This window comes from Copadichromis virginalis, linkage group LG22, assembly GCF_057382275.1.
Source record: "Copadichromis virginalis isolate Kocher_CV1m ecotype Utaka linkage group LG22, C_Virginalis_male_GT1.1, whole genome shotgun sequence".
Classification (NCBI taxonomy): Eukaryota; Metazoa; Chordata; class Actinopteri; order Cichliformes; family Cichlidae; genus Copadichromis; species Copadichromis virginalis.
The window spans coordinates 5,758,688-5,815,421 of record NC_140638.1 but is presented as its reverse complement, the minus strand read 5'-3'; the positions used below and the strand labels follow the sequence as shown (position 1 = coordinate 5,815,421).

At 41.6% G+C, this 56,734-nt stretch overlaps 2 protein-coding genes across 6 annotated transcripts; both read right to left on the bottom strand.

The window, feature by feature from the left end:
- Positions 1–801: 801 nt before the first annotated feature.
- rxrba (retinoid x receptor, beta a) lies at positions 802–29,025 on the bottom strand. Of its 5 annotated transcripts, XM_085446215.1 has the most exons (14): positions 28,925–29,025; positions 27,987–28,135; positions 25,410–25,645; positions 24,736–24,889; positions 24,463–24,642; positions 21,675–21,695; positions 19,718–19,878; positions 19,347–19,476; positions 18,228–18,360; positions 15,583–15,618; positions 13,701–13,792; positions 13,460–13,565; positions 12,482–12,651; positions 802–1,081 (listed from the first exon to the last, which is right to left on the bottom strand). In XM_085446215.1, exons 2-13 carry the CDS (start codon positions 28,000–28,002, stop codon positions 12,504–12,506), a joined length of 1,413 nt encoding a protein of 470 aa, XP_085302341.1. In that variant the 5' UTR covers positions 28,003–28,135; positions 28,925–29,025; the 3' UTR covers positions 802–1,081; positions 12,482–12,503. The 5 variants fall into 5 exon arrangements, with proteins under 5 accessions (XP_085302341.1, XP_085302340.1, XP_085302342.1 ...); XM_085446214.1 differs by lacking the exon at positions 802–1,081 and having other exon boundaries at positions 6,697–12,651; positions 28,925–29,024; XM_085446216.1 differs by lacking the exons at positions 802–1,081; positions 21,675–21,695 and having other exon boundaries at positions 6,697–12,651; positions 28,925–29,024.
- Positions 29,026–31,279: 2,254 nt separating this feature from the next.
- On the bottom strand, positions 31,280–36,540 carry LOC146682528 (uncharacterized). The gene is made up of 4 exons (XM_085446957.1): positions 36,495–36,540; positions 34,755–34,973; positions 32,629–32,695; positions 31,280–31,609 (listed from the first exon to the last, which is right to left on the bottom strand). Exons 1-4 carry the CDS (start codon positions 36,538–36,540, stop codon positions 31,579–31,581), a joined length of 363 nt encoding a protein of 120 aa, XP_085303083.1. The 3' UTR covers positions 31,280–31,578.
- Between the last annotated feature and the right edge of the window lie 20,194 nt (positions 36,541–56,734).

Below are 56,734 nucleotides of genomic sequence, written 5' to 3'. Positions count from 1 at the left end.
CTGGTGCATCTGTCATTATTTAAATTGTAGATGAAAGATTGAAGATGAAAACCTCAGTGCATCATGGGAAGCCCCTGCAGCCAAGGCCTAGTGAAGCATAGCTATAGGAGGGCTCAGGGTCACCTCATCTTTAAGCCTGATCTTAGTAGAGTGAGTGTCTGTCTCCTGAATCCAATCAAAGACTCTGAGTAGACATTGAAAGATAAAGTTCATTTGTTTTTCTACAATGTGGGAAACCATCAGCTAGCCTCTGGGGGTCTAGCCTCTGGGGAAAAAGGCTAATTTTTCGGGGCCTCCAGACATCCGGGACGAGATTTTCCATTTCTGTTACAATCCTCAGTATGTAGATGATGCTAATCTTGTGCAGTTCTGGCCAATATAATCCCTTTTTTAATCTCCACATAAATTGTTTACCTGAATGTAATGAACAGACATTTAAGCATGAGTGGTCAATAGGACTTAGACTACAAGAGGAACCCAGAAAGCTTCGAGTGCCAGTTTCACCAGGATTTGACACATTAATAAACAGAATCAGTTTGTGGAGATTGCAGTTGATGCTGGATTGAACAGACAACTAACAGACTTGAGATGCACCCGTCGGTAAACCAGGTGAAGTCAGTACAGCAACCAGGTCGTGTTGTTATCTCGACACGAAGCTTCGATGTACTTGAACATTTGTGTGTTCAAGTAAAAATAAAACATTTCCATTAAGCTTTGATTTAAAGCAGACACACCTGCATATAATTTAACTTTTATTTTGACATGTTTGGCATGTGATAATTAAGTATTATATTATAGTATTGTAAGTGTGATCATCGTGCTATCGGCCCACGTTTGCAACAACCTGTGTTGCAACAACAATAAAGATAACTCGGCTCACTTTTAAAGGCACGCTCTGCAGATTTACTTAACCTGAACTTAACAGCTGCTTCCACCGACGAGTGAAGGCTCAGTCCCACTCTCACAGAGCTCACTGACAGAGGGACTCCTCAGCCTGCCGAGGTCAACGAGGAATGCATCGAGGAGGGGGGAATGTACCACAGGGGTGTTGAAGAGTGGGTGGGGAGGCAGAGGAGGAAACCTAGAGGGGGGAAACAGAAGGGTCTTTTGTGAGACAGGAAGCTGCTGAGACCAGGGCCTTCTCTCTGGTACAGTAGACAAATCTGGGATATGAGAACGATGGCGAGAGCAAAGGTGAGGTGCAGCGAGGAAGGCAGATAAGATCGAGGACAGACGACAACAAAACGGCAGATTAAAACAGATCAAAGTGTAACAAGTGAGGCGGAAGACGAGAACACAGTGAGAACCTAAGGTGGTAGAAAACCTACATAGTGTGACTTATCATATTACTTCCTCTTGTGATACAATTATCGATACACTGACTTCAACAATAAATGTTTTTATTGCAACAGTCAGTTAATTTAATCCTACTTGTGTTGAGGACAAACTTAGATGGGAGAAAATAGAGGACAGAGGTGAGAGGTAAATCAGAACGCTTACAAACTGATAATAGCAGCATCACTGCACCACAGTACTGTTGTTATGTATTATGAACCCACAGTTACAGTACTGTAACTATTACACTATGATTCCCGCCCCTGTGTGTTGGTGAGACTTGGCTGTCCTACAGACAAAAGATCAAAAAGAGGAAAACAAATTACTAACTTCCAAAACATGAGGCCGAGCATACAGATGCACAGTATTGGTGCACAGACACAGTTAATGAGGTCAGGGAAAACCTGCAATGAAAACAATCTGAGCTCATTCCGGTCTGTCTGTTCATCAAAGAGCTTTTCATCTTTGCCTGCAGCTCAGTCCCATCCGGGTCATTACTGTACGAGCAAAACAGCCGAGGATGCAGCATAAATGAAAAACGACCCTCCCTCTTCCTTCTTCTGTCTTCCAATCCACGTTTCCCTCCTTCCATCTACTGGTTCCCCCTCGCTGACACATCGCGCCCCTCTCACGTTCAGGCAAACAGTCAGGAGCTCGTTAATCTTCCCACACACAGACTTCCCACTCTCTCATCATTACAGTGAAATTAAGAGGCGGAGCTTCGTGATGTTATTTCCATTAGAAATGCTTCAAATCTTCCATGCACACTGGAACCCATCAATCGAGGGTCCTCCTCGATTGGTGGGTTGAAACGTGCAGCTCTACAGATTATTTTTATTATTAAATTTTAATATTTTAGAAAAAAATGATCAATTTCTAACTGAAATCAATAAGATGATGGAGTTTGTCCATGACTTTAATAGATTTACTACACCTGATCCATACTTTGGTAGTATGAACATTGCTTGCATTTGTTTGCCTTCACTGACCAATCATGTCGCACTTCTAGAAATGTAAAAAAAGGTAGGAAGAAAATCTTGTGTTATTGAAATTTTATATTTTCCCACTTTTTTGGTGTTTAGATGTCTTAATATAAAAATTTAAGGCTGAATGATTTTTATAAGACAGATTATTTTGGAAAGTGACACAAAAACCAGTAGAACCAGTTACTTGAACTGAGATGGACAAAACAGGCAGTCACTACGCTTAAAGGATTAGATTAGATTTTCTCTCCTGGTTTAGGTTTTTTACCTTTACTGTAAAATGGAGAATACACCACAAATTGCACGTAAAACGTAGCTGTTTAAAACGTTTGGGGCACATTTCTTGATTACGTACCCAGTTGGCACCACCACGATGTCTTCCTCTCAGCCTGACATATATTTATCTGCCATGTTCCTTTGATTTGAAAGCAAAACCAACTATCCTCAAATGTAGAATTATATACTTTGTGTGGGACCCGTTCTCAGTTTCACCCAGATTTAGCTCTGCTCAGGAGGCGCTCTCAGGCATCTAAGTGCACGCTGGCTCAGAGCTGGTCTGTGTATGCCCAAAACCTAGCATATCATTACGCCTGAAAGAACATGGGGACAGTGGCTGACCAGTAATTTGGCTTTTATAAATGTTGTCACCACTCATTCCAACGTTTCTCCCCGTCCCAAAACACAACATAAAAAAGACAGAAACGTGACTTTAAGCTTGAAACGAGACAGAAATAGTGTTTCCAAGAATCTAACATGTACCACCCGGTGCCCCCTAACAGAAAAGTTTAATTTAATCACAATAAACTGTGACGACTATATTCAGCGGATGGTTTAGCAAGATAAATGTTTTTGTTTTCATTTATTTTACTTTTTCAGAGTAGGTAGCTTACCAAATGTGACCGCCCTCTACAGCACCATAATGGACCCCGATGATCCACACCACCCGGTTTCCCCTTCTGTCAGCAGGGAGGTGGTGCTGCAGGATCTGTGCGAGGACCACCAGTTTTGTAACAGCTTCATATGTGAGGATAATAAACACTCAGCACTCGTTCTCCCAGACTCCTTTGCAGATCCATACACATTCATCCTCTGTTTGTTCATTCACAGTTGGTGAATAAACAAGAGGACACAGTAAAATCCACAAAATACATTAGATGCCACTACCCACGTCTAATCATGTTCATTCTTTTATGTGCTGTCAATCACGCACATATTAAAAACTTCATCCTAAAGGCCACACGAGGTTGGCTCCAACAGTAACTACAGTTACAGACTTTTCTGTTAAAATGAACTTTAACAGGGAAAATAACCTGTTAACATCCAAGTAAAGGTGGAAGGTTTAAGTCCCTGTAAATACATTTCCTTCTCCTTGACACCTGTATGTATACAGATGCATTTCCAGGTTTGAAAAAATGAAGCCATTTCTGTTTTAAGAGATGTCTTCTGCCCGATGAAGGCATCAGGGGCAACTTGGGGCTCAGCATCTTGCCCAAGGTTACCATGAGTAGGGGAGCCAGGGTTTCAAACCATCGACGTTATGATTAGTACACTACCCGCTCTCCCTCCCATTTATGGGCTCTCTCACTAATTCTGGGTCATAATGAATTAAAAATGAAGTATATTTTTCAAATTGCGGTCGCACCATGTTTCCAGATGACAGACTGTCTTGCGTATGAAACTACACACCTAATGAGGACACGGTTTGACAGTCAAAGCTGCCACATCTCGTCACATCCAAGTTTTTGCAAGCAAAATCTTGATGGCGTAAACGCCTAAAGCTTCAGAAATCTTTAGGTGATCGTCTCGTATACCGTTTTGTTTCCTCTGCAAAGCTTCACCTCAGAGTTAACTGGAACTTTCTGGTTTGATTTGCCTCTTGGGGCTTTTTGAGGTCTCTGTCGTGCGATTATCTGACACGTGTGTTTTTCTGTTTTCATGAGTGAATATGATTCTGGGGCTTCAAGATGTGGAGTCAATCAAACAATGGACGTCACAGTGGTGATGTTATTTCTATATACAGTCTTTCCCACTAATACATGTTTACTTTAACTGGCTTCTAAAGTAGTTCATCCACTTCTAGTTTACTAGTGTTTGTACTTTGTCTTATAAATAGAGAGATGATGTCTTTAAATGATCTTTTCCTACTTGTGTTCTGTGGTGTAGGAAGAACAGGGTCATTGCTTTTGTGTGTATGCTGGTGCAAACCCCCAAAAACTACTAATTATTTGTCCCTGCAGTCACCAGTATTAGTAATGCTTAACAAATCTGCAGTAAACGGAGCTTTAGCATAAAATACACAGAGTTTAAGATGGATTTTAAGAAAACAACAAAAACCATGTAAAAAAGCTCAAAGGGGATTATAGTGTTTATTTTACTGTGTAGGCCGAACAGAAAATAACAGTGAGCAGAAAACACAACTGACATGTACTCCTCCTGCGTAATATTTGCCTCTCCAAAGAGTACACAGGCTCAATAAAGCTCTGTCCTCCTCAGGTGTAGGTGTAGGTGTGTGTGTGTGTGTGTGTGTGTGTGTACACGATGTGTGGGGTATTCTACCACACGGGATCCACAAAAAGTGACTTCAAACACATCATGTTTATTCAGCACAGGGAAAAAACATTTACCCGGTGAAAAATCGACATTCGCTAAGCAGGAATTAGGAGGAATCTGACCCCTGGCATAAAGGTGTCTTTCTACAGCCCTCAGCCTCAAATAGAAGACAGGAGAGGGGAGGGGTGAGAGGGCGGGAGAGCCAGGAGGAGATTGGGGACAGAGCAGGAAAGAAAGTGAGACAAAATGCAGGCAGTCAATATTAGAGAGTGGACGAAAAGCAAGACAACAGAGGCAAAACTGTGATGAGGAAGGAAACGTGAGGCAGGAAGTAAAGCAAACTCTGAAGATGCTAATGAGCCTTAGAAAAGGTTAAAGGCCCAGGCAACAGCATAGCTGCAAAACACTTAAACAGACCGCAACGCTAAAGGTCAGCTATAATTAAATGCTGTTATTTTAATTCACTAAAAGTGATGTTTCAGAAGTTTCAAAATGCTGTGTTTAGTGTCAAAATACAACTTTACGGGAAAATAGTGACTCTAACCAGGTGGAAACCTTTTTTTTGGAATCTAAATAAACATCATTTGACAAATATATTCCTGGATCAAACTGGGAAACTGACTGTCTACCACTCCAAGATGAGAGGTTATAGGGTCTTCTCTAAATAGAGGCTGCTGACTTGGCTGTACTGAGCTCCCAGAACAGACACCTTATTGTGCCTGCGCCCTCTGCTGGCAGCAGGTGGTACTTCAGGAGCCGCTCAGAGTGGCACACTTGGCTCAAACATCTGTAGCATTCAAAGTGACGCTCGGCATCCTTCTAATCTGTTTTAGTTTACTTATCCAAGTCAGGATAACCATGACCAGCTAGTGATTTGAAGCTTATTCACCACCTCTCTGCTCTGAAGTGATGGAAAGTGTTACAAACTCTGAAAATCTGACCCATATATTTCGGCTTTTAAAAACCTCCAGTCTAATCTGTAATCTTTGGCATAAACCAGATTGAAAAACACAGAAGCAGCTACAGTATTATTGTTATGCTTCTATGGTAATGTGTGGTTTCCCATGTTACAGATCCCTCAGAGGGAGAGTAGTTACAGGTATGAAAAGTGCCCATGAATAACTAGCGTTTCTGAACAGGCTTATAAAAAACAGGTGGTCTAAAATAGTTGATTTATCTGACTCCCTGCAAACTTCTGTTGATTATAAACATATTCAGGATTAAAGTTGTTGTGACCATGACCTAAAACAAATCCTGATGGTTCTGCATAGTGAGCTAAAGCTTCTCTTAGTCAGGAGGAAAAGGAGATTTTTTTGATGGACTGTCAGACGAGGGAGGAGACAGAAAATAGGAGGTGGCACAAAAGTGAAAGAGCATTCCCCTGGCTACATCTCTAAGAGAAACTCACACCCACATTTTTCTTAACATTTAAATATGCAGCAGAGAGAACAGAGCCACCAGTGTCGGGTGAAACCTATCAGCAAAGCATGCTCTGATCTTAGGTCTGCTGCATCCTTATTGGTCAAGGTGTGCAAAGTAGGCCGGGAAAGAAATGCAAAGCAATTTTACCACGGTTGCAGAAAATTGGACAGGACAAAAAGGTCAGTGCTCCCTCTAGAGGTGGAAAGATGGGAGTGCGGTGCCAGTGGTCACTCGGGGCCCTGGGGTCCTGCTGGACTGAGGAGGATATCGTTTCCCGAGGCAGTCGGAGCGGAGGCGGCACGTTCCCTTACATCTGTGGTCAGTCGGTGTTTTAAAAGAAACTGAGTGCACTCTGGTAACTTTTATCATCTTATAGACTTAAAAAAAAAGACAAACACTATACTCGTACAGTATTAAAACCTTTACTCATGATACAACAAACAGAAACGAGATTCAGAATTAATGACTGAAAAAAAAAGTTTCATTTTTTTTTCTTCTTTCAGTCCCCAAAGCACACAATAGTCAATCAGCTCCACATGTACGATGGAGTAAGATACAAACAGGACAAAGAACAGACACAAGAGAAAGAGAGAAATTAATAACGAGTGACAGATTCTTCCATTCTGATTTTACACTTCTCGTATTTGTTTAATACTTTGTAATAAACAAAAGATGAATAGCATAGATTGAAAAGACTGATACAAGAAACGAGACAAAGAAACTGTGTGTGAAGTTTTTAAAGTGAAGAGTAAACAATTAAGGAAGATTCTAGATCTACTGGAAAATAGTTTTCCTGCTTTTCTTCTTGATCAACAACCGAACACCTGATCTGGGTTCTTTAAGTCCCTGCCCTTCTTCTCCTCCCTCCTCGGCTCTCTGACCTACTCTTCGCGGTTCCTCCAACACAACCACCTTCTCCTTCAGTGGAGAAATCCAGTTCAGCTGATCCTTCCTATCAAGTTAATGCAACCAGATCCTGCTCACCACACCTATGCATTTTAGTGGGCTATGCACTGTTTTCTCTAAAGTTAGAACCCTATTTTCTCCCTCATAATCTAAAACAGACTCTGAAAAGCTTTTCAAACGTCCACTTTTAGCCAGACAGGTAACACCCAGCAGCAAAAATACCAAACCAAACCCAGCTTAAGAGCAGGTGGAGGACTAGGCTAGGCTAGCCCTCTTAAATCGTTCCTTATCCTAATTTCACTCATCGATGCATTCCCCTCTCCTTTATAAACCAAAGCAGATCTTTTCAGGCTATTAAGCACCAATGCACAGCTTGAGCACCCAGAAGGGTCCACAACACTGATCCACTCTCTCCTGTGACCAGCACGTCCCCTCTCCACACGTGCTATCATTCAACTCTTATTAGGGCCCCCGTTAGTAAGCATCACAGACAGGCCGAGGTGGGCATCACAACATATGACATGACAGACAAGCGCTGGGGACTGAGTGGCCCTGCATTTAAAAATGGCTGCAAACAGCTTGGCAGTGATAAATAAACCAGTGAAGGTGGTGGCGGTTTTGAGGCTGCACAGCACACTCTTTAGCACTCACTGATCAAACAGGAGGGGCCTTGGCGCCTGGGTTAAAACGTCCAATCAGACACGGTGATCAAATCTTCAGTCACAGCCCGCAGGGGGGAAAAAGCATATTTATAATCAACGTCTTTATTCTCAAAAGTGAGTCATTTCAAAATGTAACAAAGATGGCGACAACAATACTGCTACACAGTCAAAAGGTCACAGCATGCGTCTGCCTTGAGTGCACAAGGTTGCAACGACAAACATTTTTGGCGGTGCGGCGCAATCCCGAGGCCCCTCGGTGGAGACCACAGATCGCCGCAGCTCTGCCGTCAAGTAAAGTAAGCAAAGAGGACAACACACCACGGGATCCCTTCGCCATAGCTCTCCAACACTTTGTCCCACGATAAGCTTCACATCCTTTTCAAACGGTCCGAGTCCATTCAGATGGAAAGCCCAACAATTTTCAGCCCACGTGGGTGACTGAATGTTAAGTTAAAAAAAAAAAAAAGGCAGTGGAGATGGGGCAGTACAGGAAGGAAGGAGGCTGGGCTGTACTGACAGGGATCGGGCCAATGAGCGAGTTCATCACCCCTCCAGCCTGGCTCCCTTTCCTGCACCATTTTATTATTTCACGCAGCTAATTTATTTAACAGCGCTCAGCAAGTCACAGCCAAAGCTACAGTTTCTGCCAGTCAAAAGGCGCAGCTGCAGAGGATTCCATACACATGTGCATAAAACCTTACACACATACCTTAAAACAAAAGCTGAAAAACAAAAACACCCAACCACCAGCTTTTGCCAAGACAGCCTGAAAGCTTGAAACGTCTTAGCACGTAAAACCTGCAACGACTGTATCGCCGTTTTACTGTTTCTGTTTATTGTCTTCTAAATGCTAAGCTCATAGCAAAAAGTAAAGTAAAAAATAGCATAGCACAACTTAAATACATTGCTGTTATATGGAGGGATGGGAATACCTAAATGATTTTACTGCCAATTAATATTAAGTTATGTAACAGACTAAGCTAAAATGAACTAATGCCAGAAACACAACAGATATATTGCATGACAAGTTGAACCACAATGAGTATACAAGTTGCATATTTTGACTTTTGAAGAATCACCAACAGAAATCGGCGTCCGTTCAGTCAACTCTGCATGTGTGTCTAGTACTTAATGTCAGCTAGTGAACCCTGCAGCACTGTGACTGGCTGTATAATGATTCCCATCCCAAGGTATAAACACAGTGCAGTAGCAGCAGGCTTAAACATTCAACAGAGGAAGCTCCAAAGCTAAAATCCTGCAGAGAAAGTTTCAAGGATATCAACCAACCAGAAGAGGAGATTATTCACACCATCACACATCCTGAAGTCAGCATACTCTCTGAGCGGCACACTGAGGGAAAAAAAAAAGCTTGTTTAAGGTAAAACCTAATCCACAGCCCAACTGTCTCAGGATAACCAAACCTGTGTCCAGACCACAGATTTCAAAGCTCAATGGCTGCAGAATCACTCAAGTCTCTATTATTTCATCTGAACCACCTCAAGTCACTAAAGCACTGAGACCATACTACAGCTTATACAGTACAAGAATGCTGGTAGATGCTCGTGCATCTCACCTAAATCATGAGCTTATCACCATCCCGCTTTGCTTGCTAATACATAACACGAGTCAGCAATGGTGCATAAGAGAATGAGCTTTCTCTGCATGTAGGAAATTAATGGACATCTGGAGACTACTTTGTTGAGTTGATCGTTTGTATGCAAGGAAAAAGAAGAAATGAAACAAAACCAAACTCTAAGGTTAGACCAACTTATATGTTAAACACAACACCTGTTTTACAGGTCAACTGCCAGCCTCTATGTCCACATCACATGGGGGAGGCCGCGGATCCTCTCTGAGAAGTAGTATTTGGACTATTTGCAGGGCGGGAAGCTCTTTGCTCATTCTGGTAGCTGGCAGACCCCAAAATTCAACAGCTACTTCCACTGCTTCCACCAGGCAAACTGCTTCCTACAATTACAAAACAAACTAACTCTGGCTGTGACTGGTAGAGCACAGAGCCTTATCAGCCACAGCCAACAAGTACAAGCACTTTGCTGGTATTCATTTTCCAAAGTAAGGAGACTAAAATAAAGGCCGGGGTCATAAAAAAAAAAAAAAAAAAAATGAAAAAGAAAACTTCAAGTGGGAGATTCAGTTTTAAGCTAGAGTGGAGAACGGCTGTCTGATTTGTCTGTGTACTTGCATACTGTAATTGCATTGATGTAAATGTGCAAGTCTTAAATGAAAAGACCGTATTCGTTATTTAGCACCTGGTAGAGGACACTTGTGCCTCTTCCCTGTAGAATGATACTGCAAAATGTGTATCTAATTTCTATTCAATGTGGTGACTAAAAAGAAGGCTAAACATACTTCAGAATGTCAACACTCTTTTAAATACTAACAAAAATGGCAGAAAATCTTTATGTGTACCCCAGTATTGCTCGCCTTTGAGCACGTGTAGACGGTTTAATTCATAGTTTTAATATCTCCTGATCGTGTGGTAGCTGCATTTGACTTTTCACTGTAATTCTCAGATTCAGTTGCTCACAAATTTCAATCACAGTAAATGTCAAGTGCCATTGTCAACAAAATCCAGCCAACCAATTACCAAGAACTACAGGAAACATTGGCAGAAGTTGGTGCAAAAGCAGCATTGAGGTGTGGTTTGGCCCTGGGCTCCAAAAGGTTCAATGGTGAAGGTTTAATGGTTGTCACATGGGAATCCAGTCCAATGTTGATTCAACAGCTAAAAATAGAGCTTTATAATTTGTTTGGTGGAGCCACATCTCTGACGTTCTCAAGTGTGAACAGGCCTTTGTTTTCACATGACTCCATTTTTTCTATTATTTACATCTACTGTACAAAAGGTTGCAAGCACCGAGCCCATACACAGTGAATAAAGTTTTGAAAGAGTAGGTAGTAGGTGTAGGATTTCCATTATATATAATCACAAGTTAATTCCAGGAGAAACATGACATACACGAGGATCTTTGTAAACATGGGGGCATCTTCACCGATCTCCATCCTCAACACGAGATCTATAACGAGCTGTGGGCTGCAAAATTATGCCAATGGACAAATTATGCAAATCTCAGCTGCTGCTTTTTGTATTGCACAAACCCTGCTTTAACAGAGAGTATGGGTGCAGCACAGCATGCCTCTCAAACTACAATAACTGCTGGGTTAATTTTCTGAAGAGTCTCCCTGAGCTGCAGGCCACTCAGTTTAGACAGACCGTTCAGTTACATGCAGAACTGCTCAGGGAGAAATTCAAATCATCTTCCTCTTTTGTGTTCAACACACAATCGATTAAAAAAATATTTTTGCTTTTAAAAAAACCCAAAAAAACCCAAAAAAACCCATAACAAATGGAGATGTTCAGCTGTGCTGCGTCAAGACAGTAACGGTAATATAGTCAGTATATTAGAGGTTAGCATCCAATCCAACATCCAATCTGATTATTATTTGTTCAGGATGTGACCGAACTTTTATAACAAATCACCACATGGGATTTGAAAATAACACAACAATAAGAAAATCCTACACTTAGTACCTTCAAGTTCATCTTAGATGTCTGAGATGGTCATTTCTAGGAAACAGAAACATTTACACAGTTACAATTCACAAAAGTGCATAAAAATGACCACCAGCAAGAGGAGCCGTTAAATGAATGGGAAGTTAAATGAATACTCTTTTTTTTTTTTTTGCATGAAGCTGTACTTCCTGTGAGCCTCAAGCTGTTTAAACCATCTGCCAAAGTAGAGAAAAGGATAAAATAAAACTTAAAAAGAAAAGAAATTCAAGTCATTCTTCTTACAAAGCCCGCTGTGCGCACCAGGGCGGGAAGGACCATGTTTGGCTGTTCAGAGTCCTCCCAGCCCCCTTTTTCCTGGATTTCAAAGCCTTGGAAAAAGCTCTCATTTCATGAGTACAGTACTTCAAAATAGAAACTTAAACAAGTTTCAGCATGAATAAAAAGCATTAAACATTTCAATTTTTACAAGATTGGATGAGCTTGTTGGGAGGGTGTTTCTGCCTGTCCATTACAGGGCACCTCCTGACAAAAAAAAAACAAACTTTTGATGATGGACAGTTGATTGAAATGCTATGCACCTGATTTCAAGCTAAAATCAAACATGAATAACTAACCGGCTAGTGATGGATATAATATGCAGAGGTGCAACTGTAACCCAAGTAAAAACGGGGGAGGTACACCAGTTACACAGAAGCAAAAACCCACTGCAAGTTGAAGATGGGAAAACGGAAGGCTAACTTAAAATTAAGACATTTACTGTATATATATAAGATAAAAAGGGCGTGTATTCCTTGAGTCATAACCCCTATGGAGGAAAACTGGATATGGGAAAACAAGTGAAAATCTGTGTGTCTCAGTATTAGGAAACTTATTTTCACAGCCATATTATCTGTGTATTAGTTACATCATAGGTCAATCCATGGTTGCAATCTGCATGCGTGTGTGTGTGTAGACAATTAGCCAGGGTGAATGTGTGTTCTTGTGTGTCCACCAGCAGGTGCTGCAGTTAAGTGAGGAAGAACAAGAAGAGCCAATGACCCAACACAGAGGGGTCGTGTTGGTAATCCTGGTGTGCACTGGATCCTGACCGGAACAAAGCTGGCTCCTCCTCTAGGTGAGCTGGTGAGGCGCCTCTAGCATCTCCATCAGGAAGGTGTCAATGGGCGTATCACCAATCAGTTTAAAGAAGAACAAGTGCTCCAGGCACTTCAGACCGATGGAGCGCAGTGCCGGGAGCCGGAGGAGGAGCTTTGCAAACCTGTATAACAGAAGGAACGATGAGGGACAAAAATGGCCACTGACCTGGTAATGTCTTAAAATCAATTAAAATGCACGAAAAATTGTGAATAATTTTTCAGATTGCAGAACGAAAGCATCCTGGATAATCTGTTAATATAATGTATTTAAGCAGAACTAACAGTTTGTGAAAACAATGTAGCTTGCCATCACCAGTGTGTGAATGGGTGGATGACTGGATATGTAAAGCGCTTTGGGGTCCTTAGGGACTAGTAAAGCGCTATATAAATACAGGCCATTTACCATTTACCATTTAAAACACGAGTTGGAATACATAAAATATCTGTCCATAATCACAATATCTAACAGTGTACAGCTCAAGTTATGCTTATAGTACACAGAATCTGCCCCCACTCTTGCATTGAGTTTCAAGTAACAAGATCAGAATCAGAATACTTTATTGATCCCTGGGGGTATCAGCAATACGACTACTTTATGCCAATCCGAGTTATCTCATACAACTAAACTAAAAAAATGAATTATAAATTGTTGTTTCATTTTAACAAAGTCAGTGGATTTAAGAGGACTTGATTAAATGCTGCCCAGGATTCTTGGCTGTTTTATAACTTTTCTGTTTTCACACTATGAGCACAAGTAAATTTGATCAAGATACAACATTCAGTTTGTTTGGTAACAGCCCAGAGACTAATTCAGAAAGGCAGACTGTATCAGCTGCTCTGTGCAGCGGTGATGAGTGTACGTGGGTATGTGTAAACAGCAGAGCCCAGTGACTTCACCTCTTGTCTGTAGTCACATGTGCAATATCTTACCTTCCCTGCTGATCGGGATATTTCTGTTTGCAGTAAGACTCCAGAGATGCGTACACCCTCTCTCTTAGGAGCTCCACCTCACTGGAGTTGGACAAACCCTTAGCATCTTCAGGTAAAAACAGAATATTTTCATTATTTCAACAGTTTAAAATTTCTTCAGTTTTCCAGACTTTAATGAGTCTGTTTTAGTTTTCCCAATGACACTTTCACATGATTTTCAACATTGCACCAGCCCATGTACCTGGATTGAAGAGAATGATTGCTCGAAGGCAGCCCAGCTCTGTCTTGTCCATTTGCATGTCTCTCATTTTACTAACAAGCTCTGTCAAAACCCTGAAGAGAGGACAAGAGATATGCAAAGAGAGAAGTCCCAAATGGAGACAGTAGGAAAAAGCCGGGAGAGAGAGGGGGAGAAAAAAGAAAGGATTGTGCCAGTGAAGAATAAAAAAAAAAAAGAGGGGGAATCGATAAAAATAGGAGAAAATACATGAGAAAAAGACAATATTAAGTGAAACAGAGAGACCAGATGGCAAAACCACTGCTATTTATGGTTACTTATTAATATAATGACTGTAAGTTAGGCCATGGCTGAACACTGCTGGTTCTGCAGCTGCACCGGTGACTGAATCTGTCCTGTCATGAAAATGGCTGGCAAATGTCAAAATCTACAATGACTGGAGATAAAAATGTTTTTAGTAATTTCTTGTTTAGTTTAAAACTTTAATTTGTGTCTTTCCCTCAACTGCTCATGGAGCAGAGACACTCGGGTCAGAAAAATATTTTTCATTTACCAAACACAGACACATAATTTGGACCAAAGCTTTTGAGAATAAACCCAAAATGTATTTAGTGAAGGGAACATATCCGGTTGTTGTCTCTGTTAAACAGTTTTTTTTCTTTTTTAACTCTTCATTTCAAGTACAAAGCTGTGGCTGTGGGGACAGCAGACCCACCCATCTGCTGTTAAAGCCTCCTGTTTGAAAGGCACAACCAGTGAGAGGAGGTAAAACGGCTCGCTTCAGGCAGTGGATGGACTGAGGAGCTGCACAGAGGCCGAGGTGGAAATAATCCCCTGTAATTCCTAACAGTAATCCTTTTAACATAATTTAAGGTAAAAAAAAACTACTTTTCTAGGACTGTCACCAGCATTTTGATGAAATGCTCACTTTTAAAATAATTTCTTAAAATTAAAAGTAGAATGGCTATTTTTAATTTTTCACAACTGCATGAATAAATGCAAACAACTAACAAAAACACCGCCTAAACATGAAAATGTCACAATAACAACATTTTCAAACATTTCATTCAATGCATTTATCAATCTTTAGTAGATGTTGCGTTTTGCAATCTAAACTATTAAGCGTTTCCCCTCCAGGCAAACGAACTGAGTGAAAGAGGAATGGGATACAATTATAGAGTAAGAGGAAGAAGTGATGACTGTTAGAGACTGCTTATTTGCTTCTCCATCATCCTTGATCAGAAACGAACATCTGTTTTTAATGACAGGGTTGTTTTTGTTAAACAGACACCACCTTAACCAACATTACGATGCACTGCCAAATCAATTGTTTTATGCACGGCAGCGCTCTGGATAAATGCCTTTCCCCCCCCTTTTTACTTGAGAAAGTGGAGGAAATGAGGAGTAATTTATGGGGTACACCCAGAGTATGTGTCATTATTTTTATACTACGGGTATTTCCCATCTGATGACAGCCAACAACACCTCCACTATAAATTAGGGGCTCTAAACTTTAACCGAGGACTTCGGTAATACAGTATTTGCTGTTCACAAAGGCAGTCCACACATTTAGTTTCACTCTGCAGTCGTCTAACCTAAATATACTTTAAGTTCTAAGAAAATGAAGTGCCAAAGTGCAAAACATTCAGTGACAGGATGCATTCAAAGCCACAAACAACACATGGTGTCTGACAGTACGCCGATCATTTACAATTTTAGTAGGTGATGTTCAGACTTGTATCCTGTTGTAAAAACCTGGCTTGCAGCTGTAAGGCTGCAGGAAAGTCTGACAGCATCAACGTTTCCACGTCGTTTGTTTGTTTGTTTTAAGGTAGACTTAAAGAGGAGGGGTTCAAGGAAAGTGTTTGTGTAGTGGGGTAATTACCTGTCAAATATGGCCCCAACCTCGGCATTGTGCGCCCTGTGTATTCAATCACAATGTGTTATTACAATGTCATTACACAGTTACAGTACAGTACTTTCTGTTCTGAGCCCTTCAGCTGTACAGGTAGTGCACAGGTAGTCCACGCTTACATGTGATGTGACATGGTTGTATTAAATGCGATGTCTGGTTTAAGGTTTGCTTTATTTGAAAATTTATTGTGCATGTACTGTTACATGTTGCTAAATGTGGACCTCTGGTAGAAATGTGATGTGCTTTATTACATTATAGTGTGTATATAGTATTCAATGATTTGCACATGTATTAAAACAAGCACAGGCTGTAACAGATTTTATGAGCCAAATGCAGGACAGCAGAAAAACATCTTACAGAAAGGGCCCTTCAACGTTTAAATGATTTTTCTAGCTAAATGTTAACAGATCTGCAAAGTAACCTGAGTAAATGTCACTGAACTGTGTCTGTTGGATGAAGAACAGAGGCTTGACGAGCAGAATACAACATTTAGGACAACAAATTAACCACACACAAAAAAGGAAAATAAAACATCAGTAAACAGAAAACACATTTAAAACAGCACAAACACAACAACAAAGTAAAGCAGAGATGCTTTCTACCTTTGTCATCGATTTATTTTCACATAAATGTGGAGTGTATGTAGGCAAAAGGTCACTGTGTGCTTCTTTTCTGTGTGTGTGCTCATTGCGTCATCTTTCCTCTTGGCCATCTAGTCAGTAGCAGCATAATAATATACTAAATTTAACTGTTCAGTAGCTTCTTTGAATGAGGTCAGCAATGACCACAATTTAGTATTCAACTGAATGAAACACTGCTAGGCAAGGACTGGGTCTGCTTGCTCTAGGAAAGGGTCATTGACCAGGGAAGCAAACAGGAAAGGATGTGCAATAATCAATTTACTTTCTGCCTGTCCAAACTCAAAAGAAAGATGGTACCTTTCAAAATAAGACACCAGAGTCATGGTACTATTAAGACTTACATCTTTTAAACCTACATCGTATTAATCTGGACCTGCTCAGCTTTTGTGTTTGCTGAAATTTGTCCGTTAGTTCGTGTAGTTAAATGATGTGTTTTTCAGTTTGAGTTTTGTGTGGAGTTTCTTTCTTTTCTTTTTTTTTAAAGAGCTTGTGGTATTTTACACTTCAGGGCCATTAAAGCAAAACGTCTACAGCGAGTAATGTGTTACAAAGAAATATCCACATCCTCTTTCATAAAATATGGTTCAGTAGACTCAAACAGATGCTGATGCCAAGCGGAAACAGAAGCCTGCTGCTAGTAGAGAGCAGTGCTATGAGAAAATGACCTTTGAGCCATTTGCAACAAGCCCAGCATGATTTGAACTAAACTGGATTTGAAGCCAGGATTAACCATTTGTAGCAAATTAGTAATCTATTAATGTGCAACTACTGTGAATTAAAACACTGTGATCAAGCCAAAACTTTAGATAAGATTAACCAAGAGCTGCAATACGCATACTGTTTTTTAAAATCGAGGCAAAAGCCGTCTGACATCCCATCATGACATGAAACACGTTATTTCACCTTACCTAAGTATTAAATGCATCAACTGCAAACAAACAGTGCACCATTTTGTTCTGGGTCCTCGTCCAGCAAACCTCTCGGCTATGAGGGGAAAACCCCCGCTCAGCGCAGCCACACATGCCTGGGGTGCGACTTGGCGGTCAGTCGGGGAAATATACCTCCTTCATGAAGCTGGCAACTTTTCAATCTTTGGCCTGCGGTCATAAACGCTACGTGGATTGTGATCTGATGGTTTCTTGTAGACACACTGGAGTTTGCACCAGAACTTTAATCATTTATAAATGTGCCAGAAGGGTCCGTTTGTATATCTGCATCCATATTAAAGCCCGATAATTCAAAGAACATAAAGTTTGACATCTTTAACTTATAATTAAATCTGTTTATGCATGTTAAGCCAGTCGTACTGAAATTGTGTGTGTGTGGGGGGGGATAATAAAAAGGGAAGATTTAACACCTTTTAACATACTTACGGCCTCTAAAACATTCTGCACAGTAATTAAATTATAGTCACATATTTTTAAAGACATTTCCATTTCATATTTGCACATAAGATTGTACATTTGCCAGCCATTACCACATTACCAGATTATACAATGAGTGATATGCCACTGAGTGTGCAGGAGTTTGCATGCATGCCTATTGCTAAGTATTAGTCACCAGCCTCCCTGGCATGCGCTGTGATCCTACAGGCAGCACTACAGAAGCAAAGTCTCTCAGCCAATTACAGCCAATGCAGAACACAGCAGCTGCAGCCAGCCAAAGATGAACACTGTAACCTCGATTCTTGTTCACTATCCAGAGAAACCAAAAGGGATTTCATTTTGGCTTTCCAGGATCTGCTTATTTTACTATGTAGTACATGATTTTATACTGCATACATGTAGACGTAGTACACTTGAGATTCAAAGTAGAACGGCTTCTGAAAATGCACTTATATAACAAAGCTAAAACCCTCTAGTGAACACAATGTTTTGGTTTCATGCCTTCTTCTCCTTAAAGCTGCAGAGAGTCCCAAATGTTGTTTGTGTATCAGAGTTGCACCATTTGTGTTTCCATACATTGTGGCATTACCTGTCAAAGATAGCTCCAACACCTGCACTGTGGGCACTGTTCCTGTGGACATGCAGGCCTGTGGCAAGTAAAATCCCGTCCTTCACCGAGATGGAGCGATGGGAGAACGATGCAATCAGGAGCTCATTCCAGCCTGTTGAAAAGTTGGTGTCTCAGTATCTTTAATGAGGTTTATTTCATGTTTAAAAAACAAATACATTAAACTGCAGTGGCTAATACATGAGACAGATCCCCAGTTCAAGACTAAGACACACAAACCCAGCCTCAGTGGGTCACAAGCTACTGTGCTCCTGCAAAGCCCAGAAAAATGGGAGCGATCAGGCAGAACACTCATCATTAAATGTGTGCAAAATCAAAGACACGGATCCATTCAATGTGACAACACATCAGAAACAAGAGATTACCCAAATTTACTGTACTTCACAAAGCACAAAAAGCAGAAAATGCCAAATACCCTTGCAAAAATAGTGTGCAAGTTTATGATTAGCTTTTCTTGGCTGTAGTGGCTGCTGTTGTAATAACTGCATCAACTATACTGCTCAATAAATAAATAAGTAAATAAATATGGGAACACTTAAACGAAACATGATTGATGAAATAATTATTCAAGTTGAAAATCTTTACTGACACAGTGTGAAATTTATTGAGAACAAGACGTAACAATGGATCTTGAAAACCAAAATAATGAAATCAAAATAACATCAAAGAGTTAAACTTAACATTGTTAAATTGTTTCCTGAATTTCTTTAATAAGCAAAAGTGATGTTTGCATTCTTCTTTGATGCACAAGTGAGGCTAAAAGCTGCACTGGAAGTTTTAAGATCGGGTTACAGGACAATATAGAAAATCCTGAGAACTAAAGATTATGTAAGATTAAAATGTTTACATTTTGATGGATAGACCATATGGTGTACTTTATATCAATCCATGCATGGTGAAGATCAAACTGTAATGCCATTGTTACAAAGAACCACAAAAAATGTTCATTGTTTGCAACAACCGCCCTGTTATTTGTGCATTTTTAAAACTGTTGGAGTATATCATGATAGTTTTAACTAAGAGTAAAACCAGTAGAATCTCATCTGAGTCATTAAACCAGATCAAATCAGTCTGACTTACCTGCACGTAGCAAGATGACCTGGTCATCCAGGGGCAGCTCTGAGAAATGAGGGATCCTCTTGGCCCACTCCACCAGCGTGAAGAGCTGCTTGTCTGCTGCCTGGCAGATGTTGGTGACTGGATCGTTGGGCTGAAATAAGCAGATTTACAGTATTAGTGGTAGTGATTTCATTGCAGCTTTAATGCATTACTATGTGCCTGTGAATAATATTAAAACTAATCTGACATCTAACAGTAACTGTATCACGCAAAGCTCAAGAAACACAAACGTGTAACTGCTATAGAGTTTGTTTAAACTCAGACTTCCTTTGATAATTATTTCTATTGTTAAAAACATCTAAAGGGTTTATTTCCACCCCCAGGCTACTCACAGAGCTGCCGCCTGAACTTCCATCTGCATGCAGCTCTGTCTTCTGCTCTACGGCCATCTCTGCTTCCAAAATCTTCTCTACTGGCATCTCCTCGTTGACTGCACTGGTCGACTCCACGTCACCATCTCTATCCTTGTTCCTCTGCCGCTCCTCTTGGACAGCTGCAGGACAAGGGAGAGAGGAACACAGGGGAAAACAATAAAAGGGAAGAAGGTTGGAAGGGAGGAAAAAGTAGGAAGAGCAGAAAGGAGAAAAAAATGCAGGTGGGTAAAATGAGTGAATGTATGTTATTATGAGAGGAGGAAAAGTACACAAGCAGAGGAATGGCCGAGAAAGCAAATGATTTGGGTAGGCAGGCAAATGTGGAGAACAAGAATAAACAAAGAATGAGCCAAGGTAAATAAAGTGAGAGATGCAGAAAAGGAGATTAACAGATAATGTGTGAACAATGAGGGATAAAGATTGGTGTAGGAAGAGGTGAGCATACAAAAGGAAAGAAGCAGAAAGATTCAAATGAATTTGGAAATATGAAAAGAAACAAACAGCAGGGAGAGAGAGGCACATGTATACACAGTTCATAAAAAGTCTCTCATACTGTCTTTCATACTTCTTTCAGGTCCACAACTAAGGCAGAAATAGACCAATTAAGACATACCACATAAATTATTAACAAACCATTTTATAGACAATAAGGAAGAAATTACAGTGAAATCAAACTCAGAGTGTAAGCGCTTTTTCCTAGATTGAATTCCAATTCCAGGCAATTAACAGTTAATGGCTGGAACAAAGTTTTTGGAACTATTAAATCCCTGCTGTAATAAAACTAGGTTTCTATTTTCATAAAATTCAAGCAATCTAGTTATTGCAGACAGTGCCCATGTAAATACAATCAATATAATTCCATGAACTCTACTTTCCCTTTTCATGAGGTATTAAAAAGCTGTGTTTAATAAAAATATGGTTTTATATTCACTTTAGATGACCCATTTCTGTGGGAGTTTTTTAATATACACAGTAACCAGATTTTTTTTAAAAGAAATAAATGCACAATTACGTTAAAATAATCAAATTCATAGTCCGTTACAAATGATTTGCAGTCAAATGTTTTGACAGTCTGATATCCTACAGACATCAGCAGATGCAGATTATGTGACTTGGCCGCTTTGGTTTGTTTAAAGTACCAGATTTATGCCATTGACCTGAATTTTGTAATATGATTTTTTTTAAATAAAGCCTGTTTCATAAGTGTACAAGCTGACAACCAGTTGCTGTTGTGGCAGTCCTAAAGCCATTCAGCTGCCACTCCAGTGATTCTCTTGTCCACCATCCTGGACTAAAGCTGGCGACAGTAGTTCTGGTTCTGCTTGCTGGGAGATCTGCTGTGAGCTGGAAGGCTACTGAAACCAGAAACCGCAGCAGGTGGAGGACTGGTTATCTGCCACTACGGCTAGCTCACTAAGGCGGCAGAGCAGAACAGAACCGGGACTACCAGTGCCAGCTCCAGTATGAGACAGTGAAGTGGCGTCTGTCTGCAGTGCAACAGCTGGTTGGCTAATTAAAAGAATCTGGATACGTATCCTCACAGTATTCTTACTACGGTACTACCAAGCATCAGTTTATTCTTAAATAAATGTTTCCACACGGTTGAGGACCTCTTCTGTAAGTGTGACTCTACTGGGCTGCACCTGGTTAAGAGCAAAGAATAGGTAACTTAAACTAGTGTAACGATGACTGAACGAGTGGGCATACTCAGCAAACTTTCCCTGTAACCATGAAGGTTAAAAACACATGGGGAAGTAATTCAAGGCTGGCACTGGTCCTCCTCTCAGCACTGGCAAGAAACAGTGGAAAAATATTTTAAACTAGCTGCTCCTAATTGATAGGCAATGTAATATCTCTGCTTCCTGCTCACTCATACAGGCACAGACACACACCCCTCCCTCCCTCTTCTCCTTACATCTGTCGTTCATCTTGGCCACTACAGAAGGAGGGTGGGGGAGAGAGATCGAGAGGAAACAAAAAGAGGAAGAGAGGGGGAAAGGGGTTAGTGTTTACAAGGCTTACCCACCCCCATCTCCCTCTCTACCACTCTTTACTCGCTCTTTCTATCCTCCATCGTACACATATTAAAGCCTTTCCAGTCATGGAATATGTAGCATTGCTGCTTTATCAAGCTCATCAATTAGATTTGGATGATTTGTGTGATTTGTGACATTTAACAGGCAAGAATAGAAAGCAGAGGAAGTTGCATATAATTTAAGAGATCATTACAGTCCCTTTAAGATACAAGTCTTTTCCATAATCAGCACGATTTGAGATTAGCTCTCTAATCTGAGTGTCAGGCAGAGATTACACTCCCTTGCAGAAGTACATGCAAACAGCTGCAGACAGAGGAAGAATAGTTACTTCTATTCAAATTAGAAGGAGCGCTGACAGCTACACAAAGCTTTGCGTATAACTTCTAATGTTGAAATTTGTGTCACGCGGACAATCATGCTGCAGCAGATAGAAATACAACATTTGCGTCAGCAACATTTCCAGCAGCTTTACTCAAATTTGCAGCGACCGAATGATGCCTGGAATCACATGGAAGCTTGTTAAGAATAATTTATTTTGTTGTTATGACTGGTGAGGAAAATATACAATAAAGTTATCTCATATGAATTGGTTCTGATTTTTTGCATGCCTTCCATTTTGATTGCTCTGATTGGACAGATCTAGTGGGGTTGCCATCGTGTCTGTTACTGTTAACTGACCTGCGTTCTTATACAGGCACGAGACCAATTTGTTAAACCGTCATCAGATTAAGACAGAAGTGTGTTTTTAAATAGTTTTTACACATGTATTGCAGCCCTCAACTTCTCTATATTGTTATTTCACAGCACAAACCACAAACACAGTGAGCGTGACTCACTGTCGTTAGCTTGCCACTTCCCTTGTAAAAAGGTGGACTGTGGTGATGTGCAAATAACTCTGGTACATAGTCCAGAAGATTTACCTCTACTGAAATGATGTCATTAGTGCTGCCTACTGAACACACTAAGCAGCTTTCTCACCCTAAACCACATGGAGTAGTGCTAACGTGTGAAAACAGCTTTAATTAAAGGAAGAATATTTGAAAGCAGATGTGTTTAATTGTATTTTTATGGTATATCATCTCTCGGCTGGCCTGGGAACGCCTTGGTGTTCCCCCGGATAAGCTGGAGGAGGTGGCTGGGGAGAGGGAGGTCTGGGCCTCTCTGCTTAGGCCGCGACCCGGCCTCGGATAAAGCGGATGAAGACGGATGGATGGTATATCATAGCTCTTAAAATGTTGTGTAAAGTTAAAAAATTAGGCTCAGAGTTAGGCTGCAGAAACTGCAGATTATGCAGACATTAGGTCCCACAGAAAGCATGCTGCCTCGAATATTCCTAAATCTGTGCCGTCTTAATACTCCACAACCACAGTGACAATATCAGCAACAACAGTGGTGACATACCTTACATTTAACTTGCATTAAGTCATTATCAATGTTCATAAAATTTGCATTGTACAACGCTAAGGAATTCAGTGCTAATCTAATAATAGGACACGAGAAAGCACAGGGTGCAATATGGTTAGCTTACTTACACTGCTCAACTCTAAGACGCTTAGCAGCAGATAATCTCAGATGGGCCGGCTTGAAATGGATATAACGTAACTTTCAGTGTTAAGACACTTGTACAAGGCAAGATACAGATTAGTAGATGTTTGTAAAGGTTTCTTAAGGACAGCAGTGAGAATTCTGAATGGCGTTTGATGTTTCGTGCTAATTGCCATGTCATCCATTTTAACATTGTTATTGTTTAATAACTGTTAACAAGGCATGAAGTCTGAGGTAGTGTTCAGGCTGTGTCAGACTGAACTACAATGCACACAAAAACACAGCAGAGCAACCACAATGGAAGAAATGCGCACTTTGATAACTTCACACAAAATCTGGCAAAGCACCAGTTTTGAGCAGGGTTGTACCGAGATGTGAGCTTATTTATTTGTATTTCAGAAAAATGTTTATTTCCTCTTTTCACTTCTTTGTTTTCACTCTCTGTTCCTTCACTCGTGCTTCGGCTCACTGAAGCTGCTCTCCATTTCTCTCTCTCACCCTTTGAATGGGGACATTAGGGGCCAAGATTCAATGCTGTGTTTACAAACAGTAACCAAAGATTTCTGTGGCATACTTTAAAGTAACCAAACTGATTTTTACAAACTATTGCGCAGTGTGACTGTGAGGGACTGGCTCAATTGCTTCATGTTGGCTACTCCACCAGTCAGAAATGATCACTGCTGCAAACCCCACCCATTACATTTTCACAAGTACAAGGCAGGGACTTTTTTGGAAGTTTAAAATGGAACTTAATTTAGATGCTGGTTCCTGCAGCAAAGGCACCAAGGCCGAAACACAACACTGGGCCAATTGAAAGCGCCTTTGAGGACATTACTCTTGGCCTTTTGTTATACAAGAATAGATTGCAAAGCTAAATCAGCAACACTCTTGTTCAACTATTAACAGTAAAAAACCTTTTAAACCTTAAAAAAAAAAAAGAAAAGAAATTGGTGATTTTATAATGGATTTTAGGACACTGCAAGTTGTAAAGGATGCAGAAAGTATGTTGTGTGTGAATATTTGGCTCTTTGTGTATTTAACCTAAACTTGTTTGGATAAACAGGAATAACACAGAGAAGATTAAGAACAAGCCGATTACAAGGCCTTTTCCTGCTGGCTCACCTTCTCTCTTCATGCCCATGGCCAGGCACTTCTGATAGCGGCAGTACTGGCAGCGATTCCTCTGTCTCTTATCCACAATACAGTCTTTATTGTCCCGACAGGTGTAGGTCAAGTCTTTTCGCACAGTTCTTTTGAAGAAACCTTTGCAGCCCTCACAGCTGTAGACTCCATAATGCTTACCTAAGAGAAAGGGGAAAAATTGCTTTTAATCATAGATGAAACTAACTCAGAGGCAACACAAAGAAAGTAGCTGTATTTTAGACGTCTACTCACCAGAGGATCTATCTCCACAGATGGAACAAAGACGTTTCTGGGAAAGCATCGGCCCAGGGCTGTGAGATGACAGCTGTTTCAAGCCCAGTGGAGGTTTCACATCATCGGAGCTGCTCACTGCATGAAGCCCCGACATCGACACTGTTGAGTTGATCTGAGAAAGCAACAGAAAAGATGCAGAATGCAATGACAACCAGGCTTTTTATGATACATTATTCACTATTCCCTTTTCATCTCTGTAAGAATCCAAAGACTGTGTTTAATATTACGATCTAGACTGCACTATAAACTTTAGAGGACACTGAAAATGAAACATGGGCCCTTTGCAACTAATTTTTTAACCTACTTACTCTTCTCTCTCTGCCATATGGTTGAAAACAGACAGCTATTAGAATCTTCCATGTAAATAACAAAAAACAGAAAACAATATAAATGGGCTCATAACAAAGAACAAACATTCCTGATATCAAAGACAAACACTAAAGCAAAAACAGCATTTTTTAAATACTTTGTGTTTAATGTTGAGCATATACAACGTGAAATATTTTGAATGACACTGATTTACAGAGTAAAGTTGGTTTAGCCATCACTTTAGCTGGAGCAAGCTCTAAGTCCTACAAAATGACGGATACATCCACATGTACTGAACCATACTAAACAAAGCAAAATGTCACCTGGGGGCTGCTAATTGGGCCGTAACCCACTGACGGTGTGCCAGGTAGGCAGGGAGACCCCAGCGAAGAGCTGATAACAGAAAAGGGGGAACCAATGCTGCTGATGGGGCTATTGACCCCGGCAGTGGTGATGGGAGGCAGGGAGGTCATGGAAGCTGCAGCTGAGGGAACCAGCGGAGGGGAGCGCTGGCCCGAAGGTGGGGAGGACACAGACGAACTGTCTGGGCTGTGGGAATCTGATAAGAGACAGCAAGATGAACAACACAGTAAATTTCATTATTCATAATAACAGCACACAGCAAAAATGCCTAAGTCTATGGATGGCTTTCTCTGTGATGTTTCATCAGTTAGATGTGTGTGAAAAGTATGGAAAACAAACTGCATTACGTGAGAGCTTACACTAAGAAAATATAAAACAACTGCTTAACACTTTAGTTCAACAATACCTAAAGTAACTTAAGCCTTTAAGTCATCAGGAGCTCCACAATATTGTCACATGACAAAACTAAAAACATTATTTCTACAAGGGATGTTGCAACGTGGATCAAGCTTTTTTATAAGCTGCTTTACAACCATGCAACCCCATCAGTAATGTCCATCCACCGTTTGCTCTTCCTGTCATATGGAGTGCAAGGATCAGTGCCCCAGCAAAGCTCAGTTGAGTCACTTGTTTACATTTGGGTCACACGTCACCAGCAGGTAGTAGTCAACAGTTTGTTTCGGCCTCAAGTGGTTTCCACCGTTATCAGGAACAGCTTCCCTGCATAATTTGCAAAGCACTGTGCTTTGTTGGAGCTTGCTGAAGACGCTCCTTTTTTGAGCGGTAAATTATCATTGGATGCAGACACGGGGCTCCTACTCGTACAACAGATGTGCCCAGGCTCATCTCATTTAATTATATCATGATGTCCTCCTGAGACCCAGCCTATTCATTTATGTCCTCTGTAATGGAAATTTGTTTTTGGTCTATATCTTTTGACTTATTACTAAAGCTACCCTACTAAGTCCTGATGTGCTCAATTTAGGACATCCTTACCTTTCCAGTGATATCTCGTGTGACTGGGTGGCCTCTTTTAGCTCCATAGAGGCAGGAAATTATAAAAAAAAAAAAACGTTAAACTGAAAGATACTTTTTTTCTTTGGTTCTCGGGAGGATATGCCATTTCTATATACGTAAAGATACCTGTGTTATCGTGGATGAGGTGATATAAATTTCCCTTTGCTTTTAACATTGACTTTAGGGCGAAATTAAGTCAAATCGAACTCAGTAGTTATTCCTTACATTTCTAAAGGAAATAAAAATTCTTACTACAGCAATTTGCATGAGTTTTAGCAGAAATGTGTGTTTGTTCTATGTTATTGGTGCAATATGTGAAAAATATGAATATTAATATGAATAAATGTACCTCATTTGTCTGAAGACCCTATTTGACTGTGCAATTTCAATCAGATTTATTTTAAAAAAAACAATGACACAAAATATTGTTGGAAATAATATGTAAATTGTGTTCTTCCCCATCATCATTCCTTAAACTAGTCTGTCCCTTCTACAGCTGGCTGTGCTGCATTCTTGCTGCTGTGGGCGATGTACTGGCTGCCGTCTGATGTAATCACTCCCCCCCCCCCAGGAACAAAAATCAGGGAATCACGTTGTCTCATAAATCATCTACTGCAGGCCAGGAAGAAAACAGTTATTTCAAAAACAAATCAACAAAGTCAACGAATTGTGCCTTACATTACTCAGATTTGTGTGTGTGTTTAATTTTAAGTGGTGCATACTTTCTCAGCTGTTCATGTATTTCAGGGGAAAATAAATAAATAAATCCCCATTACTGGCACGAGTTGTTATTACTTTCCTGGCTTGGGAATAAAGGTTCAAAGTGCTGATAGTCTGAAACGTTTTGGATCGAGGTTAATGAAAAACAGAATCAAAGAGTGAAGAGTGCCTTCTTTTTAGCACAGTAACAACTTTATGATTGCCTCACAGTGAATTATATACATAATTTATTTTTTAGCTTTGACATGTTTTTATAGTACATTGGTTAATTCTATTCCTACATTAGAACCGGCAAGTTGAACACCGATTCAATCAAATGGGAGATTTTATTTTTAACAGTAAAACAATTATTAAAACCTACTTACTTTTAGAAGAATGGCAGATGATATTTTGGACACCACACACTGATTTATTTAAAAAAACAAAAAACAAAACACTTCTACCTGGTCAGCTGTGTCAGATGTAACACATAAATGGTAAACGGCTGTATTTGTATAGGGCTTTACTAGTCCCTGAGGACCCCAAAGCGCTTCACACATCCAGTCATCCACCCATACACACACACACACACACACACACACATCTGTTTAAGCTTTAGCACTGTGATGTTTAAGCAAGTCTTGTTTTAGTTTCTGTTCCTTCATACCACATATCTTTCATAGCTACGATTTTACAACAGATAATAATGTAACATTGATCTATTATTAACACTAGTTTCCAGATGCAAGTCATCTAGACAATAATCCTGTCTGCAGTGCTGAAAGATTAATCTTTGCACATTAGTTCTTCCTTTTGCTTACCTCTGCTGTCTCCCATGATGGTGGTTGGGGCACAGGGGCTGACTGACAGCTACAAGCCGACGTGCTTCCGTCTCTAACAGCCCGATATCAAACTCTAGACCGCGGACTGAGGCCCGGGCCGGAGTTTTTTTGGGAACCCAAAAACGGCTCTGAAATTCCAACAGGAGAAATAGCACCGTATAAAACAGGAGTGTGACACAGAGGGTCCATTTGGGCATAAAGATGCAAAACAAAACTATCGTGGCTCCTATCTTTACACGGCTGTGAATTCTACCTGTGCTTAGCATTAGAAATATTTGCGTATTTGATGCATTTTAGGTGATTTTACGTAACGTTACAGCTGGACGTTTTAAAGCAGCCAGCTGCTCAGCTGATGCCAAGATTGTCTTTTACAGTACAGATCGAAACACCCGTGTTATATTCCGCAAATAAGCAGCATGCTGATCCCAAAACACTGCTCATCTTATCTTGGTTCAACGAGGTGAATAAAACACCCCAAACCAAATGAGATGGAGCCCAGACAGATGGCAACAACCCATCGTTTCTCCACGCTAGCCAACGTTAGCCAAAGCTCGTAAACTAACCTAGCTAACTTGCAATGTCTGTGACTACCGAGAAGCAGAGTGGCTTGTATTACATCAAAATCAAGTGGCATTAGACCGATTAACACTTCCGTTAAAGCTAACAAGCTCTGGTAATAAATTGCGTGAAAAGCATAGTTTAAGTTGGCAAAACAAGCCTATCGCTAAAGCTAACTACACTTAGCTACGTAACTTGGCTAGCATGCTAGTTACCACGAAAGCTTCGAAGGAGAGCGAAACTACCGAGAACAAGCCACCCCATCACCCAGTCCTTCTTCCCCTAACTATGCAATCTTTTTAAAAACATGCTGAATATTTTAAGTAAATATTTCGTGCAAATAAATGGAAGTTACTAACGGTTTAGCGGCTCAGCTTCTCCGCATGAAAAGATGTGGCGACTAGGCCTCGTGTGTGTCTGTCTCTCCCCCCCCACTTTGCCTCGTAGTCAACCCTCCCTCCCCCTGCAAGGATGAAAACATGATGATGATGGTGGAGGATTTGGCTTAGTGCTCTCTCACAGCTCAACGCTGGCTTCCCTTGCTTCTTAAAGCAGGACGTGGACTGTGCGGAGTGTTGTGCCCCACATGTCACTGAGTGAGGGAGACAACATCCAGCGAGAGGGTCAAGAGGTCAAGACTAGTTCAGCTCAGTATGTCAGCTGCATAGATGAAAAGGTTACTGGCAGACACTGAGAAATCAATGCTAATCATAATAATCCTTTATAGCCTTTGTGGTCAGATTCAGTATTCAAAACACTTAACTACCTAATTATTCAAAAATATTCTTTTGTTATTGCAGGAGGTGCAGATATGTAAGGCATACAGAAGAGACTGATGGTTGAAAAAGAAACATGTTAGTGGCTGCTTTGCACCTGCAAAGGTAAAAAAGAAAAGATTTTTCTTTGTGTTATCAAGAAAAAGCTATGCATGTCCCAATACAATGCAAATTCAGCTGTGTTTACCACAAATGTACTTTTTATTCATTGTAAATATATCAGCTGTGAAAGTTATTAATAGTTTATATTCTCAACAGCTGCATTGGCAACAACAGAGAATGTTCAAGCAGATTTGTTTTCTGTTATTGATGATCTTTTTTCCTATTTTCCTTTTAAAAAGGGATGTTGGAAAAGTCTGTTGCTTTATGTAAAAGGGAAATAATTTAGAACTTGATGAAGCATCTACAATCAGTTTATATAAACATAAAAGAAACAGCAATGAGATCTGAGGAGAAGTCACATAATTTGTAATGATTTCACAGTGCTAAGGTGACTCAAGCGTAGATGCCTCTATTCATACATTAACACTAGTTAAATGCAAGATTTCTTCTTGATGGAAGAAATCCATCAGTGAAGAAATGCTGGCACTCACAATTGTCACAGTTTTTGTTGCTTTTGCCAAAATTAATGTTTATATATCTGTCATACATTAGTCTTTTGGGAATGTTTATCAAGGTAACAGCTTAGTTTAGTTAGCTTACTCAGCTTTTAGTTTTTGTGTCTGAGATGTATCGACATTACTAGCTGGCTGAACTGGCTGAGTTCAGATTTATTAGTTTAGAATGAGTGAAAAACGTTCCCTGTCATGCTTTTCTTGCTTTCATGTGGTCTGCCAGCCTGTGCATTTTACCTAGATTAATTAATTATACCATCAATGAACTGCAGTTTTGACATTGCTTACATTTTGACATAAAATATAAGAAATAATCTGTTACATTTTGAAATATTAGAGCCAGAATGTGTGTGAATGTTACAAATTTACAAACCCTAGTGCAAAATAGTTGGAACATTATGTACTTAATGTAAATAAAATCAGAATGCAATGATAGCAATGGGTGAGAACAGGATGATTGCAATGGGTGAGAACAGGCATCAAACTGGAATAGTATTTAATGCATGACTAACGAGGATTATAAAAGTAGTCAGCAAATTTGATAAAGTCTGTTTAGCATGAAGGGATATAAAGTACACACTCTTAATTCACCTTTCACGTCATCGGTTTAACCTGATGTCAGTGGGGATTGAACATTTATATGGAAATTTACTGAGAATCAGTCCCTGTTTAAACTGGCTTAAACTGTGTGATCCGAATGTTTTGCCTCCATTTTTACAATTTCTGTTTTTATTAATGCAGAAATCAGCAGTGAGATCAAACCCAGTGTTATACAGCAGTGTTATACAAAAGCCTGCTCCTGTGTTCACAAACTGTGTTTCAAAAACAACTAATGGAAAACCCATGATTCCCAATTTAGCAGGTTCTTCCTTCCATCTGCTGTGGCTGAATTCTTTAAGTTTGTTGGTGCTTTGTCACCCTCAAGGGGACTAAAATGGTATGACACGACAACAAAAAGCATGATGTGATAAATATGCTCCAGATTTTATTGCAACACTGACAGATACTGTTTTCCAGTTGAATACTTTTAAGAGAATAATGTGTTTTGCCACATTATCTCATAAACTTTGTGGAACTTTTCTACTGTCTGTAAGTTAAATTAACTTCATAAACATTATAAATAATTTTAGTGATTTAAATAATGAGACAAAACCAACAACCAGCAAAACCTGTTATCCTTACTTATGTGTGAAAATAAATTGTAACATATTTGTCAGTTTTCAACAGGAAAAATAACTTAATTGGTTGATACAATAACATGTAGACTTAACTCAAGAGTTTACCACATAACTCCAGAAGAAGAAACACATCGAAACACAAACACAAATTTTTAAATTGTAGTTTTATTATTGGTGCTCTTAATACAATTACACACATGGCAGTGATATCAAAGATAAAACACAGACGAGACACATAAGAGCAACAGCTGCATTTCAGTGGTTCAGGAGATTTCCTTTTTTGTCTGCTAACACAGTGACACAATATGTTTTGAGTATATCTCTGTAATCTGAAATTTAATACTGATAGTATGAAATTAAATCTCGTCAATCTACTTACAACACCAGCTGGAAAACATCTGCACTCAGTTGCTTCGTCTACGTCCCACAGTCCTCTTCACATTCATCAGTTTTTGTGTTTGGACTGTGCATTCAGTCTGCAATAAAAGAAATCCATTTCCAGTTTAAATGCAGTCAGAATTTCGTGTTTTGTCACTGAGCATTCAACCTGGTAGAAAAGATCCTGAAATTACTCATAAAAGCCTGAACTTTGACCTCACGCTCAGTCTTTCAAACCTGTGACAAATCACTGCAAACGAACTGTCCCAGTATTTTAACCTGCACTGTACAGTACATCTGCATGAGCAACTGCATGCGTGTGACCACATGTGTGTAAGTGCTGCATGAGGGATTAGCCTCAGTGTGTGTCCACCAGTGATTAGCCTGGTCAGTGGGCCTGTTGTGTATTCACTCAGGCCATTAGCATATTAATGCAGCCTCGCTCTTGATCTCCCTCCCGCCCTCTCTCTCTCCCGCTCAGCCTCTCCCTCTCTCTTTCTCTTTCTCCGTACATATTTCCAGACCGAGTTGTCGCTTCCTGCAGCTTCAATCTATAAATCTTACCAATTTACGCCACTCGTGCTGTGAAGCAGCGAGCAAACTCGCCACAGAGATTTCAAGGTGCTTGCTCTTCTTTTCCCTCCAAAAACTGTCCTCTTGTCCTTCTCTCCCTCCCTCTCTCCGTCAGATCCCTGCCTTCTTTTTTCATCCCACTCCCCAGCTTGCTCCCTCTCTCCCTCCACCTCATTCAAATCCTTTACTTTCACTCATTTTCCCTCTTCTTTCTCCAAGCCTGGCCCCTCGAACTTTGTCAAACAGAGGGAAACACACAGAAGCAAACTCACAGGGGCAAACACAGAGGAGGAGACTACACACACACACACACACACACACACACACACACACACACACACACACACATATGCGCACACAGAGTAACACACACAAACTCCCTCCCCTCATTCATTCTACTTTTCTGTCACTCTCACCCCTTCCAGTGCAAATTTAGCAGGACCCTCTCTAGACTCTGGTGCTGAAGTGCGAACCGGACACATTCAACTGTACTTAACGCGGTGAGAGCTATTCAGTCTTTTCTGCTCCACAGACAGACTCTTACCTCCTTTCCAAAATGGGACCCTCCTGATCTGCACTGCCAGGCATCTCCAAGCATTTAGACTTTGCACCTGTGCGGAAAGAAAAATACATATTAGTGAAACCAAATGTCACCGGCAGCCAACTGGCATTGATTTAATCACATCTCCGAGAAAGTTTGCATTATTTAGCAATTGTGCACATTATTTGCGTTTTGTAAATGGCCAGATTAATTCAAGATGAAGTTCTTTCTCTTTACTATTCCTTTGGCTGCTTTCCACCTGCTGCCTCTGTTTGGTGCCAGTGCTTTTCAAATCAGTGATGATATTAATTATTCACCAGCTTCTCTTCACTGCACACCTAGATTGACTGAAATATTTACAATTTAAGAGCTTGTCATTTGTCACAAGTGAAACCTTTGAGCAGTTTTCTAAATAATGCTCCCGTGGGGGGGAAAAAGTTAAGCTGACCTCCAAAAAATGTCAAGAGAGGTTCTTACGGGCTTTACATTTACATAAACACACACTCTGCTCCTTTCTCTGTTTGTCTTTCAGTGTCTTTCACTCGTCCACCCGCAAAGCCGCCGGGTTAGAGCCCATCAAAGGTGGTTTCTCCCTCGCTGATTTTCAGAGGTCAGGGGCGTGATGTCCATCCACAACTCCTGGTTTCACAAAAGCACATGCAAGAATTGCGTTTGGACAATCAGCTCCGGACCTCCATCCTTTTCTTGGTCATCCGTAAGTGTGCACACTTGGACACTCGGGTGCATAGCCTACTTAAAGTAGGCTTCAGTCCACTAAGGCCAGAGACTGATTGGTGTTGGTCCACCCAAAAAATCTTTTCTCCACTTGTTGAGCTTTACTTTCATAATGGAGGATGAACAAAAAAAACTAAAAGGATTGTGAGCCCATCACACAGGAATGAGCGGGAAGGCGAAGAGAAAAAAAAAGAAGAGAAAAGAAACAGAAAGCTTTAACTCATGCTTGTCCTCTGTGCCGGTGACACCATGATGAACGAAGGGGTCACCACCCGGGGGCAGGCCCGTCCAAAGGGAGCCAGCGATGTGACCTTGTACAAAAGAAGAAGTGAATCCCCCAACGGTCACACGGATCAAAGAAGACAAAAGCCTGAGATGATAACTCAGCACAGCAGTGGAGCACATTATTATCAGACACATGAGCAGAAGCAGTAGTAAATTTCACAGAGTTCGATGCAGGCGGGTGGACGTGGGAGGGCCTGCAAACGAAAAACTAAAGCTCTGACCCGCTCTAATCTGATTTGACGTACGCAACATTTTCTCTTTATCTGATTCGCTCCGTGAGGCGTTTTCTCTTTCTGTGGGACCCCATCTTTATCCAAATGATGTGGTCTTTGGTGAGGCCTGGTCTATTCATGGGAACCCCATGTGCTGTGTGCCCACCATTGAGGTGCAGAGTAGCATGGCCACAAAGGATGGCAGCGTTTCAGAAGGTCCTCTCCTTACAGTTGAAGTCTCTGTTCAGGATAAAGTTTGTGGTTAAACCACAAAACCAGAAAATCCAACAAATGTAGTAAAATTATAAAAAAGTGAAAAAAAGGTGTTAATTATGGTCTAAACTGCTGAAATAAAGAGGAAGAGAGTTTTATATTGCAATATTTAACTTAAAAACATTTGACGTTGGTCTTGTTTGTAAAGTAAATGATTTGTGTCACGAATTAACATCAGACTGAGCGCCTGAAACTTTTTCCATGAAACTGACTTTGCAATAAAGTTTATCTTCCTTGACTAATACCTACATTTAAAATATTTGTCCTACACTTTTAAATAAAATACTGTGCTTCAAATCTCCATGAAGTGCTGGTATTAAAACAGGCCTGAAGGCCCAAACTTTGCTCTTCAGCTCCTGTTAGCACACAGGCTACTTACAGGTGTAAATTTAAAACAGTTTAAATCTGCTGGAAGAAAAAAAAAGAGAACGAAACAGCAAAAAACCCAAATAAACAAAGAAGGAAAAATACAAAAACTCAACAACAAAACGCACACAAAATCAAGAAGACAACAGTGCAGTAGCACCCAGTGTTTGAACCCTTCGTGGCCTAAAATCTGGACGACCAATTACAGCAAAAAGCATATGATGAAGTCCCTCACAGCCACAGAGCGTTCATCCTTACATGTGCGATGGACATCTCCGCCAGTCAGTCTTCCTCCCTCGGCTCTGGGCCGAATTTCAGCGGCGTCGCTGTCGACGTCTGACCGCACTTGTTCCACTTCTCCATCTTTCACTCTCTCTGCCTCTGCCTCCTCTGATCCGGCGTCCTTCTTCCTCTCCTTCTTCAACCCTTTCTGTCCGGCCCTCCCTCCGCCTTTACATTTCCTTCGCCCCTGTCTTTCTCAATTTCCCCGCCCTCTCTCTCTCTCTTTCTGTTTCTCTCATTCTCTGTCTCTCGCTCTCTCCCTCTCCTCATTTCATGCAGCGCTGGGGTTACCTAAGAGACTGGGCCTCAATGGAGAAAATCTCCTTTGGTACAATGAAATGGGTGAGAGGCAGAGAGGAGGGGAGGGGAGAGAAATGAAGGGTCTGGGGGGACTGGGTAGAATGAGGGGGTGCTGGACACAGGAGGGGAGGGAGAGTTGGGGGTGTGAGAGTAGAGGGACAGTGGGATGCAGATCTATGCAGGGATGTAAGGGGGATACGAAATCCCAAAAACTGAATAAGTGGCTTTGCTTGATTTCGCCTCAATGGTCAGTGCTTTGCTGGTTGCCTGTGATGCCCCCCCCCCCCCCCCCTCACCTGCTCTCCACTCAGCCTAGTTTGTCTAACCACAAAAAAAACAAAACAAACTACACTCATTTGAAAAGTTTGAAGCTAAATTTCCACCAAAAAACATTAAAAATGAACCTAACATGATATAATGCTCTTTTTTTTAAAAGGGAAATTAAAGTTTGACCTCACTTAAATGTTTTTTTTTTTTTTTTGCAAAGCCACCATTGCCACAGATGAATACCATTTTGATAACCATGAGATTGGAGACCTCGGTGTCAGTAGTCTCCGTTTTGTTTGTTTATTTGTGTCTTTGCTGGGATCAGAGCTCCCTTTACAAAGAGTGTTTCAGCAGCATAAACTCTCTGTTCTCCAGCACAGTGCAGGCCCCATTCAGCACGAGTAATTACACTGTTCCTCTTACATCTATTCAGTGTCTCTCTCCAAGAGATGTTCCTCCCCAAAATAAAAGAAGTCACAACACATGCAACCTTGTTTAGAGGTTAGTTACTGATTAGCACAGAAACTGTTGCAGTTCATTTTCCCGGTGCACCTTATTGAGCTCTTCAGCGATTCTTTTCAGTTTGTCACTTGTCTCTGGGTTGGCAAACAGATCCCCTGCTGCTCAGCTCTGTGTCTTTACAACTCTCCCCGAGCCCCTTTTCTCATCGAAGGATGTGAGAAAACAATGGGGCTAATAAAAGAAGCAGAGATAATTACAGCACGGCAAAGAAGTTTGCGCTCCTACGCCCCAAAACCATAAATACCGCCGGTGTAAAATCGGATATGTGGGTGACTTTAGGATGTCTTTTTACACGCTTTTCTGTGCCAACAGCGGAAACTTATTCTTATTCTCATGTATGTCCTGTGTGCATGCCAGGGTGAATCTGGGATCTCTGTGTTAATGACTCTATCAGGCCCTGATACCCAGAGGCCCCTGCTGAGGGAAAGGATCCAAAGGGATTGGGGTGTTAGAATGTGGCACAGAGGGTGGCAGAGTTGGGTTGGGGCGCGCTGTGTGTGTGTGTGTGTGTGCGAGAGAGAGTGAGTGTGTGTGTGTGTGAGTGAGTGTGTCTGAGGATGTGTATGTGTTTCAGACATGGGAGGGAGGGGAGGAAGGGGGTGCGGGCAGATTGTCCATGGTACTCACCCCTCCGGGCGGGGCTGAATGAAGTTATTTCCAGGCCCCTGTCCATCTGTTACCGTGGCAGCAGTGGTGACCAAGGTGTTGCCATGGCGAGGTGGACACAAAAAGGCGTGGCGTGGGAACGAGTCCAGGGGTCAGGAGTAAGGGTCAGGAGGTCAAGGGTCACAGCCAGCTGGACAGCACACAAGAGGAGGCCAGGGTGAGAAAAGAAGGAGCGAAGGTTTGATTTTCGTTTTCTTTTTCATCCTTTCTTCTCTCATTTTTTTTCACTCTAGAAGGAGACATCCGAAGAGTGGACACCAGTGGACATTAACATTGAACTGGGGTGGTGAGATAAAAAGGTGGAGGCGGAGGGGTGGGGGGTCGCTGTGGATGAAGGGAGTGAGAGGGGCTGTGGGGTTCACAGAGCAGGGCTCCCACAGCGTCCAGGCTCTGGGAGGCAGCGCTGCATTCGGCCTTACTGGTGTCTAATCGCACATTGCATTTGACAGGCAATTGACTCTGGTCAATGTACACGCAAATGCGACTATTGAGAGGATGTGGCCGGCTGCATGTGAGTGCGTGTCTGTCTGTGTGGCCGCAGTCTGCACTTTACCCGGATAAGTGATACCTCAAAAAAGACAAAAGGCCCTTTGGACAACATTTCATTCCTTTCGTTTTAGGCCTCAAAACTGCTCGCAGACAATGAGACAAACTGAAGGGAGGTAATGAATCAAACTTTCACTCAGCATGGGAAAACCATTTTCTACATGTTTTTCCCATCTCATATCATTACCTAGAACTTTTCTTTCATGCACAAATTGCTGCCCATGTACTGCAGCGAGCGACCAGCAGCACCTTTAAAAGTTAAAAAAATGGATTAAAGCTTATCAAAATCGAATGAGGAGGCTTCTTTGCAGTGAAGGACTATCTGTTAAAGACTGTTTGCACAGTTGGAGCCTCATTTTACTGGCATCAACTGTGAGAAAGTAAATATGTGTGTGAGAGAATAATACTGAAGGAAGGCATACATGAAAAGCACAACCTGAGACCAGAGAATTTGGTTTGTTAGCAAATGTCATGTGTTTCTAATAAAATCTGCTCAGTCAGAAGTTTTTGTATTTCCTTTGGTAATGTTCAAATATGAGCTTGTGTTGGCGGAAAACTCAAAATTTAAAATGTAAAATGAAAGTGCTGAAGATAATTTGACCTTCAGTTGTTCATAGACACTGCACACAGTTCACCTTTAACTTCACCCCATGTTTTTCTTTCTGTAACAGGCAGGTAACCAAATATCCGACTCAGTAAAAAGGACATGAAGTTGTTTCTAACTTGGCAGCTCACTCTGTCCAGGCAGCTCCCTCACCTGCACCAAATGCCGTACTTCAACAGTCAGAAAACTTTTCAGCTGGAGCCTCTCCTGCTGCCTGCGTGACAGAAAGGACAATACTTTGATGATGTCTGACGTTCACGTGTGAAAATACCTTAAACAATATATTTTTCCCCATTTTCTCATTAAAAAGATTTTAAAATGAAAGGCTGGAGTGTGAAAAATATCAAAGTTCAATGTTTGATTTCATAGATTAAAGTCACAGTTAACACATTTTAAGTAACACCTAAAAACACCCTTGTGAGACTGAGGCCTTTATCATAGTATTTATTACTATTTATCTTGTAAAAGTGAGACTGTATCACAACAAAAGGTGTCTGATAATAAAGCTGGTAATGATGAAATGAGAGCTACACCAAGAGGGATACACTAATACTGTTATTAAAACTGAATCATGTTCATAACCAGGGACAAATAAGGCATTAGACTGGTTTTAGTGCAGACACGAAGCAAAAAGGTTTGCATGTGTTGAGATGCTTTTGCAGTTGCAGCTCTTTTAAAAACACACTGTTACTCCCCTGGCCTTCAACCCAGTGTGAGCTGTCTGTGATCTTATGTTACTTTTATGAACTCGTTTATTGTTTAGCTTCTACAAATAAAACATTGTACTAGCTAACTAGCTAACTAATCAGCTGTTCTTGCAAAATATACCCACTCACATACCTGCCAGACTGAAAGATGTGAACATACAGTCTACAGGTCAGAACTGGCCCACCAAAGGCTCCAGTCTGGTTCACTCGATGGGTCACACAAGTCATTAAAAACTCCAATTTTTCAATAAAATGCACTGCTATTCCTGGCGTTCGTGTTGCTAACATGATTAACACAGGAGCAGTATCTTTACTGCTCCACATGAAGATGTAAAAACTGTTTAGTTTAGATTACACATATTCTACATGTCATGTGAAGGTGTGTGTGACACTCTTAGCTCAAAATTATTGAAGCAGACTGTAGAAAACCTGAGGTCCAAGTTGGAATTGCTCTTTCTTTTTCTTTTTTTCCTTAGAATTCCCGGTTTGTAAATTCATAATAATAATAATAATAATACATTTTATTTAAATAGCGCCTTTCAAAGCACCCAAGGACACTGTACAACAGATAAAAACTGGAAATATACACGATGGTAAAAATAGAAGATAAAAGTTAAAACATACAGAAATTTAAGAATAGGCAATTTTAAACAGATGAGTTTTGAGGGTGGACTTAAAAAGAGAGAATGAACCCTAACCCTCATGAAACATGGTATTTTCAGGATGTATCTGTAATTTTTATAGGTCATTGTGAAGTGTTTTAAATAGATGGGCCTACGTGAGGTCAAATTGGACTACATGAACTGGACTCTCATAAGCTTTCAACTATGGCAGCAGCAAAGAGCGAGAGATTGAAATGTCCATCTGCCCCGTAGCGAACGAAATTGATGGCCAACCTCGAGCCGCATCAGTGGATAACACATTATGACAACGTGGATAAGAAGACGCTTACAATGCAATTACACACACAAGAACACACACACAGACACACAAATACATAGAATAAACACATAGGGCCCCTTTAGACTTTAATAGTTGCCGGGATGAAAGGAGTGCGGGATCCATACTCCTCTGCAGCCCACATTAATAGGATTAGGAGCAGGCTCGGGAGGACGTGGCAGGCCAAGTCCACTGCTCCGTTTGACACCTTTTGTCCACAAGCCCTGAGACGCAGATCACAGCAATAGGATGAGAGACAAAAGCTTTTGAACATTGTGTTGTAGCTACAAAAATGTCCTGATGGGAGAACGCTGAGCCTCGAGGTCCACAGCAGATAAAACGAACAGACGGCGATTTTGACAACTCAATCAATTTTCAAAATGGAGAAAACACGTTTTCACAATTTAAATCCATACAATGCTTTCACCGGCAAAGGCCTGATTCTGATAGTGATGTTTATACATTATTAAGTATTGGAAAGTTTCTGAGATGTGAGTTCTTTACTTAAAAGTGAGAGCAGATCCTTTGGTAGGAACATGTACTTCTCTTGTCTTGCGGCTTCTACTCCATTGACTTATTTCAACCAAACCATTAGAAGAACCACTTCCTGTGCACCACAGGAAAGACATCATATACTGGATCACAATGACAGCATGCATGATGCCTGGTAAACAGTATAAAATAGTAAATTCTGTCATAAATGTGTAATTTCAGGTGTGAAGTTTTTTTCTCTCACATAATACATAGTTGTGTTTAAAAGCTCATTAAAAACACAGAATTTAATTTTTGGATATTTTGGCATGTATGGTCTGAGTTCATCATTCTCCTTAAATGTTTGCTTTAAAAATTCAGGAGTGATGAGTAAATATCCTGCAGTAGACCACAGGTGGAAGCTGGGGCAGTGACTGTCACAGTCCTGGTGACTCAGGGTTTGTGTGTTTTTGAGTTTGGGTAATATTTCTTGGTTTTGTATCAGGTTCGGTTTTTGTGCTTATGTTACTTTCTTGCTCTTGGTGATTATCTTCTACTTCACTGTCCAGTGTTTTCTTGTTTGTTGTGAGTCTTGTCTCTGTTTCATTCCCCCAGTCACAGTTTCAAGCTCACGTGTGTTGTCTGCGTCTACCTATTTGTCATGCTTCTTGTTTCATTTTGATAGTCCTTGTCCAGTGTGCTTTTGCTTCCCCTTTGTCTCGTTGTGTCAGATTTGTCCCAGTTGTGTTCCCATCTGTTCCCCATCCTCTGTTTGTTGTTATGTTCTCCATTTTTGCTGTGCGTTCCTGGTAAGCTTCATGTTCTCAAACTACATCATGTAATGTCAAGTCTCATCTAGTTGTTAGTAGTCAAGTGCAAGATTTTTAGTTCTCGTTCATCTTTTGTTTGTTTCTATCATCAGTCATTTACTTAGTTTTAGTTTTTATTTTCCAGCAATAAAGCTGCTGCCTTTAGCTAAGCTTTCTGTCTCCGAGTGCTGCGTTTGGGTCCTACCCCAGCCTGCCACACAGCTTAACATGACACTGACATGTCTGATGGTTAAATTTTGCTATTTAAATTATAAAGGTGTGATCTGTATATGAGGCGAGGAAAGAGGTATTCTGTGTAGTCACCATATGGTTTTGCTCCATTTATAGTTGCATGCCCAGGGGAGTAAATATGTGCAGATAGACTCAGCCACAGTCTCAGAATCAACCTTAATGTGTTAAAAAGCTCCACAGTGAGTGGAGCAACATAAATACACAGTGTTCAGTTAGGGAAGGACAGCAGATATTGGTGTGAATGTGCTGGTCGGTGGAGAGATGGCACGTTCTTGTGTGCTTTCACATCCATTTTAGGTTTTCTGTTTTCCTAAACTTGCTGCAGGTCTCTGTTAATCCAGTGACAAACTGGTGACCTGTCCAGGGTTTACACCACCGTTTACCCAGCGTCAGCTCGTCTAACCAAGTCCAACCATGACCCTGGTTGGATAAATGGATGGGCACAATGGTTACATGATTGTAACACAATGTTTCATGTTTATCAATATGAAAAAAGTCACTATTTGTCATATCACAAATTCAATAAAGGAATGCAAGCACATTGACTGTGAGAGTACATTGAAGTTTAAGAAAGAATGCAATGGTGCCATCAACCCTTAAATATGAATGCAGATCTCTGGTGGATCTTCCTCCAGTGCAGGGGTAAGCAACTCCAGGCCTCAAGTACTGGTGTCCTGCAGGTTTTAGATGTGTCCTTGATCAAACACAGCTGAGTCAAATTGCTAAATTACCTCCTCAACATGTCTTAAAGTTCTCCAGAGGCCTGGTAATGAACTAATCATTTGATTCAGGTGTGTTGACCCAGGGTGAGATCTAAAACCTGCAGGACACCGGCCCTCGAGGCCTGGAGTTGCCCTCCCCTGCTCTAGTGTCATGTATGAATAAATCTGGGGCACGTGACTCACCTTTACAGGATTTATCAACTTATTTTGAAATGTTTTGTTTTAATTTCTCTCATATTGATATTCAGGTCGTTGTGTTGCACTGAGAGCAGGCAGCAGCTCGTCCTCGGTTTGAGCGATTATTGACATTCCCGGCGATCTCCTCACATCCCGTGCCACAGCGAGGTGACACAGAGATTCTCTGTCCTCTCTCCTGCCACTGCGCTCTGGGAGAGCGACCAAAAGCAGTTTTACAACCAAGAGCTGCTGACGCTCACTTCCTGCCAAGAATAAGAAAGAGGAGGTTCAAAGTCATCTGAGGCACACATACCAACAGACATGCAATGACGCACACGTACAAACTTGTTTCATGTGTTTATAGTTTAGTGATGGATGTGTTCATGCTACACGACCTCTTCATTCTTGTTTTTCCTACAGCCTAAACTTCCATAATTCCTACAATAAATGTTTGGAGAAATTTCACTGAAGTACAGGTGGATGAAACAAGTCCATGCCTGCTCTTTGGTCCTATAGAAGCGAGTCCCGAGTCTTCAAAAGCCCATCAGTCACAGGGACACATTCATTGATTAAGGAATAAATCATTTATAATGAGTAGAGTAGGTTAAAAACAGCAGCAGTGATGTCTCTAACCTATGGCTAAAGTCCTAAAACCAGTTTGCCAATCATTCCAATCCATCTGCTGGATGGATGTGCAAAGTGTGAAAGTTGCAGAAAGTCATTAATATTCAGTTATTTTAAAAAATAAAATACATTGTTATACCTTATATGGTGATACCAGTGCCTTTAAATATCCATTGGGATCTGTATTCAATTCATTTAACTTTGAATTCTGCACGATAAATTCAAGTGTTTGTTTCATTAGTGGTGTTTAATGCTTCTATGACCAAAACTAAACACGTTTTCAGAGTGACTTTCCTGTTCTCATTTGTTGCTGGCTGTGGAGTTCCTCTCTGCTGACTTGGAGCGCTGTTGTCAGCATAAATGTTTCACACTACATTTCTTCTTTGTAAAAAGTAAATTAAAACACAGGAACAAATGTTTCTGTTACAAAACCCAAGTTTTTGAGCTTATTCAACCTTTACTTCCATTTTTTAAGAAGAAAGACTGAAGTTTTCCTCTCCTTTGAGTCTTTGTATTGATCAAAGCTTAACACGTCTGAGACCTAATGAACAGTCAGAGAAATAAAAACTAATTTTGCGCAGATACAAAGAAAGTAACTCTACTGTCCTGATTCTGGTCGAGGCAAAAGGTAAATTTACTATCATTATCTTAAATATATTTTTAAATACCAGAGTCAGTCCTCTCAGATGTCTCTGTCTGTTTGGACTGGCTGTTAGACTGAGTTAATAAAGACTTTATCTTACCCACAGAGACTGCTGTGGTTGCTGGGAGAGTTACGATGCACCTGCAAACATTTGTCTGTCTCTGGTAGGTTACATAAGAGTCACTGCCTGTGGTGTCAAGTTCCAGCTTCAGTTTTAAAATGTAATGTCAAAATCACAAGACATACATACAGGTCAGCACTGACCCCAGCGTCCATATCAGAGACACAAAGGAGGGGAAGGAATATCTGAACTGAACAACTGTCTGCTGCACGTGGCTCACACCATACATCTCTTCCCCTCTACAACAACAGCATCCTACAGCACTGCAGAATAAAAGACTCAAAGATGGAATAAAACTTTCATCAGTAAAAAATTCAAAAGATCTAAACCTAAACATCCCTGTTAAATATCAAGGAAATTATTTTCAAATTGATCCTTGTCGTGTTGGCCACATACATGATTTCATATGTCAGTAGCAAAAGTCATTTATTATCAGGGTGGACACCTTAAAATCTAGACACAGTCTGTAAGTTACCATCACGTGGATGGTTAGCTTTTGGACTTTTCAGAGATTCATTTATCGTTTTTAGTGTAAAAGTTTGTTGTGGACACAGAGTATCACATCATGTAGCAACATGTTTGCACCACAGAGCTAAAGTTTCTTTTTTGTGTGTGTGAAACAGTAAATGTGAATAAATCTGATCATCTTTTGAATGCATTCTGAGGCTTTGCTATGCTTTAAAAGCTTAAACTTATAATTTAATGTCTAATAGATTTTAAGGTATGCGTTGTGTGTGGTAAGGCTCAGTTCTTGACATCCTCACTCTTTTTTTCCTCAGCATTGAAAGAGGCTGATGAATCAATAAAAAAAAAAAAAAGGAGTAGCAGAAATGTCTGAATAAGAGCCAGCAGCCAGAAATGATTACAATGGAAGAGCTTCAGAGAAAGGAAAGCCTTCATGTCATGAAGTCATGTCTTCTAAAAAAAAAAAAAGAGTGTGTGTGTGTCTGTGTGTGAGAAAGCATGAAAAAAAAGTGCGGTGCATGTGATTATCGGACAACGGCCGGACAGAGGCCACACAGGGCAGGCCGCAGACGGACGCAGAGAAAGGGACATTTACCTTGAACTCCACTTGTCCCGTCTCTGGGGCGGGGTCAGGTATTGTAGCCGGGCCTGACAGGGTCAGGAGGGGACAAGAGAGGGAGACAAGGGGAGGTGGGTGGGGAGCAGGGACACAGGCTGGCCCCGGGGTCGTGGGGGCTACCCTCATGGGGGGCCAGCGAGGGGGAGGAGGCTAGGTATTGGCAGATTTTCGAGGGGTGCAGATGCTCAATATGCAGATGTCTAATCGAATTGTGCTGCGATGAATTGGTTTTCCCTCCTGATTTGCATCAGGACAATCCCCAGCAGCAGCTCAGGGGTCAGCGGAGTTCCCCTGGACAAAATGAGCAGCCGGCTGCAGACGCCCCTGAGAACGTGTGAACTTGAAGTAGACTTTACTCAGTGACAAGGATATTGATTGATTCAAATGTCTGTCTGTCTGGGAGTGCGTCTGACATCTGTCTTTCCCGTGTTTCTCCAACTATGAAAAAAACATTTATTGTTTTTTAGTGTTTGAACTGCACTTTGGATTTGACTAAAATAGCCCTAAAACTAATAACAGTACTACGAGTGTGTGAGTACAACCAGAGAGAAGAGAATCTATCTCTATCTATGTATCTATCTACAAACACAATGTAATTGGTAATATTTTTGTTCCAGAAAATGTATAAAATTGTGGAATGGAAGTATTTAGCTGCTGTACTGATTAAGATGTTTATCAGCACATAAAGTCATCAGATTGATGCAAATCAATAGGAAAAAACAAAGCAACAAAATAACTGTTCAAAGGCACAAAAAACTACATCTGTGCTCTTCTAGTAAGAAAACATGAATGTCTGTGTTTGATTGAGACAGTTTTCCAACTTATACGGAATCATGTTAACTTAAATAATTTACTTTCCCCAGTTTTAAATCTAAATATATCAGCAAATATAGATGAATATCTACTTATTATTTTACTGGATCATTATTCTCACAACAAGAAGACTGAAGCTACCTTTCCTCTGATAGGTATAACTCCCCTAGAATAAAACACAACAAAACAATAAAAGACTAATCTCAGTGCCACATTGAATGTTTTCCTTAAAAAACATAAACCCTCTGAAAAGCCAGAGGTGTGGAAACACACTGACAGCCTGTTTCCTCTGTTGGGACTTTCGCTGTGGCAGAGATGTCGGATTTGTGTTGCCCTCTGGTGGTAACATGGAAAAACACACACTGAGCCTGAGGATTCATTTAAATGAAAATTGTTGGGTGGCATGTGTTTGTTACAGGTTTCATTCACTCTCACACATTTAGTGTGTTTCTGTTCATGACATCTATTTTCATCAGCTGATTATGCATCATATTAGAACAAGATGAAATTTGAAAAATATAATTGGGAAGTCAAAGAGTAAAAGAGAAGTATCAGAAATCCACATAGCAAGTTTAACATTTCAGTTAAAATTATATAAAACCAGACTGCACTTACACATTAGAAAACAGTGACTCCAAAAGTCCAATAGTCAAAATTACAGGGCTTAAAATAAGTCTAAAATCTAAAAAAGTCAGTAGATGTCATTGTTCAATACAAACAAATGAATAATGTTTTAAAAATGTAGTAAAACTGGAATAAAGCTAGAGGCAGCTGATGGAAACATCTCCACACTCAACATTCACCTGTGAATAACTCGTTACGGGTGAACACAGACTCTCTGGCTATTTATAGTTTTCTTCTTCAAAGATGAAGGTGGGAAGTATGTTAGAATATTGTGTTTGTGATGTGTGAGCTGTGATAACCCCCACCAAAAAACACATAAAATGTAACAGTTTGACAAATTAACTATGAAAGTTGTTTAACAAAAGTGTACACAGTTGGTATCTCAGCATGCATTAATTATTGGTATGCAGGCTGGAGTGTCCGTTTGCCTTGTTGTGAGGAGCTGTAAAGACAGAAACACAGTGTTAGTGAAGACACTCCTCTTTGTCCTCTGTAAAGATACTGATGATACTCACTTTAAAATTACTAAAGTATTTGATTTGCTTGAAAATTCTGAGACCCTGGTGACAATATTAAAAACAATATTAATCAAAAATGATTATTATCATAAACAACGATGAGACCTCATGGTAACACTTGGTAATGTGGCCTGTGACTGAGGGATTAAGTCCCCTCTAATTATACCTAATTCTATTAACTTACAAACACCTGAAGGTAAGTACAGTAGAATATGGGGGTAAAACTAACTAACTAAATAATATAGGTACATAGGTAAATTTAAATCATGCGTAAGTAATTTTAAATAATGCAACACATCCACTTTAACAGGAAAGGAAACACAAATTATACTGAAAATAATTTTAAGTACAACATAAGTCATTTTAAGTAGTGCCTAATGATAATACTGGGGAAATGCAAAACATATTTTCCCATCTTCCATCATAAGTACTCTGTTGTTAGTTTACTTAGTTCTTGTAGACTGTTTTAGACACAGTTCTAAAATAATTAAACACAACTGTCTCCCACTGTTCTTTGTTTTTGTCAATTCGACTCTGAAAGTGATGATGATGAAAATAAGAAAAGCCAGATCAACAATGATGAGGATAATAATGTTTTGGATCTCTGTTGAACTAAAACAACACATTGGCATTGTTAAAGACTGCTAAATCTCATTTTAGACTTACCTCAGTTTGTTCTGATCATTTCATTGTCAAGTCTGGTTATGATGTTGTCATCAGAGCGCTGAAACACACAGTGGTATCTTCTCCTGTCTTCAGATGTGACGGATTAAACATTCAGATCGACACTTGTGTCGAAGGTCCCATCATGGTTTGGGATTATTTCTCCTTTTTTCACACCATCATTAATCTCTTCACCATCTTTCCTCCAGAACATCATGACCCTGTTAGGATAGAAACCTGCAGCATGGCAGCTGACTGGAGAGGAAGGAGTATTCTGGAGGAGAGACACTGGGGGAGGAACTGGAGATTCAGAGAAATTGAAAGAATAAAGATATTTGTGTTTATATGATCAAGATATAATGTCATTGTTTAATATTGTGCGTTTAGTGGGGTAATAACTACTGGCAAATCTGAAAAAAAATTCCTGTAGTCTTTGTTTGTGGTTCTGAATCATGTCTATAACAAATCACAGTAAATACAGTTGCAAGAAAAAGTCCAATTTCCTATATTTCAATATTCATGTGACTGTAAACATAATCTGCTTTTCACAAAAAAGTTAAAATTCATATCTGCATTTATCTCCATCCCACTCATGTTTGGTGGCAACAGCCTGCAGCCTTGGAGTAATCCATGTTAGAGTCTTCAGGGCCAAAGATATGAAGGCTTCTCCATCATAACTGTACTGTTGATGAGCAATAATATCCCCGGTCTCATCGTTACATTCCCAACCTGCCATCTGTTGAACTACATGGACACATGAGAGACCAGCAGAGTAAAGCAGAAAGGCACAATGAGATCCCAGATCACCTGGAGTGATCCTGTCCTGCTTCATTAGAGTCTAATTAACAAATTGCTCCTTTCTCAAATTCTGTTTCTCTTTAAATCACGTTCAGTTTTTAAAATGGTCTCTCCATGCTGAACTACTATGAATAATTTTGTTGTAAGACTATGAGTTTTACTATGAGGTGCTGAAATTGTATTTACCTATTCTCAAGGTGGAGAAAATGTAATCAGCCCCAGAAAAGTCAGGTTTTCTTCAGTGGACTGTATACATAGAGCCCTGTTTTAGTATTGTAATTTTTGACTGATTAAAATGCAAGTTTATTTACCCCATCCTTATGGAGACACATTTAATTCATCAAAAGCATTCAGCGGGTTACTGAATGATTACCACAATGAATAATACAGAAATATTTCATTTTTAATGATTATAACCCAAAACAAATGTTTCACTGAAAACTGTCTGGAGTGAAAAGCCAAGTTAATTTAAATAGTTAATGACAAAAATATTCCTTAATTATACTACAAGAAAGTATGTATAAAAACAATGTTCCTAATTCAAAGTCACATTGATTTTATAATTTTACAGTGAAACACTAGTTGAAGTATTTCTCCACTGAAACCTCTGGAGCTCAGAGCATTCCCAAGTTTGTGGCTGCATTTGTTGATTAAGTTCAGCTGGTGTAGAGCATGTTCATCAATGACTCATTGATGTCGATGTCGTCTTTCCGCATGTGTGTTCAGTTTAGTCAATCAGCCAGCCGGTTCAGTCCAGTCCAGTCAGCCAGTTAGTTCAGTCACCCAGTCAGTCGTTTCAGTTCATGTTCTGTTCATCCAGCCTACCTACAATAAAACACCATTATCCTGCACCGTGAGTCCAGCGTTTGGGTCATCTCTTCCTCGCCTCCACACACAACCCCTGACAGAATGACACGACCTGTGCCACGAAGACACGCGAATGACCCAGCGGACTCGGACCTTTTCGAGCGGCAGGACGCAGCGCTCTCCATTTGGGCGGAGAAGCTCAGGTGGAAACAGCGGCTCTTCTCAGAGAGGGAGCACGTCTTTGAGGGGACTCGTCTGGCTCTGGGCGGGCCTCGGAGACGTCGCGGTCCTCCACCTGCTGCCTCACCTGCATCGGAGCAGTCGCCGCGGAGTCACCCAGTCATCATTTCCACGCCTATCAGTTAGCCCACATCCACACCTGTGCCAGCTCCCAGGACAAGGGCAGCTGTGACCCAGTCTACCTCCACACCCGTTCCTGTTTCCTGGGTGGGGGTGACTGGTGTCCAGCCACCTCCCGCGCCTGTCCCAGCGCCCAGGCTGAGGGCAGCCAGGGTCCGACCTGACCCCCCTAGAATCTTAGCTGAGGCTCTCCAGCCAGCTCCCTCACGCTCTGGAGGCACGGAAGAGCTAAGCTGTCCACCTGCTAGTTCGCCACCCCATTCATCTCCTCACTCAGCTTTCCATGCCCTTGCACTATCCCTGGTTAGGCTAGCTGACCTGTCCCCGGCTCAGGCACCAGCTTTACTAGCCCAGGCTGCAGCGCTGTCACCATCTCTAGCTCTGGCAGTAGCTCCGTCAACCTCCGCTCACCCATTAGCTTCTCCAGTTCAGTCAGTTCACTCACCTGTTGTTCAGCCTCCAGCCCAGTCCCCTGTAGCTCAGTCTCCCCCTGTCCAGTCAGCTAATTCTCCTCCGGCCCAGTCAGTTCAATCCGTAGTCCAGTATTCTGTAGTCCACTCTTCTATAGTCCAGTCACTCATTCACCATCCTGTTCAGTTCCCTGACCTGCAGCCACAGCATTCAGAGCCAGCTGTGAGCTCTCCCTCCAGCCAGAGGTTTCCGCCCCCGCTGGCCCTGCCTGCCTCCGGACCTGCTGAGTCGCCACCGCTGCCTTCCGCGTGGTCGGCCTCCGGACCTGCTGAGTCACCATTATGGCACCTGATCTGACATAAATGGTAGTAACCAGACCAAAAAGCAGCGCACATTTTGGTGCTTTATTTCTGGGCTTTTTTTTCCTGAGATGTCATACACTTTGGATTCTAGCCAATCATTTTACCTTTGCAAGCGTAGTAGGCGGGCCCAGGTACATACGTTCTTTTAGAGCAGAGCTACAGATTAAAAATGCCCAAGGCGAAGCGGTCAAAGTCTGGCCGTACTTCACAGCAAAAGATACAAATTCAGCAGCCTGCAACAAGTGCTTTGAGCTGATACTGTGCAAAGGAGGTAACACCTCGAATCTGATGAAACACCTGGCGACGTATAGCATTTTGTTAAAAGCAGAGAAATGCGCCGTATTTGATAGCTTGCTGCGAGACCTCACACCGGGCACATCTACTGCGGGTGGGTTGCCTGTTATCGGACCCGGAGTTAACAATATCCCCCAAAAACCCGAAGAGGAGAGTCCTGGCCCCTAGCCCTGCCAGTGTAGCAGAAAGAATGACAGATGATGATGCAGCAGCAGCCGTTCTTCTCTGCGCAAGTAGCTTAATGTTGTCCGTGTATAATTTACGTTGAGTACGACAACCACGTTATTACATTAATGCGCGTAAGGAGAACTACCTAACACAGTCGTAGTTACATGCGGCTGTCTTCTTGTTTGATGGCAGATACTCCCTTCACCCTGGCTAAAAAGGCTAAAATGACCAAAGAAAAAGTGGAAAACAGCTAAACATGAAAGGTTTTTGGACAAAGTTTGTGTTTTTTCCATTGATTAAGCACTGCTTCCAGCAAAGAGTGATGCCATAAATCCCCTATAGCTGCAGAAAAGGCTAACATTGTTATCTTTTTACAAAAAAACAGCTGAACATGAGAGGTTTTTGGACCAATTTTGTGTTCTCCATTCTTTAAGCACTGGTTCGAGCACAGTTTAAGCACCGGCACCGTTTCAAAAGTACTGGTTTGGTACTGGTATCGGATAAAACCTAAATGATACCCATCCCTATTCATCACCCAGCGTGTATTTAAGTCCTCAGTTCCATCCGTTCGTTGTCGTGTCATTGATGTTGATGTCGTCTTTCCGCATGTGCAGTAGCGGTTTTTGATACGGGCGACACGGGCGGTTGCCCGGGGCGGCATCGTGGTGGGGGGCGGCATCACGGGCATCGGCAAAAACCCCCAAAAATGCTCGTACTCATGCTGCGCGACGTCAGCCAGCGCATATTGGGAATGGCACAGGCACCGATCGGTTTTCTATCACCCATTTGCTGGGAGTAAGGGTGCCCTCTGTTTGCGAGGTGCGCCTGCTGCTTGCGGCACAGGGAGGAGAGGGCAGGGGATTCTCTGGCTGGCTGGAGCAGCATCTAATAACCAACTCGCAAAATAAAACAAAATAAAAACAAAACAACAAACACAAAAACACCAGACATCATGACACAGACTTATAATTTGCACCGATGTTTTTTCGAAACTCTATACACGAAAAGTGAGCGCGAGAGCCCTCGGTGCGCCTGCTCGCTGCTGAAGTCAAAGTAAACTTTATTGTCATCTCTGCTACATACAGTCCAGTATATAGAGAGACGAGACAACGAAGCTTCAGTTACAGCAGTGCAAGTAAACAAACAATAAATATAAGAAGAGTAAGAAAATAAATATACACTTTAGGACTCGAGGTAAAGGCATCAATAACAATTTAAAATGTATAATTTACAGTTTGATGATTTAAAGTCTCACACACAACCCGTCGAAAAGGGAGGGGGCGGCTGCTTTGAATCCTGGGTTGTGCGAAATCCCAGAAATACACCTTAGACAAAGTGAATCTGTGAACTAAGGTGTAGGTCTATTAGGTTATGTTGTGGTGATCCTCGAGTTGGGGGATTTGTGTTCATACTGGAGTGCAAAATTAAAACCAGTGGAAGATGGACAAGAAAAGTTCAAAGCCATCAGCTGCTCATGGTGCACAATCTACTACTGTGGCCAGTGCTGCTACATCCATTAAAATAGGTGTTAAATTACAGATTTTAGTGTTCCTGACATTTAAACTCACTTACACACAAACACACAGTGCACATGAAATGTCTAAAATGTGATCATATCTGCAAATTTAACACAACCCAGGAGCAGAGATGGGCAGTAACGCGTTACTTGTAACGGATGGAATCTGCCTCGATCTTCAGGTTTCTGCGCACCCTCATCTCTGCTGATCTCACCTGGATCCAAAACTCCATAGCTGTCACGGTTCTGGGTCAGTTTGACCCAGTATTTTGAGTTGTTATGGTTTGGTTTATTTTTGAATGACGGGTTGTTCTTTATGTTTCTCTGGTGCTTTGTTGGGTTTTATGATGAATCTGTGTTTCAGTTATTTTGGTGTGTTTTTGCATTATGGATTGTTTTCTTATTCTCTTGTAGTGCTTGTGGTGGTGGTGAGGATGATGATGATGATAGATTGTTATTAGTTTCTTGTTTCTGTTTATCCGTGTTTAAGGATTTGTTGTTTCATGTATTGTTTGAGTTGCATGTGTTCTGCTCTCTCTGTCTGCGTCTTTGTTTAGTGGGTTCTTGTTTCCTGTTTTATTGTGGAGGTCTGTGTCTCATGTGAGTGTGTTCAGTTCTACTGCGCCCCTGTCTCATTAGTCCAATTTCTCCCAGCTGTGTCTCCCTCCTGTTTCTCTTTCCCTGATTACCTCCCTGTGTATATAAGCCCTGTGTGTTCCTGCGCACTCTGTCGTGTCGTACCATCAGATCATGCCTTTGTGGTTCCGGTTCTCAGTGTTCTGTTCATGTTTTGTGCTTTGCCAGCAATAAAGCTGTGGTTTTCTGTTGAATTTTGGCTTCACGAGTCCTGCGTTTGGATCCTCACCTCCGCCTGCCGCACACAGAGCCCTGACAATAGCCCTGGTAAAGAAGGCTCAGCAACAGCGGCACTTCCTCCGTGTCCTGGGGAAGAATAACTTGGACCAGAAGCTGTGCTGGCCTTCTACCACTCCTCAGTGGAGAGCATGTGTTACACCCTGAAAAGGGGCTGAAAAGGGGATAAGTCAATGACAACGCTCAGACACGATGCTTCTCTTTCAGCAGCTTCATTGCGAATGATTCAGAAATATAAACATACATACAAAAGTATTAAACATCTTAACAACGATGTACAGTCTCTGTTAGTTGTAAGACAATATATCTCAAGACTGTTTTCTTTCCTTTTCTATAAGTTACAAATTAAATTGAATGTAAAAATTTACAAAAACAACTTATGAATCTAAACAAACTTAGATCATTAAATTGAAATGTACAGAAAATAAACTAATAGGCATTTGTCCCTTCACACAAAATAAACATGTTATTCGTCCAGATCAAATGCAAAATGCACACAATGTATGTTTCATACACAGAATCAGAATCAGAAAGGGTTTTATTGCCAAATGTTGAGCAGGTTTACAACATTAGAAAATTGCTGTGGTGCTTCAGTGCAAACATACTGTCATAAATTACGCTTAAATAGACATGAAAATAAAAATAAGAATAAGAATTAAAAGTGCTAAGTAGATAGATATATACATGATATATACATGAGTGCAGGTGGTGATCAGTGCCAAACATGGAATGATGCAGTGAACACAGCATAGGGTCATGTGTTAGTGGCGGGTACAGTCATATGGTTATTGTTCATGTGTCCAACAGCAGAGGGGAAGAAACTGTTCTTATGGCGAGAGGTTCTGGTGCGAATGGACCGGAGCCTCCTGCCTGAGGGGAGCAGGTCAAACAGACTGTGTCCAGGGTGAGAAGGGTCAGCTGAGATCCGAGCTGCACGCCCCAGTGTCCTGGAGGTGTACAGGTCCTGCAGAGATGGGAGTCTGCAGCCAATCACCTTCTCAGCAGAGCGCACAACACGCTGCAGTCTCTGTTTGTCCCTGATAGTGGCTCCAGCGTACCACACGGTGATGGAGGAGGTGAGGATGGACTCGATGATTGCAGTGTAGAATTGCATCATCGTCCGTGTTGGCAGGTTGAATTTCTTCAGCTGCCTCAGGAAGTACATCCTCTGCTGGGCTTTCTTGATGACGGAGGTGATGGTGGGCTCCCACTTCAGGTCCTGGGTGATGGTGGTACCCAGGAAGCGGAATGAGTCCACAGAGGTGATGGGGGTGTCGGACAGGATGATGGGGGGGAGTGGAGCTGTGTGCTTCCTGAAGTCCACAATAATCTCCACTGTCTTCTGGGCATTCAGCACCAGGTTGTTGTGGCTGCACCAGGACACCAGACGTTCAACCTCCCTCCTGTAGGCAGACTCGTCCCCGTCCGAGATGAGTCCAATAACGGTGGTGTCATCTGCAAACTTGATTAGCTTGACAGACTGGTGGGTGGAGGTGCAGCAGTTGGTGTACAGGGAGAAGAGCAGAGGAGAAAGAGCACAGCCCTGAGGGGAGCCGGTGCTGATGGTCCGGGAGTCCGAGACATTCTTTCCCAGCCTCACATGCTGCTTCCTGTCCGTCAGGAAGTCAGTGATCCACCGGCAGATGGGATCAGGCACATTCATCTGGGAAAGCTTGCCTCGGAGATGGTCTGGAAGGATGGTGTTGAAGGCAGAGCTGAAGTCCACAAACAGGATCCTGGCGTAGGTTCCTGGGGAGTCCAGATGCTGCAGGATGAAGTGTAGGGCCATGTTGATGGCGTCATCTACAGACCTGTTGGCTCTGTATGCAAACTGCAGGGGATCCAGGAGGGGGGCCGTGAGGGTCTTGAGATAGGAGAGAACCAGGCGCTCAAATGACTTCATGACCACAGATGTCAGAGCCACGGGTCTGTAGTCATTTAGTCCAGTGATCCTAGGTTTCTTGGGGACAGGGATTATGGTAGAGGACTTGAAGCAGGCAGGCACATGACATGCCTGCAGTGAGGAGTTGAAAATGCCAGAAAACACTGGGGCCAGCTCGTTTGCACAGTGTCTGAGGGTGGCAGGAGACACACCGTCTGGGCCGGGAGCTTTCCGAGCATTCAGACTCTTAAACTGCTTCCTCACATCTGCTTCATGAATATGAAGAGTTGTGGTGGGAGGAGGTGGTGTGAAATCCTCTTTTGTGTGGGGTGAGGAGGGGGGTGTTGTAGGTGAAGTGTTTGAAGGTGGTGATGGCTCTATGGAGGGGGGAGAGGTGGGGGAATGAGTGTCCAAAGTGTCTCTATTGTTGGGGCTGTTGGAGGTGTGAAGGCTGCCTGATGGCTCGTCAAAACGGCAGTAGAAGTTGTTAAGGGTGTTGGCTAAGAGCAAGTCATCAGTGGAGTGGGGGGTTTTAGGCTTGTAGTTGGTGATATTCCTAAAACCTTTCCACACAGAGGCCGAGTCATTCTCTGAGATCTGCTGCTGCATCTTCTCAGAGTGCTGGTGTTTAGCAATGTCCACTTCTTTAGTGAACCTGTACTTGGCCTCTCTGTAGCAGTCCCTGTCTCCGCTTCTGAACGCCTTTCTCTTTTCCAGCCACAGCTTTTTGAGTTTAGGAGTAAACCAGGGTTTGTCATTGTTATAACTCACCCTGGTGCGTGATGGCACAATGCTGTCCTCACAGAAGTGGATATAGGAGGTGACAGTGTCCGTAAACTCGTCCAAGCTGTTAGAAGCAGCCTTTATTGTGTCCCAGTCTGTAGACTCCAAACACGTGCGAAGCTCCTCCACAGCCTCGTTGCTCCACAGTTTTTTGGTCCTCATGACAGGTTTGGAGAGCTTCAGCCTCTGTCTGTATGCGGGGATTAGGTGGATCATGACGTGGTCAGAAAGTCCGAGTGAAGCGCGCGGCACCGCACGATAGGCCCCGCTGATCGTGCTGTAACAGTGGTCTAATGTCCTCTCCTCTCTGGTCGGGCATTTAATATACTGCTTGTATTTGGGAAGCTCATGGCTCAGATTGGCTTTGTTAAAGTCCCCAAGAGCAATGATGAGAGAGTCCGGGAATGTCCGCTCCATGTGCAGTATCTGCTCCGCGAGTGCACACTGAGCTGCCTGCGCATCCGCATCTGGCGGGATGTAAACAGCGGCCAGGATGAATGAAGCAAACTCCCGCGGAGAGTAAAACGGTTTGCAGTGAATAAAAAGGTATTCCAGAGAGGAAGAGCAGTGCTGAGCAATCACTGTTACATCTGTGCACCAGCCACTATTAATGTAGAAGCAGACACCTCCACCTTTGGTCTTACCAGAGAGAGAGGCCTGCCGGTTCGCGCGCAGCAGATGAAAGCCCTCCAGCTTGAGTGCGCTGTCCGGGATGTCCTCACAGAGCCACGACTCCGTAAAACATAAGACACAGGAGGAGGCAAAGTCTCTGTTCATGCTTCTCATCAGGGCCAGCTCGTCTATCTTATTCCTGAGTGAGCGTACATTGGAAAGGAAGATCCCAGGAAGAGCAGTTCGCAGTCCGCGTCTCCTCAGACGCACGAGTGCGCCGGCTCGCTTACCTCTCTTTCGGCGTCTCACTTTCCTGATCAGAGTCTGCAGTAAATCTGCCGCAGATGCGACAAATATTGGAAGTAAATCCACAGGTGTTGTAGTCCTGTGGTTAAGAAGCTCTTCTCTGGTGTAAGAATATCCAGAGGAGTGCCCAGACACAGAAGTTATGCACAAAAACAAAACAGAAGTAACGCACTGAAGCACCAGGGCATCCATACGCGGCGCCATCTTGGTTACAGTCTGGCACGATAATGCTTCATGCTAGCCACCAACAGAGCGCTTAGCTTAGCTTGCTGCTTATAGCTTATCCTAACATCAAAGTTAACACAGGTCATCTAAGTATTCCTAGTATCCTCTTGGTACATTTGGAAACACGGTCAGTACAACTCAACATACATATTTGTAAAGTCCAACAGCAGAATTGCACAATTATTACCTGAAAAGGGGATAAGTCAATGACAACGCTCAGACACGATGGTTCTCTTTCAGCAGCTTCATTGCGAATGAGGCATCGTGGCCAGAGCTCCCCCTTCCGGCAACGGCAGGCATAACTAATCAATCATGATCACTAAATCACATGGATTATTATCCGGTTGAACATAGTCATGAACTCTTTTAACTCTTTTAGCCTGTGTTACATTACGTCTCTTAATGGGACTTCTTTTACCCTTGTTTATACATTTACATATTTGAAATAAATTGAATAATATATTGGGTAACTTTTAACCACAACTTT

What these genes read in the sequence shown, in the direction of transcription:
- rxrba (XM_085446215.1), bottom strand. An exon ending in GGCCAAGATGAACGACAGAT is followed by an intron (nt 19,879 to 21,674) that starts GTAAGGAGAAGA and finishes CTTGTCCTGCAG; the next exon opens with CTGTCCAAGAGGAGCGGCAG. An exon ending in AATCATTCTCTTCAATCCAG is followed by an intron (nt 13,566 to 13,700) that starts GTACATGGGCTG and finishes TTTTACCTGAAG; the next exon opens with ATGCTAAGGGTTTGTCCAAC.
- LOC146682528 (XM_085446957.1), bottom strand. Translation starts at nt 36,540, where the DNA reads ATGGACAGGGGCCTGGAAATAACTTCATTCAGCCCCGCCCGGAGGG. An exon ending in ATTCAGCCCCGCCCGGAGGG is followed by an intron (nt 34,974 to 36,494) that starts GTGAGTACCATG and finishes GGGGAAATTGAG; the next exon opens with AAAGACAGGGGCGAAGGAAA. An exon ending in CGGAGATGTCCATCGCACAT is followed by an intron (nt 32,696 to 34,754) that starts GTAAGGATGAAC and finishes CTTTCCGCACAG; the next exon opens with GTGCAAAGTCTAAATGCTTG.